The sequence below is a fragment of the Medicago sativa genome, chromosome 5 (assembly GCF_051527215.1).
Source record: "Medicago sativa cultivar Bolivia chromosome 5, Bolivia_mono, whole genome shotgun sequence".
Taxonomy (NCBI): domain Eukaryota; kingdom Viridiplantae; phylum Streptophyta; class Magnoliopsida; order Fabales; family Fabaceae; genus Medicago; species Medicago sativa.
Window position 1 is genome coordinate 22,922,851 of NC_140753.1, and position 72,089 is coordinate 22,994,939.

At 34.0% G+C, this 72,089-nt stretch overlaps 5 protein-coding genes and 1 long non-coding RNA gene across 10 annotated transcripts in view; 3 read left to right on the forward strand and 3 right to left on the reverse strand.

The window, feature by feature from the left end:
- LOC146921093 (uncharacterized) overlaps positions 1-4,278 on the reverse strand; it is an 8,113-nt gene extending 3,835 nt beyond the window's left edge. For both annotated transcript variants that reach the window (XR_015011997.1, XR_015011996.1), the window contains exons 1-5: positions 3,744-4,278; positions 3,221-3,356; positions 2,988-3,082; positions 1,271-1,350; positions 708-803 (exon numbers count right to left, since the gene is read on the reverse strand). This is a non-coding gene — a long non-coding RNA (uncharacterized LOC146921093). The remainder of the gene's footprint in view (positions 1-707; positions 804-1,270; positions 1,351-2,987; positions 3,083-3,220; positions 3,357-3,743) is intronic.
- Positions 4,279-21,160: 16,882 nt separating this feature from the next.
- On the forward strand, positions 21,161-24,200 carry LOC146921094 (uncharacterized). The gene is made up of 3 exons (XM_085710760.1): positions 21,161-21,796; positions 23,204-23,598; positions 23,880-24,200. Exons 1-3 carry the CDS (start codon positions 21,162-21,164, stop codon positions 23,915-23,917), a joined length of 1,068 nt encoding a protein of 355 aa, XP_085566886.1. The 5' UTR covers position 21,161; the 3' UTR covers positions 23,918-24,200.
- A 5,898-nt stretch (positions 24,201-30,098) lies between these two features.
- Positions 30,099-44,051, forward strand: LOC146921095 (threonine--tRNA ligase, mitochondrial 1-like). 4 transcript variants are annotated; one of them, XM_085714514.1, is made up of 16 exons: positions 30,099-30,290; positions 30,461-30,507; positions 30,892-31,232; positions 31,311-32,494; positions 37,062-37,432; positions 38,481-38,540; positions 38,645-38,734; positions 39,809-39,883; positions 40,028-40,156; positions 40,242-40,331; positions 40,928-40,967; positions 41,092-41,162; positions 41,847-41,973; positions 42,072-42,193; positions 43,471-43,534; positions 43,691-44,051. In XM_085714514.1, exons 5-16 carry the CDS (start codon positions 37,067-37,069, stop codon positions 43,867-43,869), a joined length of 1,413 nt encoding a protein of 470 aa, XP_085570640.1. In that variant the 5' UTR covers positions 30,099-30,290; positions 30,461-30,507; positions 30,892-31,232; positions 31,311-32,494; positions 37,062-37,066; the 3' UTR covers positions 43,870-44,051. The 4 variants fall into 4 exon arrangements, with proteins under 4 accessions (XP_085570640.1, XP_085570641.1, XP_085570639.1 ...); XM_085714515.1 differs by having other exon boundaries at positions 30,099-30,274; positions 30,461-30,529; XM_085714513.1 differs by having other exon boundaries at positions 30,099-30,274.
- A 2,109-nt stretch (positions 44,052-46,160) lies between these two features.
- Positions 46,161-46,505, forward strand: LOC146921096 (uncharacterized). The gene has a single exon (XM_085711242.1). It carries the CDS (start codon positions 46,161-46,163, stop codon positions 46,503-46,505), a length of 345 nt encoding a protein of 114 aa, XP_085567368.1.
- A 6,052-nt stretch (positions 46,506-52,557) lies between these two features.
- LOC146921097 (mitochondrial Rho GTPase 1-like) lies at positions 52,558-53,534 on the reverse strand. Its single transcript, XM_085711244.1, has 4 exons — positions 53,329-53,534; positions 53,019-53,151; positions 52,779-52,928; positions 52,558-52,692 (listed from the first exon to the last, which is right to left on the reverse strand). The coding sequence occupies exons 1-4, from the start codon at positions 53,472-53,474 to the stop codon at positions 52,558-52,560; spliced, it is 564 nt and encodes a 187-aa protein (XP_085567370.1). The 5' UTR covers positions 53,475-53,534.
- A 9,028-nt stretch (positions 53,535-62,562) lies between these two features.
- LOC146921098 (uncharacterized) overlaps positions 62,563-72,089 on the reverse strand; it is a 13,744-nt gene continuing 4,217 nt past the window's right edge. The window contains exons 2-7 of the mRNA XM_085711245.1: positions 64,006-64,065; positions 63,860-63,899; positions 63,648-63,741; positions 63,346-63,405; positions 63,158-63,249; positions 62,563-63,043 (exon numbers count right to left, since the gene is read on the reverse strand). Of these exons, the coding sequence (XP_085567371.1) occupies positions 62,957-63,043; positions 63,158-63,249; positions 63,346-63,405; positions 63,648-63,741; positions 63,860-63,899; positions 64,006-64,065 (433 nt within the window). The 3' untranslated portion in view covers positions 62,563-62,956. The remainder of the gene's footprint in view (positions 63,044-63,157; positions 63,250-63,345; positions 63,406-63,647; positions 63,742-63,859; positions 63,900-64,005; positions 64,066-72,089) is intronic.

A 72,089-nucleotide genomic window follows, 5' to 3' on the forward strand; every position in this document is an offset into this window, starting at 1 on the left:
AAGACCAACAATTGTAAAGTTGATAAAAACAAAAAATTAAATGGTCAATATTTCATTTAGTTAAAACAAAAAATACTATTCATGCTTTAATTCATTGACGGACAAAATATGTTCAAAAAAACTTCTTGAGAAGCTTTTAAGCTACCACTGCCCAGTTTACAGTGAGTGAGTTGCGACTGAGATGTCAACTCCCGGTATTTAGGTGTCAACAGAATGAGCTCGTTCCATCAATATGATGGTTCCATGGACTCAAACCTTCACCAAATGATTTAAAAATTATAAATCCATAGACACAATAAATTGTTGGTTATCATATTATCATTTTTTTTTTATTTGTAAATGAATATGCGAAGAGAAAGAATTATAAAACTCAAAAAAATCAAGAGTGATAAGGTGGTTTTGTGATTGGCGAGGGGATTATAGGGCTTAAAGAGATAAGGCAACATGATTCAAATCCGCCACTAACAACTGAACTAATTGCCAACATTTTCATTAAAAAACACCAACAAGTGTGAAAATTAAGAATCTTTAGATATTGCATTAATTGTTAAAACACTAATAAGCATTCAACATATTTATTGTAAAAACAATATAAATTAAAGGTGTGCAATCTGATAATATGGTACTTTACATACTTTACAAAATTAACAATTTACATACTTTTCAGGTACACTTTTCCGAAAATATTTCTCGACTTAAGTAATTACCTCTTCATTTTCACAAAATCGGAGAAAACTTTGAATGCATCGCAAGCATCAATCATTTCAACCATGCCCATATAATACTAGCGCTTGTATTGCATCCTGTCATGAAACCAGTATTATAAAATATCAGAATATCTCCAGCTGTTATTTAGTGATAAGAACTCAAGAATAGGGAGATAAATAGACATAACTAGATAGTTATTTAAGGAAAAATCTTTTCCCACTAGGGGTGTTCAAATAATTCAGTTAACTGCACCAAACTATGAACCAAACTGCATCCAACCCAGTTTTGAACTGAACCACTTTTACAAACCAGTTCCAGTGCAGTTTAAATCCGGTTCAGAACCGGTTTGAATTTAAGAACTTTTTTAAAAAAATAAAATAAAATTATCTGCAAAATGTTTAACATCCCGAGAACAAAATTAACTAAAAAAACAATGACACCATGAAAAAAAATGAAAATAACAAATTAGCAATCAAATGAAATTAAATCAAACCAACAATAATGATACTTATGGCGTCAATGAATGATTGAAGTTGAAATGGATTTTGTGAAAAAACTGAACCTTGTATTCATAGTCTTTTATTTCCTGATATATGCCTTGATTTTCAACAGATAGATGTCAATACAGCTCTCGTCAGAAACCTGTATTCATAAATGATGTAAATGATGAACGTAGACTCGAAAACAATTAACTCCATTGCACTACTGTTTTGGTTATAAAATCACAAAAAATAGGTTTTAAAACAATTAACTCGAAAATCAGTTTATTCCTAATCTCCATTGCACTACTGTTTATTCCTAATCAGTTGAAATGGACAATTGTTTATTCCTAATCTCCATTGCACTACTGTTTTGGTTATAAAATCACAAAATAGGTTTTAAAACAAGAGAAATGCTAAGGACACACTCTCAAACACACTCTTCTAACACTCTCAAATAGCATGATGCCACTTCACCTCCAATTTTTATTCTTTTACCGGTTAACCTGTTCTATAGGTTGAGAAATAACAACACTTTATATTTTTTTAATATTTTCTTTTAGTTAGACTCCGACTGCGGCTTCGTCTTCTTCGTGATTACCTTGATCTCTGCAGATCTGCCATGGGTACCAATACAGAAAAATCTAAATTATTCTCATGAAAAAGTCAGAGTCTAAATAATTAATTATTCCTGCAGATCTGCCATGGGTCTAAGGGGTAGATGAAAAGCGTGAAACTAACAGGAAGCTTGTGGCATGAGAGAGAGAGAAAGATTCAAGCTTTAATGGAGTTTAATTAGAAAGATTCAAGCTTTGATGTTTAAATTGAAGAAAAAATAGGAAGATTGATTGTGGGGATTGAAGTTTGATGAAAAAACATTGTGGGAATTGAAGTTTGAACCGTACAAATGGGTTAAGATATTTATCCAAAGTAAAAAAAATGTTTGTATGAATTATGTTTTCTGTGGAAATGATTTTGGGTTCCATTGTTGAATCTGAAAGTTGAAGTGTTCGTAGTGGGTGGGGAGGTTGAAGTACAGGAATATGAAAAGCTTTTTTATGGTTACTTTGTAAAAAAATAAAAAATAGTAAATCTAATGAAGGAAGGTAGAAACCGGTAGCAAGTCATGGTGTGAAAAAAAGTGAATGGCATGGCAAATTGTGATTGGAGTGTGTTAAAGGGTGTGACCCTAGCATTTCTCTTAAAACAATTAACTAGAAAATCAGTTTAAAAATCAATTAAAAGTAATTCGGTTATACTAAAAAACCGGTTCAAATAAGCTAAACCGGTTTACAATTACAAACCGGTTATGGACCGGTTTAAACCGAATTTACCAGTTTTTATCAAAATGGTTCTATGAACTGAACCAAACTGTTAATGCAGTTCAGTTACAATTCAGTTTATGAACCACAAACACCCCTATTTCCCACTAGGGGGGATCAGCACAGTGGATCAAATTAAACATTGTGTTCTGCCAAAAGCCAAATCTTCTAAGAGGCCATTTAAACCAAAATATTTTTCAATGGTTTCACTCTTTAAATCTTTGATGGTTTATGATGTTGCAATATACCTAGTTTAAGATAACTAGCACTCAAATACATTAGAAGTAGAGGAAACTGATACAAGAATAAAATAAAAAATACAAAATAAAATATAGAAGGAATAGAAACCCCCTCCGTGTTTTTAACAATGTTGATGTATCCTATGTTTTGTACACCAACAAGGTCGATGTGTATCAGGTGTATTTGATGGAGGATGTGCATCATAGTTTACTAATTTCAAACATAACAATAATCTAACCTGAACATCATCTCCAGTGGAACTTCCACACAAGCTGCCTATCATCTCCAGTCAAAGTCCTGGATAATGGATACTTTAGTATTCTTTGAATGGACCTTGACATAGAAGAGAAAACAAAACAGTTAGTGATCACTTTTAACATTATTAAAAAAAGTGCAGTATTCAAATCCAATGACTTAAAAAAGACATGGATAACCCTATGTTATCTTATATTAGAAGAATAAGAGAAAAACCTTTTCATTTGTAGATCTAGAAGGAGAGAACAACACAGATCTAGAAGACTTTTTCTCTCCTGGAGATCTACTTTCTGTTCTCTCCTGGATAACACTCGCCCATCTCCAAGCAGAATAAAATGTTTTTTCCGTAGATCTACAAAAATAAAACAAAAATAAAATGTTACAAACAGGAACATGAAAACTGGTATGAATAATTAGGGTTCCTCTCTCTCCCCCCCCCCCCCCCCCCCCTCTCTAAACACTCAAACCCTAAACTTCAACTCAAACCAAAAGTACAACTTGTGCAAGTACAATATTTTAGGGTTCTCTGTATTCGCAGCATCTCAAAAGTCAAAAGGACAGCACAATAACGTCTTTGGTTATTTTTATTTTATTATTTAAACTAGCACATGAAATCTCGAATTAATAATCAAAAACAATAATTGCTTTAATCTATTAATGGACAAAAAAAAGTTTGATACAAACTTCAAGATAATGGTGATATATCAAATATTAAAGGATGCACAAGTAAGCTTGTAACCTGTCAATATAATGGGTGGTCTCCAAAATTTCCCAGATGAATCCAACCTTCTATAGATGAATCCAAAGATACAAAAACTTCTCGGAAGAACGGAAAAAAATCTTTTGTTTTGTGGATCAAGAAAAACATTTTTAGTTTTTCAGCAGATCTAATTTATGTTCTCTCATGGATAGCACTCAGAGAAAAAGAAAAAGAAAAGGAAAAAACTTGTTCTGTTGTAACACAGATCTAGGAGAGTTTATTTCTGTAGATTTAATTTCTGTTCTCTCTCATGGATAGACAAAAAAAAATGGCTTGTTTTGTATATCTGGGTGGATGGAGATGAAAAGAACCTAAGTAAGAAGGAAAAAAAAGTTTTGTTTTGTGTAGATGGAGAGGAAAATAATCTTAGATATGTTAGAGAGGAGAAAACGAGATCTAAGAACTAAACTCAATCTAAAAAGTCAAACACATAGAAGTTTCTCTCTCTGAACACTCAAACACACAAACTCGATGTAGGGTACAGAGTTTCTCTTTCTGCACGACAGCTATATCCAACTACCCCAAAGGACGGCACAATAATTTAGGGTATTCTTTGGGCATCATTTTAGGGTTTCTAGATTTTTTTTTCTTTTTTTCATTGAAGTATTGTCACGCCCTTTGATTTTTTCAAACTGCATCGTGTCACTCTATTATTGGCCCTGCCTTCTTTAGGGTGCGTTTGGTTTAGAAGAGAAGTTGTGAAGAGAAAAATAGGTGAGAGAGAAGTTAGAAAGAGAGAAAAATGTGAGAAATAGAGTAGATTTGATGTATGTTTTGGTATAAGAGAAGTTGTGAAGAGAAAAATAGGTGAGAGAGAAGTTAGAAAGAGAGAAAAATGTGAGAAATAGAGTAGATTTGATGTATGTTTTGGTATAAGAGAAAGAGAAAAGAAATAGAGAAGAGAGAAGTGTTGGTTATTTTTAAAAATACTAAAATACCCCTGATTTTTTAAATCCCAAATCACTTTAATTAAAAAAATAATACAAGAAATTCATCAATAGTAACCGCATCCACACTTCATTTCCCAATTATCCATTCCCTTCTCCACCTCCAGATATATTGTATATTTTAATAAAAAATCAAATGAATATCAGCTCACTATTCTACACAGACCTTCCCTTCCTGCAATTCAACTCACTCTTTTGTAAGGTTTTAGCTATTTTCTGTTGTTCTGTTGTAGGAGAGTAGAGGCTGCAATTTTTATGTATTTTGTGATTGCTAGTGTGGGGATTAGGCGTTAATTTTTCAGCCTTGCCTGTGTTACTTCTGTTCCTGTGTACTTGTGGCTTTTGCCAAGCCCAACATCTCAGCTTGTGATGTTGTTGCTATTGGAATAAATTTTTGCTATTTTAAAAAAAGTTCAATTCACTCTTTGATACATAGATATGATTATGATATCTGTCATGTATCAAAGAAAAGGAAATGGATTATAGATCTAATTATGTAGCAAATGGATAATAGAAGCTTTAATTTTGATTTTACCATCCATAGCTGATTAGGCATGGCAATGGGGCAGGGTGGGGACGGGTTTTACCTTCCTCGTCCCCATATCCGATTTGAATATACTTACCCGTTACCCTACCCATACCCAACGGGGATGGGAAATTGAATCTCATCCCCGTCCCCGACGGGTTCGGGTATCACCGCCCCATACCCGTCCCCGCATTGAATAATTTTTATTTTATAAAAGATAGAAGTTTTTTCATCCTCAAGAGCAACGTTGTAATACATTATCCAACAATATGCTCACTTTAACATTTGTTAGACGAATTGATTTAGTTGATCCTTTAAATATCAATGATAGTTTTTATTAAAATGACAATTATCAAACAAAATAACATGACATATCATCATAAAGTATTTTTTTACATTTGGGACGGGTTTGGGTATGGGTTTGGGGTGGGTACCTATATACCCATTACCGGTCCCATACCCGTGTTTTGAAATCGGGGAAAATCCATACCCATACCCAAACCCAGTCAAAACGGGGAAAACCCGTCAAATTGGGTTTGGTTCGGGCGGGTAACCGCGGGTATGGGTTTTGTTGCCATGCCTATAGCTGATGTAGAAGGTAAGGGTAAAAAAGGAAAAAAATGAAAAGTAGAACTTCTCTCGTCTTTCTTCGCAGGTTTGAAGAGAAAAGCAAAAGCGTGGGACCCACACCAATTTAGCATCTCTCGCCTATTTCTCTGGTCTTCCAAACAAGAGAAGTTGGCATTCTCTCTTCAATTTCTCTCTCACCAACTTCTCTCTTCTCTTTTTCACCTCAACCAAACACAGGCTTAGTGAATACATGACTATTTTCAAGGGAACTGAGAAGCAAACCAACCAATGCCAAGACGCCACGTGTCCGTAAAAATCTGAAAATTGGAAAAATAACATCCACTGTTATTATTTTTTTAAATGGATTAAAAATAAAGGGAAATGTTAACTTGTGCCCTTGGGGCATAAGTTAAGAAATCAAATGTATAAAGTTTTTCTTGGAACTTGTGCATTCAATACTTTAAAAGTTGCAAAAGTTATACTTTCAATACAAAATTTATTTTTAATTTCCATTTTAAGCTCTTTAACTTGTGCCCTAAGGGCACAAGTTAACATGACCTTTTATAGTGCATTTATGGAATTTTTATTTGAGGGGTTTATAGCAATTAAAACATGGAATTTTAATTTTTTGTAGTGGTCAATTTTGAACCCCGAACATTGCATATATTATGTATTGTCTCTATCTATTGAGTTAAACTCACGGGGACACATGAAATTTTTATTTGAGAGGTTTATAGAAATTAAAACCATCTTTCGTAAAGACAAAAATATAAATATTTTTTTAAGAATAGGAATTTAAACCATCTTTCGTAAACACAAAAATACAAATATCTTTTTAAGAATATAATTATAATTAACTCTTGAAAAAAAGGTATAATTAACTCATTCAAAATTATCAACAATGTTGTGAGGTTATTTTACATAATCGTTGATTATTTGTATATTATATTATTTAATTGATGTTTGTCTCAACTGCAGTTAACTGTTAATTTGGTAATTTTTGGATGTTAAATAATAATAATGTACTCCCTCCGTTTCTAAATAATAGTCGTTTAAGATTTATGCACGCACGATTATTAAGAAAATGATTAATTGTGTTGATTTTGATGGAAAAACTAGTTTTATTTACTAAAACACCCTTATTAATTGTAGTTAGTGGAGTAGTTAAGTTTGATGAAATTCAATAAATAAGGGTATAATGATGGAAAAAAATAACAAATGCTGCATTGGTATTCTAAAGTGACAATTATTTTGAGAAAAAGAAAAAGTTGTAATGAGACAATTATTGTGAAACGAGGGAGTACTTTTAAATAAAAAAAATCTAGAAGCTAGAGCAATTTAGGGAGGTAAATATTCATGTAGGTCACAGAAATAAGTGTTTTTTTTCTGTTAGGGTCACAAAAAAAAAAAACTCCATTTTATCAACGACAACAAAGAAAAAATTGGAGTATTAATATTAACAGAAATATTAATATTATGATTAAAAAAAATAGCATTGCTATACTGTACGAAACTTTGCGGCACGAAAGCGAAGAATTACACTTGTATTAATGAAGAAAAAAACAAAACAGAAAATACGTGGCACAATACATGAGGTGGTGTGGGAATAAGATGAGAGGCACAGATCAATTCTTCGCTTTCTTGTGGCAAATTAGTCGTAATAATTAGTACTCCTAAAAAAAAAAATACTGAGGGCGTGACTCGTTAGGTGTGTAACAGCCAGTCCCACGCTTTTTAATTGTTTTAATTTATTTAAAATAAATTTAAATGGTATACGCTTGACTACAAAAAAAAATGTATACGTACTTTTCTTTTCTTCTTAAGGATAAACCAAATTGTATAGGTACTTGTAACCAAAAAAAATGTATAGGTACTTATAAACAGCAAAAGTTAATCCTTAAAAAATACAAAAATTCAAATTTGTCAAAAAAATAACAAAAAGTAAAATTAAAATTGTCCAATCAAAAGTAATATCAAAACACCTATCTTTACTCTTAAAAATTTCACACTGTAGAGCATTAACCAAGATCTTAGGATTAAACTTGATTATAATACTTCTTGAAAATTTGAGTAGGGAGTGGCCCAGTTAACTTCTTCAGCAGCCATCTAAAGTAGGGTTATTAATGTCCTGCTGTTCATAGGTTAATTTTAGGCGGCTACTAGGTTGGAGGTAGGGGTGGGAACAGGCCAGGCCGTCCGACAGGGGCCTATGGCCTAGCCTATTTAAAGTCTAGCTCGGCCCAGCTCGTTTATTAACAAGGCCAGACTCAAGCTTTTTATAAAGCCTATTTAATTAAATAGGTCAGGCTAAGGCTTACAAAAAAGCCTATTAAGCCCGTCGGGCCGGCCTATTAAGCTTTTTATGTATAATATATCTTCCATTATTGATATCGTTGAAGTTTTTTTCTCATAAACTCAAGCCTTCATATGATTGGTTATTTAGTAGTAGATATATTGGTGTGATTAGACCTTTGTAAGATTTCATTATTTAGTAGCACATATATTCATGTGCTTTAGGCCTTCGTAAATTTTGACCTATTTAGTAGTAAGCTTACATGTGTTGCTAGACTTTAGTGTAAAATAGGCTTTCGGGCTTCATTAGGCCTTTAAATAGGCCAGGCCAGGCCTCAAAATTGAGCCTATGACGGGTAATAGGCCAGGCTCAGGCCTATAATTTTTGAAGTAGGTCAGACTTGGGCCTTATAAAGCCCGGCCCGGCCTAGCCTATTTCCACCCCTAGTTGGAGGGAGAGAATATTTCATAGTATTTTAGCCTGTGATGATGATTTGTTAGAGATTGCGTTTTCGGCCTTGGTGGTTCAATTTCTCCCTTTCTGATGTGAATCTAAAAGATCTCGTAGTATTTTAATTTTGTACATTAATAATATAGTTGTCCTTGCAAAAATAATAAAGTATGTTTGTTATTATCAATAGTGCACTACTACTTTTTTGAGGAAAAAAAAAGTAATATAGTAGCTCCGTCCCTAATTATAAGACCCTTTTGAGAATTTTTTTGTCCCTTTTTATAAGACCATTTTGTTATTTCCAACTACATTAATTATTTCTTTACATACATGCCCCTATTTATTATACATTTTTTTCTTCAATCAACAATAAATAACATGTTGAAAACATAAACCAACCTCTCTCTCAAAGGATAAAATTGTAAAAACAATAGTAATTACAAACATATTTAATACAAATATCCACTATCTTAATTCCCGTTATTTTTTCAAAAGAGCCCTATAATTAGGGACGGAGGTAGTAGATATTCATGGGAAATACTTGTGTGACATTAATGTCACGGTGACATTAAATCTGGGCCACATATTACGTGACATTAGATGTGTTGTGTGGTCCAGATGTAATGGCACGGTGACATTAATGTCACCAAAGTGCCACCCGATATTCATATGGCTTCCATTTAATATTTATACAACTTTTTTATTGAAACAAAATTTTATGACTGTGTCATGCAATTTAATTTTTTTCAATTGACATTTAGTCAGTGATTCAATCAATGAGATAATGACTCTACACCCTTACTGAGTCAGTGATCAAGCTGATTTACAAAACGTTAGACAAATATTTGTTACAGATAAATTAATATGAAACTCGAGTTAGATATTTATCATTGATAGACTCTTCAAAGAAAAAAATCATTGATAGATATAATAAAAATTGGGGACAAATACTTGTCCTTGATAAACATAAATAAATATGAAATAAATATTTTGTGAATTGGTAAATATAAAAAATATGGTACATACATTTGTTATTAATACTGTTGGTGAGTGTCTTGATTTTTTTTTTATATTTTTTTTAGGGATAGTGTCTTGAATTTCTATCAAATATTAAAATTATGTTCATGATATCATATATATCAGTAGATTAATCTAACAATGTTGAATGTATTGTAAATTTTTTCCATATTGTTTTTGGCATTACCAAGTCATTTTGTTGACTATCTGCGGCAACACTTTGTTCAACATCCAAAACTTTGCATTGATAATGGAAATATGAATTTTTTTTTGAAGTTTATATAAGAAGCGTATGACATTTGAAATAGGCCTTTTGTGGGAAGATTTTTTTGCTTCAAATGATTTAAAAGCACGGGACACTATTCATTTTAAATTTACAATCGAAAATCCTCATTCGAGATGTAATGTTTTTAAAATTTATCGATTGTTTTCACTTTCACATTCAATGATGTTATTTATCTGTAAGTTTAGTTGTACCTAAATTTCTTCTTTTGCTTTATCGGTATGAAATTCCTATTCCTATTTCAGACATCATCGATCATATTTTTAATTTTAAGTGCATGTGATGTTGATTTCAGGTGAAGTGTACATGATGATATTATTTTTTATGATATTTGCATCCCCATATTAGACATATTTTAATGTAGTCTCGTTTAATTATGAGTTAGAGTCACACACCATGTATAAGTCGTCTGACTTACACCAAACATGGACCGTTAAATTCAAGAGATCATGCGGTTCAAAATATTCAACCAAAAAATTATAAAAAATTGTGACGTGAGAAATATTTCGTGATTTGCTTTCTTCCCTTGACATCCCTTTTCCATCGATTAAATTGAGAGTGTATCATCAAGGAAGATAAAATTAAATAAATTTAAGGCTTAATAGCAGTTTGACCCTCTATCTTTCCAGAAGTTGTGATTTTGGCCCCCTAACTAAATACAATACAAAACTGCCCTCTATGTATTGGATCTTTGGCAGTTTTGGCCCCATAGGCCAATTTTGACTCGGTCTTCGCTGATGAGGCGCCCATATCACTTAATTGAGGTGCCACGTGTAATTTTTTTTTTAAATTCATGCTAGCTTTTTTTAATTGGAAAAAATTTTAAAAAAGGAAAATAGAAAGTCAGGTCACATGACCTATTTTGCAGATGAAAGTTATAAACTCGTGGTTGGTAATTTTGGCCCCCTTTCTTTCATTTTCTCACCATTCTTCTCCAACCCTCGAAAATCTCTCTTCTTCTCCATTGTTCTCTTTTCCATAAAACGATTGACATGAAAATCAGATAACTAGGGTTCGATTGTTTGAGTTCCTATTTTTGGTTAAGTTTGTTCGATTGTAGGAGTATTTAGAATCTAGGGTTTGTGTTACTATTCCAAAGATCCAATACATAGGGGGCGGTTTTGTATTTTATTTAGTTAGGGGACCAAAATCGCAACTTTGGGAAAGATAGGGGGTCAAAATTGCTATTAAGCCTAAATTTAGAGAATAGTCAAAGCATTAAGTTCCACTAATCAATCACAAACTAATTGTCATCCAAGCATTGTTTAATTTGTGGAACCTAAGGTACTCAAGTTTTTTTTTCTTTGCTAAAACTACCAGTTTCTGAATAATAGTTTGATCAGTACGTCAAGAGAGAACAACAGTGTAATTAAATTTCATCTTGAATCCTATGTTGGAATTTTTTTCACTGTCCACATGTGTTCGAAACAAATGAGCAATAAAGGGGACTAATTTGTCACACTAATCAAAGAATCCATATGAATTAAGCAATTGAACTGAAATTTAGATTTGATTTTAGTCATATTGGTTATTGCATTTTATATGTTCTTTGACATAGCGTTTTTTTGTTTTGCCAAATTGAATTTAGTCATTCCACAAGTGGTGTTTGATTTCTTTAACTTATTATAGATTTGAGGATCATTTTGTTCTCTAAGAATAACAAGAAAGATGAAAAAGAAACAGAAACATGACTCATGTGCCTTTCTTACGTAACATTTATGAACCGTTTGATCAATTTGATTTAATGGTTGAGCTTTAGTGTAATTGTCTTTTCTTACACTTGGTGTGTTTTCTGGCTCTTCAATTATAGCTATTTGTATTATCATATTTTTATTGTATGCTCTAACACGCCAAACGTTATGTTGAATTGAGATGTGGCGTGATACTTAACCTCCCAATTATTATTTGACATACGTTTTTTTTTTGTGTTAACCATTTGGTTTTTAGGAGAATGAATCCTGGTAATTAGGCATGACACCAAAAAACGTACCCACGGGTAACATCCTAAACCCACCTTAATTGAACAGGTTTTTCCCGCTTTGACTAGGTTTGAATATGAGTTTGGTGTTTCCCGTGATTTCAAAACATGGGTACGGGACGAACTACAAGGATATAGGTACCCACCCGAACCTATATCCAAACCCGTTCGTATTTTTGTTATATGCTCTAACACGTCAAAAGTTATGTTGAATTGAGATGTGGCGTGATACTTAACCTCCCAATTTAAGTGATATGGCCTTTTTTTTTTTTTTATGTTAACCATATGGTTTCTAGGAGAATGGATCTTGGTAATTAGGCATGACACCAAAACCCATACCCGCAAGTACCCGCCTAAACCCACCCCAATTGGACGAGTTTTTCCCCCTTTGACTAGGTTTGGATATGGGTTTGGGTTTTCCCATATTTCAAAACATGGATACGAGACTGATTACAGGGATATAGGTACCCACCCCAAACCCATATCCAAACTCATCTCTGGATGTTAAAATTTATTTTATGACCCTTTTATATAAATAAAAACTCAAATCATAAACCATTTCACTCATTCATTATGAATGCCAGTATGTTTATGCACTCGCTCGAGCTCTCTCTTCTTCTTCCACGTCTCATACCCTCAATCTCACTTCTAAAATACAACATTGTCATATGGGTTGGAGAAAACTTCTTTTTGTATTAAAAAAATTATTCGCTTTGGGTATGAGGATGAGGCGGGGATACACGAACCCGTCAAAGACGGGGATACAATTCAACTTCTTATCCCCGTTGGGTATGGGCAGGGCAACGAGTAAGTATATGGAAATCATAGACTGGATGAGGAAGGTAAAACACGTCCCCACCTCGTTCTATTGCCATGCCTACTGGTAATTTGGAGTTCGATTGTGAGGTCAGTATAGTCTGACCAATAATTGTTTCATTAAGAATCAAACTCGAGTTTTCCCGAACAATTTGTCATTTGGTTGATCTCATTAATCACTTGAACCCAATTAATTTAGTTGTTGTAGCTCATCTTTGAACCCAGATGACATTATTTTTTACGCTAAAATTGTTTTTTGTTTTTGTTTTTAGTCGTGTTAAAACATGTAATATTTTTAGTTAAATGTTTATTCTATGTTGAGCGTAGGTTTTGGATGTCATAATTATTTTTTTTGTACGATGTTTATAGTTTGTATCTCTATTCTAAAATTCATGTATTTTTTGTTTCGTTTTTATGTTTAACATATAATTTATCTTTCATTTTATATATGGACTATTTTCTCTTTTTATATTTGTTTGTGCGAGTTAATATTTTTTTTTACATTTGTTTGTGCAACCAATATATATCAGAGTATGTAAGTAAAGCAAACCGAATGAGATCTGGTTCAAAACAAATGAACAAAATTATTTAACCGTGCGACGCACGGGTTAGATCACTAGTAATCCTTTAACCTTACCCATCAATTGTTAGAACTTGCAGCTGGCTCAGCCTTTTTCCATTAGAATTCTGCTCTTTATACAACCAAAATTCTCGTTCTCAACTGAATTTTTCATAATGCCCTTGCGTGAGTTAACTCACGCACCTCATGTATACAACGGCCTTTGGACGGTGGCGTGAGTTAAGTCACGCACCTTTGACTGGTTGCGTGAGTTAACTCACGCAGGTTGGACAGTGGTTCATGCACAAAGAACATATTTTTATGGACGGTGGTCATGGTTTTTTAATTGATTTCACACATTTTTGAAATTTGTTGTTGACACATTATCAATGGCTGAAAACACATGTAAATGACTGAAATAACCCTCGGCAGTTAAGTGTCGATATTCAGTTAACCGGTGGCAGCTAACCATTGATGGAATCGGCGACATTTAAGTGTTGAGGATTCCATAGGCAGTTAAGTGTTGAGGGTATGTTATAAGAACAAAACAGCACCTAGGAGTTTCCAAAACTTCATTGTTGCGGATTGAAATTGAATAGGTGCAAATTTTTCCAATTGTTGCAGATTCAACATCAATTACGCTCACAAAATCAAGTAAGTTGTTACCATCCTATTACATTGTTATTTGGCTTAATTGATATGCCGGCCCCTTAATTTATTTCTTTTATTCAATTTGGTCTCATAAGTCTTAACTTTCTCAAACACGTCCGTTAACTTATTTCTTTTATTCAATTTGGTCCAATTTTGATAATTTTAATCCCCTAAAAAAAGATATCGTTGGATTACGGAGGTCTACCAGATTTTATAGTGTATCACCAACACCTAATTATTTACTTTCTTCTTCTTCCCTCATCTTCATCTTCGTTCAACATACACACACTCCACACTTGATCTCATCACAACATCACCTGCATCACCAACAAGTTCATCATCTACCTCAAACAAACAGCCCATTAAACTTAATCGTAGCAATAGATCTGGTTCTATGACATTCACCGTCTCTCTTAGATCTTAAATATAATTTCCACTACTAACTTGATGCAAATCACACCCTTCATCAACAAATTCTTAAAAAACAAAGACAAACCCATTTCAAACATGATGAACCTGTTAAAACAAACCATAGAATTCTTAATGAAAATTGTAACACCGTAAGGGCGGCGCGGAGGGAAGTCATGGCGGGTTTCTTAAACCTTTGTATAAATTTTCCAAACCATGTTGAAGAAATGGTTTCTTTCCCAGAATGTTGTTCAAGGCATCATCACCGCAAAATCCAACCACCCTCTTCTGCACCAATACTTCTCGTTCCCAATTTCACTCACAAGATTCTCCACCACAGCATCGGAGTCAGAATCCGTCACACCACCATTTGTTGTATCGTACCTCATCAACAATTTTGGTTTCACTCCTGAATCTGCTCTCAAAGCTTTCAACAACAAACATGTTCTTTTCAAATCCGCAGAAAATCCTAATTCAGTCATCAATTTCTTCAAAAATCGTGATTTTTCACACTCCGACATACGAATCAAAAATTTTGCAAATTAGGGAACAAGAATCAAATTAAGAGAACGGTGAATCAAAATGAATCACAACCAATAAACGCGATCAACAACGAAGGAAGAATAACGCACCCGGAAAATGCAAGATAGAAGATGAAAAGGTTGAAGGGGAAAACTTTTTTTTGCAGCGCTTGATACTTTGAAGAAGAAGAAGAAATCGGACAAGGACAAGAAGAACAAGGGTTCTTCCAAATCAACCAAATCGGAATCGGAATCGCAGGCGTTCTGGGCTCCGACACCGTTGAATGCAACCTCCTGGGTTGATGTTGATGATGATGATGACGATGATTATTAGTTTAATAGTGGTAGAGCTAGAGGCTTTGGATTTGTCATCTTTCAAATGAATATGATGCAAAAGATGCGATGGATGGAAAGGTTGGACATTAAAAATTGGGTTTTTTAATTTTATTTTATGAAGATAATGAAGGATGAATGAAGATGAAGATGAGGGAAGAAGATGAAAGTAAATAATTAGGTGTTGGTGATACACTATAAAATCTTATAGACCTCCGTAATCCAACGGTCTCTTTTTTTAGGGGATTAAAATTATCAAAAATTGGACCAAATTGAATAAAAGAAATAAGTTAATGGACGTGTTTGAGAAAGTTAAGATTTATGGGACCAAATTAAATAAAAGAAATAAGTTAAGGGACCGGCATATCAATTAAGCCTTGTTATTTTGTGATTGAATTGTTAATTTTTTTGGTTAAATTGTCACATAATTAGGTTTTGTTGATTTTATGATTAAATGTTAGATTGGAGTTGAATATAATATTGTTGTAGAATTGTTAGGAAATCGTGGTAGAATTTTTAGGATTAGTTTAGATTTTTTTATGAAATGTTGTTGCTATGAATTTGTGATAGAATTGTTAGGATTAGTTTAGGTTTTGATCACCAATTTCTCTATGTGGATATGTCTCAGAATCAGGTTCAGTTGAACAAAAATGATGAAAAGAAGAAAGCAAAATCGTCTGTGACATGGCACATAATCAAATGTGATGGTTCCGTAAAAAAAGGATTTGAAGGTGCTGGTATACAGCCATTCTAGGCTGAGGAGGGGCAGGAGGACATGCTATTTCGGTCCTCAACCAAAAGCAGGTGCCCCATGGACTATCGAGTACAACCCAATTGGGATAAGCGACGATGGAGATGATTAAATAATGTAATGACTTGTAATAATCTTAAATATGTCGCACATTTTGGAGCATTTAGTTATTGAGTAATCTTGAATAAACTTGCGTTTTGAATAAATTTGAAGCGAAATTGTGTATTGATTAAATTTTAAGCAAGATTGCGTATTTATTCAATTGAAGCGAAATTGTGTATTTATTAAATCCGAAGCGAAATTGTGTATTTATTCAATTCGAAGCGAAATTGCGTATTGAATAAATTTGAAGCGAAATTGCGTATTTATTCAAATTTAAAATCATCAACGTTACATAACATTCTCCCTAAATATATGTAGCGTCATCATGATGTTGGATTTAATATAAATTCCTAAAAGTTTACTGAAAATATTGGCGATAAAGTGTCTTATAAGAATGAAGAGAACACAACACATGTATTCTAAAAAATCAACTATATAGGTTATTACATCAAATTCTCTAATATAAGATGGGTCATCACATAAAGGAATGCATTCCAAGAGGCTGCGTTGAACTTAATCTTACTGCCCTGCTAACTGACAAGTTTCAATTGACAAAGGAGCATGATCAAGCGCAACGGAACCTCTTAGAGGTGCATTCCTGTTATCGCATAAAGGAATGCATTCCAAGAGGTTGTTTTGAATTGAATCTTACTGCCCTGTCAACTGACTAGTTTCAATTGACAGAGTAGCACAATCCAATTCAAAAGAACCCATTAGAGGTGCATTCCCTTCTGTGACACTCATCTTATACGAAGGAATTCGATGCGATAACCTATATAGATGATTATGCATAATACATGTTGTGTTCTCTTAATATTTTGACTTTTTAAAAGGGTTTGCAAATCACTACATTCAGTATAAGACACTTCAATATCAACATATTCAACAAACTAACAAGAATTAAATTTAAATTCCAACAAAATAAATAATGGTGGTATCTAAACATAATTTTCTGGCAGAATCAAATTGTTGAGAATATCTTCAGGCGATCTCAGAAACGTCGCTTCAAACTCAATTACCGGGAACATGCGTTCTCGATAATGTCTGGAGAACATGGTCCTCACGCATTCATCGTCCGTCAACATTATCTTTTGGCCCTGCAAATATCCGGGACGTGCATACTGATGGTCCTCCACCCTCCTTGTGTTTCCGAGGTTGAGTTATTGATTGATTTCGTTCAGTTGATCCTTGAGATCCTTTAGCGTGATATCGACCCGGGCCTTGAACGGTTGACGGGTTCCACCGTTGAAATGTACTTAAGCTTTGAACAAATGACGGTCCATTGTGTTCAGATCTACACCATGATAAATTAAACAATAAATGACAAACTCATTCAAACATTTCATTTAACACTTGGAGTGTAAATTATACATAAAGCCTAAAACGATCAAACATTTCATTTAACACTTGGAGTGTAAATTATACATAAAGCCTAAAACTCATAACTACAAACTAAATGTAACATCCCATACTGCTTTCAGGATTGCCGACTGACCCTACAAACCAACACGAGTCTTTTCAGCGTGTTTTGTCCTCACTCGCACGCTTACCGGGAAACTTCCCGGTAGGTCACCCATCCCAAAATTGCTCCAAGTCAAGCACGCTTAACACGCTTAACTGTGGAGTTCTTATGGAATGAACTACCGAAAAGAAGATGCATCTTGTTGATATAGGTAGTACCAAACAATTCTTATAAGTCTTCCTTCAACCATGCAGTCCCATACCTGCACGACCTCAGGATCTCTCTCATTCTGATGTGATTCTGTTTTGCCTAGAAGCTGCCAGGAGCCGAACCACTCCCCGCTCTCATCAGCCACGGGCGATACATGCCCACCAAGCGGAGGCGTTACAATAAACATGCAAATATCTAAACAATTAATCAATATAAATCATTAACATGTAACATTGTATCATTTCTTGCCACAAAAAATTATATATTATTGCATTTTTTTTGTCAAAATATTATTGCTTTATGTAGGACAAGAATTTCTCAGTTTATTTAAAATCAATAACATAAAACACTAAAGCATTTTTTGGTCCATCAATGGATTAAAAAAAACGGACTCCCCTGAAATCAATTGATGAATTTTTTTTGGGGAAGGAATCAATTGATGAATTAAAAGTAATAATATAATTTCTCTCCGAATTAAATTTTTTGGTTTTTTTTAATTAAATTAAATTTCTCCGTTTAAGATGTTATGCTTTTTTTTTTTTTTGAAGGATTAAGATGTTATGCATGTTTTCTACTTACAAATATCTTATAAAATCTTCAATGCAATTTAAAATAACTATGAGTTCGTTTGTTATAGTTTTTTTTAAGAAAAAATTATTACTTTTGATAGTATTGCATCTCGGATGTGGTGGAGAATAAATCTGACATATGTGGGTCGCAAAATAATGAGATAGACAGTGGCGGATCTCTTTGGGGGGCAGGCAGGTGCCATGGCATCCCCCAAAGTTTCCTTATATACTATATTAGTTGTATCTTAACAACCAGAATTCAGCTGATGTAGTGGTAAGGGGGTACCGTAAGTTGCTCTAGGTCGCCAGTTCAACACCTATGTGTCTCCTTTTTACATATTTTAACTTCTACTTTTGCATATTGTATTTAAAAAAACGTTTTTGAGGGGATTCAAACCCACATCCTCTTGCTCCTTTAAGGACATTCTATACCACTTGGCCAGTTATTAATTATTGATAATACTTGAAACCATTTAATATATATTCCATAAAAGTTTGACACCCCCAACAAATTAACTCAAGATCCGCCACTGGAGATAGAGAAAGTCCAACCAACCATAACAGAGGAAAATAATGAGAATATGTTGAAGCCTTTTACGATAGAAGAATCCAAACGAGCTTTATTTCAAATGCACTATGACAATGCACCCAAACTGGATGTTCTTAATCCAACATTCTGCAAACATTTATGTGGCACCTCTTGGTTCTGAGATTTTTCATACAAGTGTTATGTGGCTTGAATACGGTGAGTTTTCTTCTAGTCCTCTTGAGACCAATATTGTACTATTTTCGAAGAAGGACAACCCAGAATCTATGAAGGATTTGAGACCTATCTCTTTGTGTAATGTACTTTATAAAACCATCTATAAGGTTTTGGTGAATAGAATGAAAAGTGTGTTATCAAAATGTATCTATTCTTGATAATGTCTTGCTAGCTTCATAAATTCTTCATCATATAAGATGCAAGACCAAAAGAAAAGGAGTAGAGGCGGCTTTGAAGATTGATATTAGCAAAGCATATGATGGAGTGAATTGGAATTTTGTTCAAGCCACGATGATGCTAGAGTTGGGTTTTCATGAGAATTGGGTCAACTAGATGGAGATGTGTATGTCTAATGTGAAATATTAAGTGCTTGTAAATGGAGATGTGGTTAGGTTACAACATCCAGAAAGGAGTCTTAGATAAGGGGACCTTCTCTCCCCATATATTTTCATCATTTGAGGAGAAGAACTATATGTCCTTCTAAAAAGACTAGAAGCGCACGACGATATACATGGCGTCGATGTGTGTGAGGAACCCCCACTCCTGACACACTTATTATTTACTGATGATTGTTTTCTCTTTTTGTAGGGCAGAGGAATTTTTGTAGGGCGGAGGAACAAGAAACTAGAAAACTATTAGAAGCCGTAAAAACCAGCGAAGAGGCTTCATGACAAACAACAAGATGCAAGAATCTACTAAAGTTTGTGCATTACATAATTAAGGATATTGATTTTAGTTGTAGTTAAAAGTTAAAACCAACTCTAACATGTTATTCTAGAAGTGTTGCATTGGAGTATGACTTTCCTTTCTCTCCCTAACCACAAGCAATCGTAGGGTGTTTCTGTCGGTAGTAATTAGTAACATCAGCATCTAAAATTATATTCTATATTTTAATGTCAAACCTTGTCTTCTCTAGCAATATTCATGCTCGATGGATTATGGCTCTCCGTCTAGTATTTCTGCCAAGTAGTGATGACCATTTAGGTTCTAACTCTAAGTAGTTATAAGCATATAGGAAAAATTTGGACTTATATTGAAGACCCAAAAATCATACAAATCCGTCCTCGTGGCAACCTTCTGACATAAGCCAAGATGAATGGAAACAGCGAGAACATCATTGTTCTCAACACTTATCTTGTCACCAACAACTGCACCCTTCCACCTGCAAACGTCTTAAATTACTCCAATTTTTTTTAGGGCAAACGTCTAAATAGTATAAAAACTGACCACTTGTTATTTTAAGTCACAACTGCACTTGTGTATGCACATACAATAACTTGTGTACCCCTTTTTGTAGCAATAGCATTGCCAAGTTGTATTGAATACAGTTGATAACTAAAAATTACGTGACTGTCACTCATAACTATTGAATCCATCCAATCCAACCTAAACCCGGTCCTCATATTTTTCTATTAGCCTCCACCCTCTTAATCATCCCTAAGGAGGATCATGGTTTTCACTTTTTCGTTTATCAACCACAAAGATATCAAAGATCAAAAAGGATAAAAAGTAATTTAATGTAACATAAGAACCTTTCTATAAATTATTACCAATATTACAACAATAAATAATGAGTAAAATGTTAGTATAGTTTTTCTTACTATAGTGAAACATAGCGATCAACGCTGGATCGAAACTCAATTAGGCCATACTATAGGTGACCCAACAAAATAAACAAAATAATGTAACTGTACAAATTATTGGTGCCCCCTATTAAATGCAAACAGCTATTTGTTAGATATTATTGTTATTATTAGTTAGTAGTAAGGGTACTTTAGACAATTCCCATTCTATAGTATATATATGTTGTATAACTATGTACAGAGGTGTAGTTCACAATTGGTAATGAAACCCTAACCTTCTTACGAGTTCTTCTTCTCTGTCAGTGGTCTTTCTCTTCTTCCTCCTAATGTTATGCTACTAGATTGTCTATGTTAAGATGGTATCAGAGCTATGGTTGATCTTGCAATTTGGTTTTTATTTCTTTTCTGATTTGGTTTCCTCCATCCGTTTTCATCTCCGACGCACCACCTCTGTTTCTGGCGGAACTTTCCGGCGCAATTCTTCTCTCTGGTTCAGGTATTATTTCGTTGGTGGATTTGTTCTGTTCGTGACTGACAGGTTATCCCTAATTTTCTGCTATTGTTTTCTGTGATTGTGTGTGTTGGATTCTCTGTGATTGTTTGGTATGGCTAGTGATAAGGATGATTCGCTTCAAGCTGTTAGTGTTCATCTTATAGGACAGAACTATTCTTATTGGAGTTATGTGATGAAAAATTTTCTGATAGGAAAAGATATGTGGGGTTATATTGATGAAACTGTTGTTAAACCCATTGACAAAAAGGATGCTGATAAATATGCTGAAGCTTTGAAAACATGGATGAAAAATAATTCAAAAATTATTACTTGGATTAATAACTCTGTTGATCAGTCCATAGGTGTGCAACTAGCAAAATATGACACTGCTAAAGAGATTGGGGATCATCTCAAACGATTATACGTTCAATCAAACTTTGCAAAACGTTATCAACTCGAAAGTGATATTAGGGCCCTCAAGCAGAACAATATGACCATTCAAGAATTCTATTCGGCCATGACAAATTTGTGGGATCAGTTGGCTCTTATGGAATCTGATCAGTTGAAAGCAGTCAAAGCTTACATTGATCAGAGGGAAGAACAACGTCTAGTATGGTTTCTGATGGCTATTCGTGATGATTTTGAGGGGCTTCGTGGGGGTATTCTGCATCGTACCCCTCTTCCTAATGTTGAATCAGTAGTTAGTGAATTGTTGGCAGAAGAAATTCGACTCTGTTGGGACAAAATGTGTTTAACAATGAACCTTAAAGAGTTTTGATGATAACAAGGTATTAAAAATTGTAAATTGGACTAGCTAATATTTGTTCAAGTGTACAGGACCACAGTTAAAAAGTTACATCATTAATTGGTTCTGAATGAGCAAATAAAGAGCAAAAGAAAATGAAGCTTAGACGCTTCTGAAGGCAATACGCTCCTGAAGAGAGTAAAGCGCTCCTGAAGTCAAGATGCTCCTGAAGAGAGTAAAGCGCTCTTGAAGAAATGGTGCTCCTGAAGATTACTGCTTCTGAAGACAAGAGGTCCAAAAGCCACATCATCAGAAGTTGCCTCATCAGAAGTCATTTCACCAGAAGCTGAAGATCAACTGGATTTGCAAAGATTCAAAGATTGAAGAATCAATACTGCAAAAGCTGTATATTGGATTCGAAAACATAGCAGAAAATTAGTGGAACATTGCAACGTTCATTTCAAAGGTGTTTGAAGGCATGTGCTTGCAATTTGGACGAAAGCGTTGACATTGTACTATTGTACGAACTGTACAACCACATTCTCCACTACTCTGTTTTGTGTCCACGCTACAAGACAAGAAAACAGCTCCAGAATACGGCTTTGCCTGCATAGATGTTCCTTTGGATAAGGAAAGAATTTCAAATTGGTTCTTCATAGGACAACAACCAAATCAGGCAAAAGATTATTAGTGAAAGATCAAGCTTCAACAACGACTCTTTGATGTGCTGGCAATTTCACAACGTCTCTTTCACACCTCTATATAAAGGAGTGAAGACGTTTTGGTAATGCTGAACGAAAGACTCACAACATTTTTACAAGTGCCAAACCTCTGCTGAAATTGTTCTGCATTCACTTAGAATTTCTGTGTCTCAAAGTTTCATCTTAGAAATTCCTAAGTTATTGAGTCTGTATCTGATTTGTATTGTGAGCACCTCTGATTGTATATCAAGTGTTCAACCTTAAACAATTTTCTGTGTAATCTTGTTTAGTTAGAAGTCTCTTGTAGTTGTGCTTGAGCAGGGAAGTCTCTTGATTGTGTTCTTGAGCAAAGGAAGACTCTTGCAAAGTGTGCTTGAGCATATGAAGACTCTTGCAAAATGTGCTTGAGCAAAGGAAGTCTCTTGCAGGTGTGCTTGAGCAATTGTAATCAGATATTACTCTTAGTGAAATCTCCTTGGAAGTGCAAGGGGGACTGGACTACTTCCGGATTGTGGAAGGAACCAGTATAATTGTTTTGTGTCGTTCTTCTTCTCTTTCTTTGTTTTATTCCGCTGCGTGTAGATTCTGATTATCACTTTAGAAGCTGTTTTCACTTAGCTTCTGATCAGTGTGTTCAGTTTTAGGAGAAACGAAGAATTTTTTCAAAACACAATTCAACCCCCCTTCTTGTGTTTTTCTCACTTTCAGACTCAAGTCTCATTCCACTATGTCAGATAAGGGTATTCTCTCCACTCCTCCATCTGTTTTTGTTGCTGCTCCTGTTCAAAGAGGAAAACCTCAAGGGAGGATTGGGATCGGTAATGATGAATGTGTTTTTTGCAAAGAAAAAGGTCATTGGAAAGCACAATGTCCGAAATTAGGGAGAGCGAATAGGAAGAATTTCAGGGGTCTGTCATCAAATGTTGTTGCTGCTGCTCCTTCTGCTTCTTCTACTGTTGGATCTAGTTCTGGTTATGCATACTCATCTGATACGTCTTCTCAACTATCTGATATTGCAGAGCAACTTCAGAAGCTTCTTTCCACTCAATCACATGCCATGTCTGCCTCTTCTCCTAAAGGTTTGAACTCTTCAAGTGTGTCAGGTATTTCTCCTTCCATATGGATTCTTGATTCTGGAGCATCACACCATATGTCATATGATGATAAATCTTTTGTGTCTATGAATCATGTCTCATCTATGTCTGTTATGACTGCTGATGGCACCCCTATGCCATTAACAGGCATTGGTTCGGTCTCTACCTCTAACTTGTCGTTCTCTAATGTTTATCATATTCCTAAACTTACTTTGAGCCTTGCTTCTGTTAGTCAATTGTGTGATTTCGGTAATTCAATTATATTTTCTTCCAATTCTTGTTGTGCACAGGATCCATATTCCGGGAGGCTGATTGGGACAGGCCATAGACAAGGGGGACTTTATGTTTTGGATGACTTGAGAGCTTTTGACACTGCAGCCGCAACATCCACTACTGAGCTATTATCTAGTTTTCGTTTGAATTCTTCTTCTTCTAGTTTTTATTTGTGGCATTCTCGTCTTGGACATGTTTCTGCTTCTAGATTAAAGTATTTAGCTTCTACTGGAGCTTTAGGAAAGTTACAAACCAGTGATATTTCAGATTGTTGTGGTTGTAAACTTGCAAAATTTTCAGCTTTACCATTTAATAAAAGTGTCTCTGTTTCGTACTCACCTTTTGATTTAGTTCATTCGGATGTTTGGGGTCCATCACCAGTTTTTACTAAAGGTGGATCTAGATATTATGTGTCGTTCATTGATGATTATACTCGTTATTGTTGGGTTTATCTTATGAAAAACCGCTCTGAATTTTTTGACATTTATCATATGTTTCGTGCTATGGTAAAAACTCAACATAATGCTGTTATAAAGTGCTTTCGTTGTGACTTAGGTGGTGAATATACCTTAAATAAATTTTCTGAATTACTTGCTTATGATGGCACAATTCATCAAACATCTTGTATTGATACTCCTCAACAGAATGGGGTTGCTGAAAGGAAACATCGTCATATTGTTGAAACTGCTCGTTCCCTTTTGTTGTCTGCTTCAGTTCCTAGTGAGTTTTGGGGTGAAGCAGTGCTTACCGCTGTTCATGCTATTAATATAATCCCTTCGTCAGTTATATCAGGTTTGTCTCCTTTTGAAAAATTGTATGCCTCTGTACCTGATTATTCCTCTCTGAAAGTCTTTGGTTCAACTTGTTTTGTTCTTCGTCCGCAAGTTGAATGTAGTAAATTGTCTTCTCGCTCTGCTATGTGTGTTTTTTTGGGTTATGGAGATGGTCAAAAGGGTTATCATTGTTATGAACCTCATACAAGAAAACTCTATGTTTCTCGTCATGTTGTTTTTCTTGAGCACATCCCATTTTACTCATTTTCCTCTCACTCCCAGTCTACTAATAGTTCACCACTAATTCATATTGATCCGTTTGGTTTTAATGATAATGTTTCAAGTGATAGTAATGTTGAGAGTTGCAGGATAAACTCTATTCCCCAAGATGATGATGTCCCCCCGGTTGTCCAATCACCTCCTATGACTGTTGATCCTCCTTCTCCATCTCCTCGTTATCCAACTCGTCAACGTACGTCCACTCAGTTACCTGAATTTATTTATTCTATGTACTCTGCTTCATTTGCTTCTTTCTTAACTACTATTCACAGTTTGTCTGAGCCCTCTTCCTACAAAGAGGCTATTCTCGATCCTCTCTGGTAGCATGCCATGACTGAAGAGCTTTCTGCATTGCACAAAACAAATACTTGGGAATTAGTACCACTTCCTCTTGGAAAACGTGCTATTGGGTCCCGTTGGGTATACAAGATCAAAACTAAGTCTGATGGGTCAGTTGAACGCTACAAAGCTCGTCTTGTCGCTAAGGGATTCTCTCAACAGTATGGTATGGATTATGAAGAAACATTTGCTCCCGTTGCAAAAATGACCACTATCCGTACTCTTATTGCTGTTGCATCTATACATCAGTGGCATATTTCACAAATGGATGTCAAAAATGCTTTTCTGAACGGTGAGCTTCATGAAGAAGTTTATATGATTCCTCCTCCAGGTGTTTCTCATAATCAAGGGGAAGTGTGTAAGTTGAAAAAGGCTCTATATGCTCTTAAACAGGCTCCTCGAGCTTGGTTTGAGAAATTCTCCATCGTAATCATATCTCTTGGTTTTAAATCTAGTGAACATGATTCTGCCTTGTTTATCAGGTCCACTAATCATGGTCGCATTATACTTTCCTTGTATGTTGATGACATGATTATTACAGTTGACGATGTTAGTGGAATTGATGAGTTAAAATTATAGTTAGCTAAGCAGTTTGAGATGAAAGACTTGGGAACTCTTCGCTATTTCTTGGGGATTGAAGTTGCCTACTCTCCTAGAGGCTACCTTCTCTCTCAATCCAAGTACATTGCCAACATTCTTGAACAAGCTCACCTTTCTGATTTTAGATCAGCGGATACTCCTCTTGAGTTGAATGTAAAATATGCTCCCGGTGATGGTGTTCCTCTACCAGATCCCACTTTGTACCGCACTTTGGTTGGTAGTCTAGTGTATCTTACGATTACTAGGCCTGATATTGCTTATGCTGTTCATGTTATGAGTCAATTTGTTGTCTGTCCCACTACAGTTCATTGGGCAGCTGTTCTTCGTATTCTTCGTTATCTTCGGGGATCTCAATTTCAAAGTCTGCTCTTTCCCTCATCGTCTTCATTGGAGTTGCGTGCCTATTCAGATGCAGATTGGGCTGGTGATCCGACAGATCGTAAGTCCACTACATGGTTTTGTATATTTCTTGGAGACTCTCTTATTTCTTGGAAGAGTAAGAAACAAGACATTGTCTCTCGCTCCTCCACAGAAGCTGAGTATCGTGCTATGGCATCCACTACTACTGAAATTATTTGGTTACGTTGGCTCTTGTTAGATATGGGCATCTCCCTTTCGAAACCAACTCCGATGCATTGTGATAACAAGAGTGCTATTCAAATTGCTCATAATTCAGTATTTCATGAACGTACCAAGCACATTGAGATTGATTGTCATCTTACTCGTCATCACCTTCAGCATGGAACTGTCACTCTACCATTTATCTCTTCCTCTCTACAGATTGCTGATCTGTTCACAAAGATGCACTCTATTAAACGTTTTCGTTTTTTAGCTGACAAACTCTCGATGCTCCCTGTTGACGCGTCATGAGTTTGAAGGGAGATGTTAGATATTATTGTTATTATTAGTTAGTAGTAAGGGTACTTTAGACAATTCCCATTCTATAGTATATATATGTTGTATAACTATGTACAGAGGTGTAGTTCACAATTGGTAATGAAACCCTAACCTTCTTACGGGTTCTTCTTCTCTGTCAGTGGTCTTTCTCTTCTTCCTCCTAATGTTATGCTACTAGATTGTCTATGTTAACGCTATTAATGTGTACAATTCTAAACACAACTATAGCTCTAAGGCGGCATCAGAAATACAACAATTGCTGTTATATTGTACGTGAGATGAGTTGTCGTCTCATAACTCATTCATGATCAGCATTATGAAACCAAAAAAAATGCTTACAGAAGCCACAGAAACTGGTTCGTCCGAAGTATAAGTGCAATACCATACACATTGACACGTAAATATCAATAATATGACCTATAAAAAATAAAAGGGATTGAATATAACCACTTGTGTCGGTGTTTGTCGACACATGTCAAACACACTTTAAATTTGAATTTTGAAGCCTAGGTGCTACACAGAAAAGGCACTTTTGTTACAGATTTAAAGAAAAAATGGTTTTGACTTTCAATAATTTAAATATGTTTTTTTTAGAGATTTCTAAGAAAAGTAGCTATTTTGTATTTTTACAGATGATCTTGTTGCTGATGCTGAAAATCTCCGTCCCGTCCATTATAGAGTGCTCGACCTTGCCATAATTGTTGCATTTTTTCGGTGTGTTTGGACATGAAAGGATATGTTTTCTCGGGTCAATAGAAGGAGGCTCGTCTTCATTTGAAATTACAAAACTTTCTTGCACAGGCCAACTATTTACTTGCTTTTCAGGTTGATGGAATAACGATTGGATTTGAAATTCATAGCTTTGAGGTTTTCTCCAGAAACCCATTATTTCCACTATTGACGTCCCAACATTGGTAAAAAGCTTCCCAATGAATCCAAAAAGACTCTCTTCTTGCTTATATCATTCGTCTTTTGATGGATTCAAAGGAGGCCTGACAAATTTCAATGGCTTTTGGTCAGGACTCTGTGAAATGCCGAACATTAGTGAGCCTTCAGCTTACGAAAGCACGAGATGAATTGTCATTGGCTGAAGCTTTCTCATGTACTCTGATATCTATTTCATGAACCTTAAATTATTATAGCTTTAGAGAACAAATGATATGATTCAATTCTATGATTATCACCACTACTGCATGATTTGAGAAGTAACATTCCTTTTTCTCAAAATAACCCTTGGATAAACCATGTATCTAAGTTTAGAGCACTGATAATTTGACATCAGAAAACCGACATCATATAGGGACACTGTACAGAAATACATCCAAAACAGGTGTTACTTAGATCTGAAGAGAGAGAAAAAAATATCAAAATAAAAATTATATACTAATACGATGTCAAACATTTTTTTCTGATATCAAGAAAATCTTTTCTGCTAAATTTATTGAAGTTCCATCAATCATATTTATGCCCATATTCATTTGATTCAAACTAATGCATCAGATAGCAGAGGACTAGGCAAGCACTCACATGAGATACATCCTGAGATGCGACAATTGTACTTAGTCGACGCTGCAGCAATGCCAGCATATAACCAAAGAAGCCAGCTCCAACCAGCATTGCAATTCCTGCAAATTGAAGGCATACATTCTTAATGTGTAGCTAATAAAAACAATATAGATAGACTTTGAATTTATTCAGTTCACCGAGTGGAAATCCACTTTCGTATTGTTGCGACCCCCTCCACGGCCCCCTCCACGGCTTAATTTTCCCCAGCAATTGTTGCGACCCCTGAAAACATACATCTTGATTCAGTTAGAAGTTCCAATTCCAACTCTAGTGTTAGAAGTAGAATATTGTCATAATCATGGCCCTGTTTGGATGGCCAAAACGCTTATGTATAAGCTATTTCAATAACAAGAGACAAAATAGACAAACTATTTTCCAATAAGCTATACGCTGATTTCATAAGTTATCCTGAATAGCGTATGAAAACAGCTAATGGACATGTCATAAGATGTTTCCATAAGCGCTCCTAGACAGTCTCATAAGTTCTTATATTAGTAGATAAGGTTAAATAAGTCGATTTAAACAGGCCCATAATATAAATTTGGCCTAAGCAACACTCACACGAGTTATAAGTTGCATTGAATTTCTTTTCTTTTTTTTAGGACATTGCATTGGATTTCTAACAAGATAAAGTTTAAGTGTTCTGATTTAGGAATTCAATCCATATAAACAAATGAAAAAGGGTCCTTAAAAGAGAAGAGGACCAATGCTAATCAAAGTATAACATGATGTCAACCTGAATCACTAATTTTCCTAATTGCCATATTCATAATATCTGCAACATAGATATTTCCTCGGCCATCAATCCCCTTTGGGTGGTTCATCCTAGCCTCTCTTAATTTTTCATCAACATGTCCAGAATATCCTTCAGCAGATCCTACCAAATTTGTAATGTACATACATGTTATTTTTTAAGTGAAGAAAATACACACATGCTAATGGTTTCAAGTGAGGCAGAGAAATCACATTAACAATCTCTGACAAAAGAAAAAAAATTAAGTAAAAAACAATATAAACGAATGGACAAAAAACTGGGTAAATAGCGGAGGATAACGGTAAGAGTGACAATTTTGGGACAATCATAAATTAAAAAAAAAAAAGTATTTACATGAAAACTAAAATAATAGACAAAGAAATTAAAAACATAATACGACTATGTGAAAAAAAAGGGACTTAGGGCATTAGTTAAGAAGATTAATATAGAAATTATGTATTGGAAATCGGTGAAAAGTGGAATGTTTAACTTTATGAAAGTTAAAAAGTTGATGTTTTTAATGAAAATTTTCTATTTTTGACATCCCCTTAGAACACTGATTAGCAAAACCCGAAAGAAAATTGTCACAAAAATATAAATATTTTAAGCGAAATAACTGTATATTGATAGTTTTTTAGGTACAAAGTACTTGTATTGTTAATTTTGATATATATATAAATAATACTCCCTCCGTCCCACAATAGATGATCTATTTGTGCAATATTGACCTAACATATTTTAACCATATTATTCTACACATATACAAAGATAAATGTTGTTGGATTCGTCTCGATAAATATTTTTAAAATATTAAATTTTTGTAATAGAAAATTAAATAATTACATGTCAAAAAATAAATAAGATAATTAATTTTTTTTTAGGCAAAGATTGATAATTAATTAAATATTTTATTGTGAGCATTCTTTCTGGATTCATTACTTGTGATAATAATTTGTTTAACATAAAAGTAGATTGTACTTGTGATTTGTGTCAGAATAACATGTACCTCGTGACTACTTTTGTTGTTTATAGATACAAGTCAAGTCACAACGTGTCTGTGGAGAGAGAGAGATAAGAGAACCTCGTTTTCAGTTATAGATCTGTGTGTTCAGAAAATATCTAACCTCTTGTTTTTCTTTCCTCCTCTTAGAAACCTATTCATTCTAGATCTGCACAAAAGCTTTTATTTGTATAATTGATTGAGGTACTTTTTTGAAGGGGTATAATTGATGTACATATTTTTTGACAAATTGTATAATTGATTTACTTGTAATTTTAGTAATTGAACATTCTTTCTCTATTCTTGTTCTTTGTCTTCTGTAACTTATTTAATTATTCAAATTTATGAATTGTTTCAGGGTTAATTATTCAAATTTATGAATTGTTTCAGGGTTTGCAAGTTCTATTCCAGAGGCATATGTTTGCAATGGGAGCAATGTAATTTTTCTCATCATTTGATGTATAATTTAATAGCACTAGATTGGAATACTAAAGCTTAAACTCATTTTATTTAATTTAACAACTATGTCAAAGTTTTCTTGAAAGAAAGACTGCACTTCCCTTAGTTTTTATCAGATTTATTTAATTTAATTTTGTAATATCACTCTACCCTTAGATTTATGCTTCATATACTTTTTGAAACTAACTGTGTTAATAATACATAATACACGCTACCCCTATATTTATGCTTCATATAATTTAATTTTGGGATTTTTGAAACTAACTGATTCAAATAAGTAAAGCGTCTGGATTATATTGTGATTGATGATTTTTTATTGGTATTCAAATACCCTTTTATCCTTGCCTCGAGAGGTTTTCCAGAAGGTAGAAAGGATGGACGTTTATGGTTGGCTTATGAGCTAGAGATCCTGAAATTAGAATGAATCTCTTGGAAAAACTCTTTTCACCAGGCCTCAATTCGTTATCCAAGCTTGAGACTGGGGAGCTTTGAGCGATGTCCTCTGGCTCAAAGAAGGCCTTGATCATCTTCTCTTGGCAATATTAGTTGATCATAAAACTATGTGTCAAGCTCTCTTCTTGAAACATCTGGAATGCAGCACAAGGTTAATGATGCATCTGGAGGAGTTGAGGATGCTCCCCTAACATTTGATACCCTTGTGGTTAAGCATACTCAGTTTCTTAACAGTATTAGCAAACTCAAGGTACACCTACTTATGTTTAGTGTTTTCTTAACATGTTAGCATGACCCTTTCTATTATATTTTAAATTTTTTTGCCTAGGTTATCATGTTACATTGATAATGTGTCAGCTTATGGGAAGAGATATGGCTATACTGTGCCAGTCAACTTAGTCAATGGGATGCACTAACAGACTTTGGCAAGAGTTTTGAGAAGAATGAAATTCTGCTTGATAGTTAATGGAAATTGCCTGATAATGCGCATGTTATTCCTAAAGATCAAGCTGAAGAAACTCCTAAACTACATTTGATTTAAGCATACTTTGCTCTTCATGAAAACAATATAAATGGCGTAGGGGATGCTGAGTTCAGGGTGGGTAAAGGGATCTTGCTCTGGAACAATGATGGCAGCTGCCAGAAATGGCCTGTTCATTCCAAGGTTCCCCATCTGCAGCAATTGCAACAATTAGTCGAAGTTCAAGAGTCAGCTAGGGTCCTAATAGACAGTTCCAAGGGAAATAAACTCTGGGAATTCAGCAGTTGGCGTGCATGGAAACTTTTATGCTGATCTGAAGGATATCCTTGAGACATGGAGGCCAAGAACTCTAAATGAATGGGATAGTGTATCTATATGGTATGATTTTCTGCAGTGGAGGGTATGAGAGATCTTCTATTAGACCTATGCATGACCTTTCCTTGCCTGTTTGAGCTCTTTGTTACCATAACTGTCTCGTCTTATGAAGCCTCTGGTATTATGCCTTAAGGGAAGTGATGGACTGGTACGTCTTGGTTTATGAACACGAGAGGCTTTGGTCGATAGTTTAAATCCCGACTTCCCAGAGCCTAGTATGGCCAATGTCATGTCTGAGGCGATTATTGCCTTGTGGTCTCACTTAAGACCAGCTCCCTATCATTGGGGTGCTAAAGCATTTCAGCTTCTTGGAAAGTTGGGTGGCCAAAACAAGTGATTCCTCAAAGATTCTCTGGCACTTGTGTGCAAAGACTAAAGAGAACCCTGAGCACGGGCTTTGCCTAATTTTGACATTTTAGCCTGACCCCCCATTCTTGGCGGTGCATAAATCTGGCGGTAGAGGCTGTAATGCACAGAAATTGCGGCATGGATGCTTTCTATCGGAAGCACGCACTAAAGTTCCTTCTCGTTTGCTTATCATCTCAGCTCAATTTGCATGGAACTGTTGCTGACGAGGGACACACATCCTAGTAGCTGTCTACATTGCTTCTACGGTTGATCAATCATGACGCAGGTCTGAGTCAATTGATGTAAAGGTTAGTTTGTTGCTATTATAGTGTTTCTCAAATTCTCCAAAACTCCGTACCTACACTTATGATTAATATGGAGACATATCATTTTTTGCACCCCACATTTCATATATCAGTCATACTCCTACATGAAAAATATAATAATCTGATCAATAATTCTGCCAGAGCTCATAACCATTATGTGTCCTTTGTTGAATCACATTCACTGTCTTAACTTGGGGTAACACTTACCTACATGTGCCTCATCAGTTTCTCCCTAGTCCCTCCAATTCCTCTCTAATATTTTACGTTCAATTATTGCATATTTAAATTGGGTTTGTGTTATGGTTTATTTATTGTTGCCGTCATAAATATATGGGTTAATTATGTTTTTGGTCCCTACAAAATTGCGACCTTGTAAGTTTAGTCCTTACTTAATTTTAATAGCATTTTTAATCCCTACAAAAAAAATTTACTTATAATTTTAGTCCCTGCTAAAATAAATTTTGTTTAATTATCCTTAAACTCTTAAATTTTTTAACGATTCTTTTTATACAAGTTTAGAACACTATGAAAGGTTCATTTACTAAAATCTATAATTTTTTAACATGAAATAAATTAAATATGAATTTTTTAAAACGACAAAAGTTTAAGATATAAGTAACAAAAATATGGACGTAGAAATCAAATTTTTGCGATATTTTTTTCGGAGGACCTTTTAATAACGTTCTTAACACGCCTGTAAAAAATTGTTGAAAAACTTAAGAGTTTAAGCATAAATTAAACAAATTTGGATTGAGTAAGGACTAATATTGAGTGCAGAAATTTTTTGTAGGGATTAAAAATGCTATTAAAATTAAGTAAGGACTAAACTTATAAGGTCGCAATTTTGTAGGGACCAAAAACATAATTAACCCTAAATATATTGCATGTCACACACACACACACACATATGGCTTTTAAAAAAATTCAAATGAGTTCTGGTGATTGATTATATAGAAGAAAATTAATCAAAGGATAATTTGACATGCACCCAGGATTATACCTCCTTAAAAACGGAATCCAACTGTTAGTTTTCCTTCATCTTTAAACTAATTTTCTTTCCAAAATCTTTACAATCTCTTGTGCTACAGTAGTTTCGTTTTTCAGTAGACAATTGAAAGAACGTTGAATTTCATAGTTTTCTGTTTAAATATTAGGATTATTACTCGTGAGGTTTGTGGGCGTAAACTTGTACAAAGAGTATCTTGATCTAATTTTGATACTATATGAGAACATTTTAACGTGGTATCGTATAACGTCCAATTAATCATATATTTGGAAATACAATTTCTAAATTGTCTTTCTTTTCCTTCTAGTCAACCTAACCCTTCAGTTTCATGGTGATTACAAAAGAAATAGAAAATGGACTTTGCACAGTGCATTAACATAATTTCCTCATCATGCACTGTCACAAACCCATTACTATTAAACAACGAATTCAGCTCTATCTAATCAAATTCAAGCTTAATTTAGGAAACCCACCTTATTTCTTTGGTGAAAACAAAAGAATTGATGAAGATGATTGAGACTTCATTGCTTCTTGGGTTTCAACCCTCTTTCTTCTACTAGCTCAACTTGAGTCTATGTTCTCTTAATTCTCTTCCAATAAGCCTTCTAATCTTCAAGAACATCTTACATGCAACTCCATCTTTGAAGGGATTGGAGAAAATTGGAACTCTAGAGGTGGGGGAGTAATTTGGGTTCGGTGGAGTGTGGGAAAAAGAGAGAAGAAAACTGATTTTTAAGAACATCTTACCTGCAACTCCATCTTTGACCGAATTGCCCCTTCTTCACTTATGCAATGGAAAAGCTGATTTAACAAAAAGACCAGGGGTGTGTCTGGTAAAAACAAGTTATAAGCTAACTGATAGCTGATAAACTAGCTAATAGCTGAAAAGCTAGCTTATAGCAAATAGCTGATAGCTTATAACTGAAAAGTTAGCTTATTAAAATTAAGAATGTTTGGTAAAGTTAGATGTTGAAATGACTATAAATATAAAATGACATAAAAGAACATGCTTGTTTATTTTTTTTACTATCATATATATAATTACTTCATAAAAAAATATCATATATATAATTTTTATTACTTAACCCATTTATTTTTAAATATTTGAATATATATTAAATTATTTTCATCTCCAAAATGATAAATGTATTTATGAATTCAATCGACTTTTTTTATTTAACAAATTTTTTTATTTTTATGAATTTTATTTAACCAAACTTGCTTCACTATTTATTGTAAATTTTATATATAAAAAATAAAAAGTGAACAAGAAAATTTAAAAATAAAGAAAACAAAGTAAAAGAAAATTTTAAAAAGTGAACAACATGGTAAACATGGGTTAGTTTAATAAGATTGTGGGTAGTTTTTTTTATTATAATAAAATAAAGAAAAGGTTAAAATTGGAATAAAGTATCAAAAGCTATAAGCTATAAGTTCGAAAGCTACTTCGATTAGCTTCTTAAAAAACGCTATAAGCTAGTGAGAAAAGCTTTTTACCCAACACATCTCATTCTATCAAAACGAGCTTATAAGATAGTCCAACAAGCTATAAGCTAGCTTATTTGTGTTTCCAAACACAACCCAAGACTTTTTATGCATATAAATGAACTTTGAGAAAAACGCGGGACTATGTCACACGTTCGCCTGATTTAGGGAAAATTGTCTAAGGGGTTAAAGTAACGGTTTTTAATTCGTCTATGAATTAAACATCGTTTTGGTTATGACTCAACGACGTAGAACAAAAGCAAGAGTTAGCAAATGTTAAACCTAAGATAAACAAACAGGCGCAAGCACAAAATCTATTGAGAGAAAAGACGTCTCTTAGGCTGCATAAGTTCTGTTTAAATACTAAAAGAAATAACAAACCCGTATGAACCATTCCGAGTGAACCTTTCTTGCACGACACTTCGTCTTCGATCCTTGCTGCCAGTTTGTCTACATCACTTAACCATTATCATTGTTGATAATGATTCAGAGATAGTGTTTATACGCTATATACAGTTAAAACTCTATAAATTAATAATGTCAGGACCGGAGAAATTTATTAATTTAGAGAGTTATTAATTTATCGATAAATTAATAATTATTAATTTAAAGAGTTTTTAAGTAATGATACTGTACATACCAAACAAAAAGGCAAATTAGTCTATGCCTCTTAGAATTACGTTGCAACGAACCTTGTGACTCAAAGTAAATTAGTAACTACTGTGTTCATATGCATTGGAAATCAATAATGACTTTTGAAGTACAGTAAATGTAAACAAGAGGAACAAATGTGTTCAATGTATTCTTAATATATTTTTTTCAGTTTCTATGAATTATTAATTTATGATTTTCTTGGGACCGAAAGTTATAAAGGGATCTCCCGAAAAATTATTATCTTATTATTTTATCGAGTTTTTCAATTTTTTACATTAGCCCAAGTCGGGACCGGACAAATTTATTATTTTAGAGAGTTTATTAATTTACCGAATATTAAATTAAAGAGTTTCTACTGTAGTGACTTTAAGATGATAGTAATGATAGCTTGAGATGGAAAAGAGAGAAGAACATTGTGGTTTATAACTACGACCTTTATAAGTTTGATTAAAATTGCTCCATCTTGTGGTAGGCCAAACTTAGACGTAGAAAGTAAGTTTATGACAGGCCACAGGGACAGTTACAAATGAGCTCTCATGTATAAAGGTGGCTACATGTTGCTCATTTTTCACCACTTGCACTGAATATTCCACCAAGACCTCTATAATATCTTTATAACCTCATTGTAATTTCATTAGTGAACTATAGTAGCTTTGTCACATTAGAAAACCCCTTATACACTTTACGTTGATTGAATATACCTCGACCCACTATACACCATAGGAGGGGAACACTAGCGCAAGAAGGAGGGGAATCACTTCATCGCTTTCTTCGAACATCGTCAACCAACTCCAGGAACAGAACGCGCATCTTGCTAAGTAGAGGAAAATCAAGATAAAATTCCAATGGTAATCACAACCCAAATCGAGGATGCTCAGCAGAATCAACAAACTATCACTCCAATGATTTTTTTTTTTTTAAGAAGATAGGAAAGAGAGGAAGGGGAGGAGGGAGAGAGATGGAGAGAGAAGGGGTGAAATCTTAAAAGAAATAACAATCTATAGAAAGTCTTTTTTATGCTAAAAATTCACGAAAAAATCCCACAAAATAGAATGTTTTTAAATACTATAATTTTTTTTTTTAAGTTATAAAAAATATTGATTAAATACCACATGATTTTTTTTTAAATCACAAAAAATATTGATCGAATACCACAAAACTTATTTATTTAAGTGAAGTCTCCCTAAAAAAAGGAAAGAAAAGTGAAAGTCTTAATTTTTTTTTTTTTTTTGAGTAATGTGAAAGTTATTGAATACCTAAGCACTTTTCAGCGTTTGAAATCCTAATTAAATACATCCCTTTAGATCACCGTAGTTTACACTAAAAACCCAAAGGGACCAAACCCGAACCCAATCTAACTCATTGGTAACTGTTACCGTTTCTTTTCCTCCTCCTTCTCCTCAGCCGCTATGGCGGTCGCTCACCCCAAAGACGAAGCATACTTAGCCGAGACAATCCCAAAGCGCATCCAAATTTTCAAGGATCTTCAAGCAGAGCAACAGACTCGCCGTCTTTCTCTCTCTCCCGATCCGATTAAGGTTACACTTCCCTACGGAAACGTGACGGAAGGGAGGAAATGGCAGACGACTCCGTTTGATATTGCGCGTGATATTTCAGAGAATTTGGCGAATAATGCTCTTATTGCTAAGGTTAATGGTGTTCTTTGGGATATGAATCGTCCTCTTGAAGATGATTCAGCGCTAAAGTTCTTTACATTTGACGATGATGAAGGGAGAGATACTTTTTGGCATTCTAGTGCTCATATTCTTGGACAGGTTCATTCAATATTCGCGTTCTAACTGATTTAATTTCAATTTAATTTGGATTATTGATTGATATTGATTGATACTGATGATGTTGACGTAGATTATGATTGTTTTAATTTCAATTCAATTATGAATTAGGATTAATGATATATTTGAGTGTACGTTTAGTGTCATGGTGGGAGTAAGCCATCAAATCAGTCCTTTGATGGTCGCTCTCAAATAGGTTCTGTCTTTATGAATATTTCAAAAAGTCCTTAAAGTCTATTAAACTCTCAAATTGGTCCCTATTATTAAACCACTTACTATCAATTTAGTCTCTTAACTTATCCTTTGAGGACTAAAATTTAAAAGAGTCGGGGTCCTTATTGAAATATTCATAAAGTCAGGACCTATTTGAGAGTGACCTACAAAGTTAGGGACTAATTTGGTGGTTTTTTCCGTGATGGTGGGTTTGTTTGTCAGGAATATGATTTTTCAAAGCTTAAAAGTCTCTGTTCGGGGAAAAACAAAATAGCGGATAGATGATAAGATAGTTGCTAAAGGATAAAATAGTTGATTGGATTTGTAGTGTTTGGTAAAATTAGAGGTTGAACTACCTTATAAATTTGAAATGACATAAAACGATGATGTTTAATAATATTAATTTTTTCAACTGAGATGTCAGTGTAAAATTGAGACAGAAAGCTATAAGCTACGTGAATTAACTTATAAAAAAATGCTATAATCATGTGTGAAAATAACGGTTACCAAACGGGTCTTTTATAGTCATACGATTTTCAATTGAGATGACAATGTAAAATTGAGACACAAAATGATAAGCTATAAGCTAATGAATTTGCTTATAAAAAAACACTAAGCTCGTGCAAAAATAACGGCTACCAAACGGGTCGTTTTTAGTCATACGAGCTTATTAGCTATAAGATCAAAATTGTGTCTTGCCACACCGTGCCAAAGTGTAGGTTCTGCAAAATCATGGTGATTCTGATGAATTGATTGTGATACCAAACAAGCACCAATATTGATGTTAATAATGATGATGATGTTTTTTTGTGTGTAGTCTCTTGAGACGGAGTATGGATGCAAACTTTGCATTGGATCTTGCACTACTAGAGGAGAGGCATGTTCCTTGTATTATTGTACATGCAGTTTTTTACTGGTTTTGTTGATGTTTACTATGAGAAGATTTTTGAATGAGAAACTGATGTTGCTGTTGTTGTTAAGGGATTCTATTATGATGCGTTTTATGGTGACTTGGGTTTGAATAAGGATCACTTTAAACAAATTGAAGCTGGAGCGTTGAAAGCTGTTGTGGTATTATTTCTAGTCCTTATCCTGTATTGTATGTTTTATATTTTTCATTTTTAGTTAGTGTTTAGTCTAATGTTCTAAAATCAGTACCGGAGATTGAATCATTTAGACCTCCGCATCATGGTTCAAACAGTTAAATTGTTCTATTTTTAAAACATTTGTTTAGTCCTTGTAGCTGTTATATCTGGTGCTTTGCTATTGGGCTGTTTCTGGTTACGGTGATTAACGACACATATTTAATTTTTCTTCCTTTATATGTTATTTTGTCCTTTATATGTTATTATGGCAGAAATTTCATAGCTGATCAATTGTGGAATGAAGTATCAAATTGTCTTTCAAATTTCAGTGTCTTTGGATATATTTCTTAATCTTGATCTGTGTTCACCAACAATGTGTTGTGAATTTTGCAAAATGGGTTTTTGATTTGATTTGTTAGTCAAATCATGGGTTAGTAAGGTTAAAAAACAGGAAATGATTTGATTTCTTAATCTTGATCTGTATTCACCAACAATCTTGTATTATTATTTTAAGGACCGATTCTTTTCATTGCTTTTATTTGACAACTCGTGCAAAGTTTGGTAGGATTTGGTGGTCACTTATTTTATTTTATTTTAAATTTAATTATTTAGATATATAGACTATTCCAACCTTACCAAATATTTTAATTGATCGAAACAAAATCAAATCAAATCAATTCCATATGTAAGCTTTATTTCTCTAATCTAAATCAATCCAGATCTCATTTTTATAATGACTCCAATTGTTTAAGTTGATTTCGAAAGCAAATTAAATGATTTCCTTTGTTTGAAGTTTCGCCAAACACAATGCAAGATGTTTCAATATCCCCCTTTAATTTAGAAATTTTGATCCAGTCGTTATTTCCATTTTTTTCATCTCCTAACTTGTGTGTTCAAAATTATGAATCAGATTTCATTGATGTTAATTTTCACTCTTACTACCGTGTTCAAAATTATGAACTCAGATTTCATGGATGTAATGTTCATTCTTACTATAAATAAAACATTTTTATGTTAGTAAATAAATGTGATGGATGGATGATAAAGGTTCTATTTGCAGGAAAAACAACCCTTTGAGCGCATTGAAGTGACACACGGTCAGGCACTTGAGATATTTTCTGATAATAAGTTTAAGGCAAGTACACTGACACTCTTGTTTCTAACATTAGTTTTCTTATCTTTTGTACGACGTAGTCATATTGATTTGAAATATGTTTCCTATTTTCGTTCACCTATAATTAATGATATGACGATTTGCTACTATTGCCCTTGTTATCAGGTTGAAATTATCAAAGACTTGCCCGCTGACAAGACTATAACAGTGTACAGATGTGGATCCCTCGTTGATTTGTGTGGAGGACCACATATTCCTAATACATCTTTTGTCAAAGCAATTGCATGTTTAAAGGTATGTGTTTGATCTGTCTTACGAAACCATTTTTTATTTATACAAAACTCTTAAAAATTGAAACACACTGGTTTTGCAATTCCAGGCTTCTACAGCATACTGGAGGGGGGACAAAGATAGAGAAAGTTTACAAAAAGTTTATGGTATATCTTATCCTGACAATAAGAGTTTAAAGGTGATTTCAATTCATACGTTATACTTATTTTTCTACTATTACTGTATGCTTTTCTGCACAAATATATTATCTCTATCCTATATGTATAAGATGTTATAACAAATGGTGGAACCCCTTCCCGGACCCTGCGTATGCGGGAGATTCAGTGCACCGGGTTGCCCTTTTTTTGAATAATATTCATTATAGTCTGAACTGTGTTTTAATTCCGACAGTACCAAGAGTATTACACACCACTTCATTGTGTATTTTTATGTTTATAAATATGAGATGTAAAAATAAATTCAGTTGCTGGTAATGTACATCAATTATTTATGTATGTTTATATAACAATAAATAAAAATGTCTGATGCTGGTACGACCTGGCTTGATTTTAATATTTCAAACCTCATCCTTATTAATCAAAGACCAGTTTGCTTTTTCAGACACTGGGATTAGGATTGACAACTGTTAAGTAATGTGCTGCCCCATTATACTGGACAATTTCTTTATTGTATTTTATTGATTTCTTGTGGTCAAGCAGTAGGATTGTGGCCATGCCATATGGTGTATTATGATTTTATCATTTGATTATGTTTCTTTTTCTCTCCTTATTTCAGGAACATTTGCGTCGTAAATCTCCTGCACCACCCTTTCTCGGTAACCGTTTCTGATTCTCATCCTCCTCTTTCTCCGCTGCTGCCATGGTGGTCTAACCATTAGACCGATGCAATAGTTTTTTAATCATTTTTTTACTGTTGTTTGCTTTGTTATCTGTATATAGCATTTTTCCAATCTACTGGACATTTCTTCACCCGCCGAGGTCTTTTTTCGTCCGAGGATGACGACATCACTGTAAGTCCCACTCTAACTTCTTTCACGCATAGGAATCAGCAACCTGTCCTTTTTCGTTGTGTAGTCTGGCATGTTAAGCTTGCACTCTGACTTCTTTCGCGCATAGGAATTAGCACACTAATCGTCTGTCCTTTTTTGTTGTGTAGTCCGGCATGTTAAGCTTGCTAAAAATAAGTATGTTTATCTCTATTATTTTTCCCCTATTTTTGTTGATTATGATGATGAGACTCTATACGTTTGTCTATTTATCTTTCTTTTGCAATTAGAACAATCTCTTATTTCTTCTTGCTAATGCTTTGAGTTACTGAATTTGATTTTTATACATTGAGTTCCTACTCTTTATCTTGATTGTGTTTGGGACTGTATTTTTATGTGAAATTTCCGAGTGTAGTATAGATTGTGCAATACTACCTTGTGAATACTGAATAGAATAATGGGTGCAAGTTTTAGAAGAATTTAAGAGCCTGCTTAATCACAAAGTAAATGTTTTAATTTTTTTTAATGTTTAACTTATTGGATTAAGATACAAAGAATGTATTGCTAGTGCTAAAGGGTTCATGATGATTCTACTTCAGATTAGAATTCACTTGGCCGCTTGAGCGTACAGATTGTTTTCAATTAATTCATTTACTTTTTGCTTTCACTTCTTTTAAACTTATTTATGTTTGCATTGTTGTTTTGTAGCTACTAGAAAGCCAAATTAAAGATGCTAATGATCAGAAGAGGGCCATGATCATAGAAAAATTGTCTCGGTTACATATTGACTCCAAGAAACCAGAGAAAGTTCGATGTGAAATCAATATGCTTAAAAGTATAATTACTATATAACTCTAAATTATTATCGATGTTTAAGTATTCTGAATTTTGTATACATGACTAACCTCGTACATCCTTAATTATGATTGGAAGGTTGTATAGGAAACAATAGAATCATCCTAAGAGAACATCAAAGGCTTTATCATATTTCCGCTGGTCATTATAACCTTGGGGAGTATGCTCAGAGTCAGCAGCTTGTGAACCAGTGTTTAGAGGTATGTCTTTCTAACTTATAGATAGTAGTTAGAAATATTAATTTAGAGAGAATTAAGCTTCTTCTGTGGAAAATTCGGAGGGGCATTGACTAATTCGACTAGAAAGGAATGACTGCATATGAAACCTGCACAATATGCAATTTAACTGTTGAAAATGTTATTAATGTCCATATAGATTGTAGGAATGTAGGAAATGTTTGGAGATAACTCATAGGGGATTCTTCTGGAATTTTTTTCACTGACAAGTAGTAGTTGTGTGGTAACCTGTCAAACAAGAGTAACAATCCAAAGTATGGTGAGTTTAAAACAAAATTAGGAGTGTTTTTAAAACAAAATTCTGTCAGTGGAAGCATCATTCATAGAAGACAATCTTGTGCACCACCACCGCCATGGTAGAGCTTCCTTGTGAGAAATCTTCCGCACCTATTTTTGGTCCTGTGGGAACTCCCGCAGAGATATACATTGATTCGTTGTTGTGTTCTGCCAAGTTTTGCTTGAATTTCATTTTCTTGTGTTTTTGTCTTTTTCTTGGATCCCGGTGGAATTTTCCATCAGTTTCTGTTGGTGATGTTCTCCACCATCAAGTTTGAAAGTTACTCCACTGATCTAGATGGGATGATGAATTAGTCCCGTTCTCTTGTGTCTCAGCATCTTACGGTTTCAGCTACAAGTTCTTAGAGTTGAAACAGTGAAATGGTAGATTTTCTCACGTAGATTTCCTGATTTTGAATCCCTAACAAGTTTAATTGATTCAAAAATTGGATTCTCTCATAAACAAGTCCCATCTCATATGATTGTTTTCTCTTGTTTCACTGTTGGTTTCCTAATCATTGCAGACTTTTTTATCTTTGGAACCTAATCAAAACTCAAAAGTAGATTCAGGAAGAAAAAAAAAAAAATCAAACACTGCCTGCAGAATCTACACATAGGTTTGTTTAAAACGTTATAAAACAACCATGTAAAATTCTTAAAAAAAAAAAAACTTGTCTTTGTTTACTTACCTGAGTTGCTTGAAATTCCAATTTGAGTACAGCTTTGATCTTGTTTTTCTAGCTCCATGACTTGAACATGTTTTCTTGCTGATTAATCTAGCAGTTGCAGTGTGGTATTGATAAATCTAGCTACTCAATTGGTTGATGCTTGATATAATTAGACACTATAAGTAGGACTGGCATGGACTCAATTTAGCATGTTTGTCAATTAATATTCTTTCGAAGGAGCTTTTATCTCTGATTTTTTATATCTCTGATTTTTTGTGGTGACCTTTGTCCTTGCAGATTGAACCTGGTTATAGTGCTGCTTTGTCCCTCCATAAAGCAGTTAAAAAAAAGATTTCGACATGTAAGTTACTTATTATATATATATATATATATATATATATATATATATATATATATATATATATATATATATATATATATATATATATATATTTATTTTTTTTAATCTTGAATTGTATCATCTTTACATTAAATGATGGTTTGTGTATTAATGCAGATGGTGTGATAAACGATGGTATCACTATACTAGCTGGTGCACTTTTAGTTGGTTGCATTGCTGGATCATGGGCTAGTTTGAAAAAGACTGTTTTTCAAATTCCTGTTTTCCTCTACACCACTGTTTTTCCCTTCTGCGCTCCATACATATTGACCTGGCATAAGATAACCCCAAACTAAGTTTTCCCCAAACTCAGGTTCATGTAGCACATGTAGATTCAAAGTAGATCTTACGCAAACTTAGTTCAAGTTCGTTTACATGTACTAAGCTCATGTGCTCTAAATATTACTCCATCTCGGTTGAAGTACCTTTATGCAAATTCAATTCAACAATGTTAATACAAACTTGATTATTGCGTAAATTCAATACATGTCTACTCAAACTAAGTTTATGCTAAGGATATTTTGGGTATTATTCTTAAATATTTTGAGATTGATGGGTGTAACAAGCCGAAAAATAAAATTCTTTTACCGTTTCTTAAACAATATCTGAACATATACTTTTACGTAAATATTTATTTTATCTGCAGACTAACATGTATTTTTAATTAGTTTTAGAATTTAATTCTTATACAATGTAAAGATTTTTTGCACTACCAATCAATCAAAATGTCTTAATTTGATAATAACGACTATTATAGCTGCATATATAATTGGTTGCAATTTGTGGATATTGTGAATCTTTTACATTTTTTTACTTAACCAAAATGTATAAAAGTTGATCTCTTAATTTTAATCTAATATACTCCTTTGTCTCAAATTTGGTGTCCACTTTATCACTTTTTGTCTCAAATTATTTTTCCTTTATATAATATCAATGCAACATTTATTACTCTTTTCCACTAATATATCCTTATTTATTTCAATTAAATCATCTAACTATTTCATTAACTACATAATTACTAAGGTTATTATAGTAAACGAAACACACTATACCATTAAAATATACACTCCCCTCCCTCTTATTCAAAAGATATTAGAAAGCTTTTCACTCCCCTCCCTCTCCCAAGAGAAGTTTGAATTGCATTCCCCTACCCTCTTATGTTTAAATATACACTTTACTCCCCTAATATATTTTTTTATTTCTAATAATCTAGTAAAAAAAATAATAATCTAACACAATTCAAAAAAATAGTATTGCGGATCTACTTTAATATAATAAAAAAATTGAATACATATGTTTTTCCTATTTTTTATTCATAATTTCATTAACAAGTGGTTTTAACTGATTATCTAAGCGGTTTTTGCGATTACGATTGCGATTTTCTTCTTCACTAAATAACAGCGATTGCGATTTTCTTCTTCACTGCATCTATGAGATCATAAAAGCGATTGCGATTTTCTCTCCTAAACGAGATCACTATTACGATTACGATTGGTGAGAGTCCCATATACGATTACAATTTTCTCTCCTAGGGTTTTCCGCCGCCTCCTTTGTGGGGTAAAGCACTATTAACCCTATTTTATAATATGCCATAATTATTAAGTATCTATGATTTTGGATTATCTCTGTTGAATTTTTCTTCAGTCTGGATCGTTTGTGTTTGTTTGTGTTTGTCTGATATTCTCTTCTTCTGTTTTGATTGATAGATAGGTGAAGGCGAGAGTTCTCTGGTGTCCTCTGCTTTTTTGTTTCATTGATTCCTTTAGTATATGTCCAAGGTTAAGCCTGTGTGGTCCGTCCTCTGTTTTCTTGGTCGGGTTCTGGTCTAATCGCAACATAATCGCCGCAACTTGTGATTTTCCGATTCACCTATCGCCGTTACTCTTTTCGTCGTGCTAAGTTGATTCGGTACTGTCAATCTTTTCGTTGGTGTGTTTCCATAGTTGTCTCACCGCCGTATTGTAACCGTCCTTTGCGATTATTCATTGATTCCATCCTTGGGGTACGGTGGTATGGTTTTGTTTTACTGTATGTTTGAAAAGTGTTTTGCCGTTTTTCTATGTCCTTCCAGCCTTGTTTACATTAGTTCAAGTGCAACACCAGAAACAACTTAGTGTCTAACAATGAGTGTTATCAGTTGGAACTGCCGGGGTTTAGGTAGCCCGAGTACAATTCCTAATTTAAAGTACCTAGTCCGGACTTATAAACCAAATGCAATACTCCTGTCTGAAACAATGACAACGTCTAATAACATTGAAGAATTGAAATATTTGTTGACTTTTGATTACTGTTTTTCCATGGACTGTATTGGTAGGGGAGGTGGTTTGGCTTGTCTATGGAATAAGAATTTTAATTGTACTATCATGAATTTCTCCCAAAATCATATTGATATGGAGGTTAATGACTCTTTGAGAGGAAGATGGAGGCTAACTGGTTTCTATGGCATGCCAGAATGAGGAAGGAGAGGAGAGTCTTGAAATTTACTTCGGCAATTATCCAATCTTTCTCAACTTCCTTGGTGTATTATTGGTGATTTTAATGATATTCTATCAACAGAAGAAAATAACGGAAGGACAGATCATCAACCATGGCTTATTCAAGGTTTTTGGCAAGCTGTCTTCAAACATGGCTTATTCAAGGTTACCGGCAAGCTGTCTTGGATGCTGGAATTGCTGATATTCATATGGATGGTTATGCTTTCACTTGGTTCAAAAGCCTCGGAACCGATCGGGTTGTGGAGGAGAAATTGGATAGAGTTATGGTCAATGATAGATGGTTCGACAAATTTCAGAATGCAAAGCTTGAATGTCTTACTACCACTTCCTCTGATCACTACCCACTTTGGCTAGATTGTGCTCCGCAGCCTGCTCCTAGTTGTGGCCTACATCGTTTTCGCTATGAGAATGCGTGGACTATTGAACCCGAATTTTGACCTTTTGTTTCGCAAAGATGGCAAGGTTATGGTACTCGTCCTCTTGTAAATAAACTTAAACAATGTGTTGTGGACCTATCTAAATGGAGCATGAATGCTAATCAAAACATTCGACAAGAGATCCGCAAGACTCAACGTAAGCTTGAAGTTGACCGTTCGCATGTAGATGCCTCAAATGTGAGTTATTTCAACATGTTACAGCATAGGTTGGATAAATTATTAATCAAAGATGACATTTTTTTGGAAACCACGTGCTAATACATTCTGGTACTGTGAGGGGGACCTTAATACGAAGTTTTTCCATGCGGCAACCAGCACTAGAAGAAAGTAAAATAAAATTGTGCATCTTGAAGATGAGAATGGTTTTGAATGTCGGTCTGAAGATAGTATGAAGCATATTGCACGTGATTTTCTTATGCATCTCTTTCAAAAAACACCGAGTTCGCGTGCTAGTGTCAATAATTTGGTTCCAACTTCAATCACTGGGGATGATAATGATATGTTACTTGTGGCCTTCACCCTAGAGGAGTTCAAACAGGAAGCTTTTTCCATGCAAGCGGATAAATGTCCAGGGCCGAATGGTTTTAACCCAGGTTTCTATCAACATTTTGGGATACTTGTGGTCATGAAGTTTATCAGGCAGGTTGTCATTGGCTAAAAAGTGGTGCTTTCCCACCACATGTCAATTATACTAATATTACACTTATTCCAAAAGGTGATTCACAAACTTCCATGAAAGATTGGCGACATATTGCTCTTTTGTAATGATGTGTATAAAATTGTAGCCAAGGTGCTTGCTAATAGACTCAAATAGGTGCTCGATAAGTGCATTTCTATTAATCAGCCAACTTTTGTCCAGGTCGATCCATTTTAGACAATGCCATGGTAACTATTAAAATTGTACACTATATGAAGGCCAAGGCTAAAGGAAAGAGTGGGGATGTTGCACTTAAGTTGGACATTAGTAAAGCTTATGATAGACTAGATTGGGATTATCTATGAGATATCATGATTCAAATGGGTTTCTCATCTCGATGGGTTAGCTGGATTATGCTTTGTGTTGAGACGGTTGATTACTCAATCTTGGTTAATGAAGCATCAGTGGGTCCTATTGTACCAGGGCGCGACCTTCGTCAGGGTGATCCCCTTTCACCTTATTTGTTCATCATTTGTGCTGAAGGTCTTTCCTCTCTTATTCGTGAAGCTGAACGTCGTAATGATATTAGAGGTACTATGATATGCACAGATGCACCAGTTATTTCTCTCCTTCTCTTTGCAGACAATTGTTTTCTTTTCTTTAGAGCTTGTGAACGTGAGGTTGTTTGTATGAAAAATATTTTGGCTACTTATGAAGAAGCTTTGGGGCAGGCCATTAATCTCCAGAAGTTAGAATTATTTTGTAGTCGCAATACTCCAGATGATCCGAAGAATCACATTGCTACTACTCTCGGTGTTCGTCAAGTGTTGGGAACAGGTAAATATCTTGGGCTACTGATGAGTAAAATCGCAAGTGCATGGTTCCATCGAAGTAGTAAAAAGAGAGTATCGTTCCAACATAGAGTTGTTTAATTTGATTAGTTTTAATTGATGATTAGAATCAGATTTCAGTTGAAAAGGTTAATTTTTTTAACGGAAGAAAGTAATAATAAAAAGTGCCTTGGGATTATTGGTTCATCTTGATGACAAACCCTTCACAAACAAACCCTAAACCTAAACTTTATATTGGACCTACTTTCTAAAGACAAGTTTCTCTTAAGCGTATCAAAGATTCTCTCGAAGTCATTGAGTGTGTTCCTCTAGCAATCACGTCTATTCTCATGGTTGATTGCTATTAAAATCCTTGAAGAACTAAACTTTATGTGTTTTTGCTAGACTATTCTCATGTTTCGCAATCCTTGTCTAATTTCACTTGTTCTAATATCAAAGCTCAGCGTTTGCTTTATGAATTGATATTTGTGATGACGAATTAACAATTACTAACCCTCCGCGTTCGCTTTATGTGTTTGGTATTTGTTAATTCATTATAAACACGGTGAAATTAGATTAGAATGTAGATTTATATAAAATTAGGGTTCAAGGCTTGGTTTGATTAGGATTATGTCATTAGACTTATCCAACAATCCCAAGACAAGAAGAGTTTACTCACTTATGTTCATCGTAGACATATAAGAGAAGAAGAAGAACATAAATAAAATAAAGGAAATAACTTTTATTAAGAAAGACAATTGTCACTATTGAATTCCAAGAACAAAAGATCATTTTACAAACTAGACGACTGCTCTATTTATAGTCTAACATTGACTTGAGCCCCAAGAATTAAATCCCTAAAGTGCTGCACAAGAAACCATGGGCTCTAGGTCAAGAATACTAAAATAGGTCAGCTTGTTGAAGAAGCAAAAGCAGCAAAAGGACAATATGGGTCGCGCCACATCTTATATTTTTGTACAAGATCTTCATATTCTTTGCACAATATATTTTTGTATGATATCTTCATATTTTTGGCATGAATCCTTGCACAATATATTTCTGCATGAGATCTTCATATTTTTTGCATGAATAAGCTCCAATTCTCCTTTCTTTTGCTCCAAGACTAAATCTTTTGGATATTCGTTCCTGAAATACAATAACTTGCAATTGAAGTAAAATAGTTCTAGAAGGAAATAAAAACATATTAAATTTAATTAAAATAAACTTAAATATTAAATAAAAGACACTAATTAATGACTCATTATTGACTCATTAGCTACCATCTATGATTGGACATAGCAAGCATGCAACTTTTAAATTTATTAAGGATTATATATGGAAAAAAATCAGCTCTTGGAGTAGTCGTTGTCTCTCGTAGGCTGGAAGGGAGGTTCTTATTAAGTCTGTTTTGCAATCTATCCCTTCTTATGTGATGAGTGTTTTCCTTCTTCCGGGATCTCTTATTATAGAGAAAATGTTAAACTCCTTCTGGTGAGGACATAATTCAGTGAATTCCCGAGGAATGCACTGGCTATCTTGGGATCGCCTTTCAGTTCCTAAGGTGTTTGGAGGTATGAGTTTTAAGGGTCTTAAGGCTTTCAATATGGCCATGGTTGGCAAGCAGGCTTGGAAGTTTGTTTCTTCTCCAGAGTCTCTAATCACTCGTTTACTCAAAGCTAATTATTTTCCTTGAAGTGATCTGGAGCTAGCATAGGTCATAATCCTAGTTATGTTTGGCGTAACATATGGAGTGCCAAAGACGTGATTCATCGTGGTTTTCATTGGAGTATAGGCACATGAGAGAACATTCCAGTTTGGGATCACTCATGGCTCAATAATGCTGCACGAATTTTACCGTCTACTCATCAACATTTGGAGTGGCCATCTACCACTGTTTCTGACTTGCTGGTTACACCCCATAAACAATGGAATATTGATCTAATTGATTTTTTTGACAATGCTACTGCCAGAAATATTTTTAATACTCAGTTATTTCCTTCGGTAACTTATGATGTGTCTATTTGGAAGTTCGAGAGGGATGACGCTTATTCAGTTAAAAGTGCTTACAAGGATATTCTGAATCATGACGTGACAGTTGTACAACACCGTGTGCCGGGTAACTGGACTTGTATTTGGAGTTTAAAATTGCCCCCCGAAGGTCAAGAATTTCCTATGGAGAGCTTGTCGTAATTGTTTGCCCACAAGAGTCCGATTGCAATCAAAAGGAGTTCAGTGTACTGATAGGTGTGCATTATGTGATGATTTTGGTGAGGAAAGCACCCATTTATTCTTTATGTGTAAGAAAAGCATGATTTGATGGCTGTTTTTGATATTGATGCAAGTTTTCCAACCAATGTGTTTGCCATCTTACAACACCTGGACCAGCAGCAAAAGCAAGTTTTCAGTGTGACCATCTGGAGTATATGGAAGCATCGAAACAATTAGGTTTTGAACAATTTTACTGAAACAACTCAAACTATTTGTGCTCGTGCAGGATCTTTTCTTACTAGTTGGAGGAATGCTCAGACTATTCGTCATCCTATCCCTCAGCATCCCGCTACCCCGAATGACTTGAAGTGGATTAAACCAAGTTTCGGCAGATTTAAATGTAATGTTGATGCTGCCTTTTTTCAAGCTCAGAATCGGGTTGGCATTGGTGTGTGTATTCGAGATGATGAAGGTCGTTATGTGTTAGCCAAGGTTGAATGGATGACTCCGCTCCTTGATGTGGATTTGGGTGAGGCTTTAGGTTTATTATTAGCTATGTACTGGGTTCATGATCTGCAGCTGGGTATTGTGGACTTTGAGCTTGATTCGAAAACTGTGGTAGATAGTCTTTATGGTAGTAAAAGTGGCGTCTCTGGATTTTGCGCAGTAATCAATGGCTGTAGACGCCTATTAGCTTCTGATTTAGTAACCTCTGATGTTAGGTTTATTCGGAGACAAGCCAACGAAGTCGCTCATAGCTTTGCTAGAGTGATTTTGCGTCATGCTAGTTTCCATATTTATATTAGGATTCCATCTTGTATCTCTCCTATTATTCAGAATGAAATGCAATAAGTTTTTTCTTGTAAAAAAAATAAATTAAAATGTGGTTTTAAACCCTATTATAAAATATGAAACTACACAAAATAAAATTAAAATATGTGAAAAATTACTAAAGACAATAAAGCATGGTTATTTAAAAGTTAATTTTATACTCTAAATTTAAAAATTAATAGCAAAAATATTAAAATTTGATTATCATTGACATTTAAATTATAAAGAAATTAATTAATTTTTCTTAAATGGTGGTTCAAAATTAATATTTATCATAAAAATATTTATTTTTTATTTATGTCAAAATAGATTAAAGTGTAGTGCATATTTAATAATTAAGGGAGGGAGTTGTAATTCAAGCATTTTATAAGGGAGGGGAGTATAAGTTTTACTTTTCAAGAGAGTGGAGTGTATATTTTAACATAAGAGTGGAGAGAAGTGTAATTCAAACATCTTTGAGGGGAGGGGAGTATAATTTGCTCTTAAAATTAACACTACTAATAATTTTCTTAATAATCAAGTAAAATACAGAAGGGACATCTAATCATGGGAGGGGAGTGTATATTTTAACATAAGAGGGGAGATGAGTAAAATACAAAAGGGACATCTAATCATGGGAGGGGAGTGTATATTTTAACATAAGAGGGGAGATGAGTGTAATTCAAGCATCTTTGAGGGGAAGAGAGTGTAATTTACTCTTAAAATTAACATTACTAATAATTTTCATAATAATCAAGTAAAATACAAAAGGGACATTTAATAATCCGCTTCAAAGCCCATCTTTGTCATGATCACAAAGGGTAAAAATCCGCTTCAAAGCCCGCACACAACGAGGCGTTAGAGTTTGGGAAGTTTTACCCCACACCCCTACATTTATTCTTTGACCCCAACATTTGATCCAAACTACCTAAATTATCCTTTTATATAAGAAAAAGCTAGTCACTTTCACAAGTTCTCAGACAAAACAAATACATTGCCGGAAATCGTTTCTGCCATTAAACCTTTCGATTTTGTTTTTCTTTTATCATAATCGATTGATTTTGTTCCGTGAATCATTGATTGAGGATTTCCTCTGCATCGTTCTAGATTTCTAGATTTTGGAAAATTAGAACTGCTCAATTATAGAAAATTATAACTTACGCAATCCTTTACCACTGCTTGATTCTCCGCTCTATTGAATCCGGAAAATGAATGCAAAGCATTCCAGGTGTTTTTGCTGAAAGAACTTGTGCGATTGAATTTTCTGTATTTTCTTTTTGACATGATTTTTATTTTTTATTTTTTAGGGAAGCAATTTGTTACTGGGAAACAATTTGTTGAATTCAGAAAGGTTTAAAGTGTTCAAAAAATAGTTTTTATGGAAGCAATTTGTTACCGGAAACTAAACATGAGTGTTACATCAATTTGTTGAATTCAAAAACGTTTATACGGAAGAAAACAAATACAAAGCGGAATTGTTTAAACTGGAAAATGTGGGGGTGAACAAGCAAGGGTGAAAAATTAATGCGTAAAAGGTTAAGTGACTTATTGGATAAAATTGGAATTTTCAAAAATTTGTAAGGGTGAAAGTATATATGTAAGGGTATAAGGTAAAATTTCCTAGAGTTTGTGACTCCTGATCAAATAAAGGAGCCATGGGATAGAGAGCAGCCTTTTGTGCAAAGAAGAAAACTTCCTGGACCTTCAACAAGGAAACTTAATTAGAATTGTGTCACCCTTAAAAAGAAAAAAGAGGAATTTGATTGAAATAGTATGAGTAAAAGATACCTCGAATGTCTTATACGATGAACACTCAACACATGCTTGAATTTCGCAAAACTGCTGCATTAGTGGTGACATCACCTGCTCTAGGCTCACTTGCTGATTTTCATCTAGCAGATCAAGCTTACAACCTGCCACTATAACCGGAGCTTTGACCTGTTCATGATGTACAAATATCTATCTATGTCAAACATACATTCCCTAGAAATGAAATAAAAAAAACGAAGAACAAAGAGAGATGAGAACCTCTAATTTTCGAAGACGAGGGAGCCAAAACGTGGTTAGATTTTCAAGTGTCTCGGAGCGATCACATGCATAAGTAAGGACAACTGAGTCAGCCCGCTGTAATTCTTCAGTAACTTTATCAGTGTCCTCAGTACTACAAGCACAAGCACATGCATAAGTGAAGATATTCGTTCAGAATTCCAACAAAAGAAAAAATATGCATGAATTCGCAGCATTTGATTTCTATAATTGGGAAAGTAAGAAACATTTGATTAAATGTGTGTCCATTATTGGAATTTGAGGAAGATAAGAACGAAGGAATGAACGTTACCGTGAAGAAGTGTCAATGATTTTGATCGGGACACCATCACAATGTAGAAATCGTGGCGCGCCGTGAACAAGGCTGGTTTTACCGGTTCCACTGTCTCCGGCGACAACGACACGAACTACGTCACCACCGCGTCTCACTCCCACCATTGAAGAAGAAGAAGAAACCCTCCCCTCTGTGTGTGTGAAATTGTTTTGTTTGGCGAAGCCAAGGAATTTGGGGGAAAAAACCCCGCTAACTCTAAACGGTGTGTCAAGTACTAATTTAATTGTAGTCTTTTTTGTGATATTTTTTCACGCAAATTCAAGACCGAATTTTGGCATATTACTTTTCATAAGTGTGATAGAATAGAATACTACATTATTTGCTCAAAAAAAGAAAAGAATAGAATACATTATTTTATACACTCTTCTGTCACTATTATATGATTTACTATTTTAACTCAGCATCACCAATTATGAAGTACTATTCTGGACCCTCAAGAGCTATTTTGTTGTAATCCTTTCATTCTAAAGAGTCTAATTTTCACAATGTAAAGTGATAATTCGTTGTGATGTGATTTGGTAGGTTTTGGGCTTCCACTTCAAAGTGCAATGGCAATTTAGGTTCTGCACAGTTTCTTTTACTACAACACTTTTCAGACTTGTATTTGTCTTTCTTTAATCACAGTGTATGAAATCTCTAATTTGTTGCTTTTGATTTAATATTTGAGTATTTTTTATTTGTGGTGTATCATGTATGTAACATGTTATGAGAACTTTTCCTTTCAAGAATTGCTAAACCTTAGTTTTACTTGATTTGGAATCTTATTTTCTAGCTTATTGTTCAAACAATGACAATTGCATTTCAATATGCTTTTATCTGGATACTGTTGGGGAAAAGCAGTTTCTAATTTAGGGTTTATGAGAAATTGTGTTGATTACTTGGTGAGGAAGACACTGTTTCTGTTATGAAAAGAATGAAAGTTTTCTAAAGCTAAGAGAAAAGAATGAATTGTGTGAATTGCATTGTTTATTCATAGAGGGATACAATATATATATATATATATATATATATATATATATATATATATATATATATATATATATATATATATATATATATAACACACACACACACACATACAAGAGTGTACCCTGTTACTTGTGTATCAAGTAACCAACAAAAACAGATAACTATCTAGCTAAAATAAAGGAAAACAGTTAGTTACTTATGAAGCAAGTAACAAACCCTAACAGAAAAACAAAACATGGATAAGGTTTGAATCACACCCTAATACTCCTCCTTAATTCAAACTATCAAAGCAAACTACACCCAACTCTCTTCTAAGCTTCAGAAACTGGGCCCTTTTCACAGGTTTAGTGAAGATGTCAGCAACTTGATTAAGTGTTGAGCAGTATTCAACCTTGATCTTGCATCTGTTCACTTGATCCCTCAAGTAGTGGAATCTGGTCTCTATGTGTTTGCTCTTGCCATGTGCAATAGGGTTTTTAGCTAGATTGATTGCAGATTTATTGTCTATCAGAAGCTTGATAGGTTGCTGAATGTTGATCATCAGATCCTCAAGAACATTCTGCAACCAGTTTGCTTGACAAGCTGCAGCTGAACCTGCAACATATTCGGCCTCACATCTAGAGAGAGCCACAATTGACTGCTTCTCTGAAGTCCATGACACAGGTGCTCCCTGAAGCATGAATACAAAGCCTGTAGTGCTCCTCCTGTCTATCTTATCTCCACACCAGTCTGCATCAGAGTAGCCTGTCATGCTGAGCTGCTCAGATTCTTGTGCCTTAGGAAATAAGATTCCATACTGTAAAGTACCATTTATGTATCTCAAAATCTTCTTAGCTGCTAAGAAATGAGTTTTACTAGGGTTACTCATGAACCTGCTAACAATTCCAACTGAATAGCTTATGTCTGGCCTGCTTTGACATAAGTATCTCAATGAACCAATAAGCCTTCTGAACATAGTTGGATCAACATCTTCATTATCTTCTGTGACTTCATTTCTTATGTTAGGATCTGCAGGAGTGATTGATGAGTTGCAGTCTAACATATTGAATTTCTTCAATATCTCTGTGGCATACTTTGCTTGATGAAGTATCAATCCCTTTGAGGTTCTCAGAAATTCCATTCCCAGAAAGTAAGCAAGTTTTCCCAAATCTGTCATTTCAAACTCAGACTTCATGACTGATTTGAAATCCTCAATGTCTTTCATGTTGCTTCCAGTTACCATAAGGTCAACAAAAAACTTGTCAATTCTTTTGTTCCAGGCTCTAGGTGCCTGCTTCAAACCATATAAAGCCTTGTTTAGTTTGAACACCCTATCTTCTTTCCCTTTGATTATGAATCCTGGAGGTTGTGTAACATACACTGTCTCATCTAATGTACCATTCAGAAAAGCTGATTTCACATCCAGATGATATAGAGGCCAAGCTTTACTGGTTGCCACCGCTATCACTAGTCTGATAGTTTCATGCCTGGAAACTGGTGAAAACACTTCAGTGTAATCAAAACCCTCCTTCTGCAGGAAACCTCTAGCTACAAGTCTGGCCTTGTGCTTTACTACTTTCCCTTCAGGGTTCAACTTCAACTTGAAAACCCATTTAACATCTATTGCCTTATTTCCATCAGGCAGCTTGACTAAATCCCATGTCTGATTCTTCTCAATGGACTTTAGTTCATCCAACACAGCTTCTTTCCAGTTTTCATCACTCAAAGCAGCTTTATAGTCTACTGGTTCTGTGTCTGCAAACATTGTAAAATGCACTATTTCACCATCAGAACCTACTTCATCATCACCAGTTACTTGACAATCCTGCAGTCTTCTTGGGATCTGTCTGTTTCTCTGTGGTCTAGCTGTAGTGGTTGGCTCCTCATCAGATTACTCTTCAATTACAGCTTCTTCATCTGTAATAAGCTCATCAGGCTCTTTGTTATCTTCAATGATGACCTGTTTCTCAGATACACTGCATTTGTTTGAATTCCAATCCCAGAATTCTTCTTCAAACACTTTCACATCTCTACTTATTGCAATTTTCTTAGAGTGTGGATCAAGCAATCTGTATGCTCCAGTGTTGTGATATCCAACCAGTATCATTGCTTCACTTTTGTCCTCCAGCTTCTTTCTTCTGGAGTCAGGAACATGCTTATAGCAGATTGAGCCAAAAACCTTCAAGTGATTGACAAATTGTTTCCTACCTGACCAGATCTCTTCAGATACCTTATCCTTCATCTTCTTAGTAGGACACTTGTTAAGAATATAAGCTGCAGTATTGACTGCTTCATCCCAGAATTCATGATGTAGCTTCTTCTCCTTCAACATACTTCTGGTCATATCGAGCAGACTCCTATTTCTTCTTTCAGCAAGTCCATTATGTTGAGGAGTGTAAGGAGCTGTGACTTCATGGATAATGCCCTGATTTGAGCACTAAGATTCAAAATCTCTAGAGGTATATTCACCACCCCCATCTGTTCTTAGAATCTTCAGCTTCATGCCACTCTAATTTTCAACTAACACCTTGAACTTCTTAAAAACTTCCAGAGCTTCACTCTTGAGTTTTATCAAGTATAACCACAACATCCTTGAATATTCATCCACAAATGTGATGAAGTATCTATTTACACTGTATGTAGGAGTTTCTATAGGTCCACATATATTTGAATGCACCACATTCAACACATGCTTTGCTCTCATCTTCAAATCAGACTTGAAAGATGACCTAGAATGCTTTCCTACTAGACATATGCTACATGATTTTTCAGGGATCTTCACATTTAACTCCCCAATCACCATATTCTTAGTTTTCAGTAAACATAAGCTCCTATAATTCAAATGTCCATACCTTTTATGCCAGAGTTCAGATTCATCATCCTTCACTGAAGCTTTATAGCAGATTTGCTCCTTAGTCACTATGCTGGTTTTGAAGGTTCTGTTTCTTATAAGCTTTGACTGCAGTATGAGCTTCTTCATTGGATTGTACAACTTAAAGGTTTCATCCTCCATTGTTACTGAATAACCTTTCTCTATGAGTTGACCTACGCTCATGAGATTGCACTTCATTCCAGGAACATAGATGATGAAACCTTTAAGCTGTACTTCAGTAAGAAAACCTACAAGCCATTCCTTCTGCTTTCATACTCATAGAGAAAACCTGCAGAAGTATGAAAGCAGAAGGTATGGGATGACCTTTCTCTATGAGTTGACCTACGTTCATGAGATTGCACTTCACTTCCTTGTATGGTCACATTTCCCATACCTTCTGCTTTCATACTTCTGCAGTCTGCCAATCTCACACTGGTTTTCTTGTTATCATCAAATTCACCCAGCCATTCCTTCTTACCAGTCATATGATTTGAGCATCCAGTATCAAGATACCAAGTATCTGATATTGCCTCTGACTCTTTATCACTTGTAGTAGCCATTAACATGACTGAATCATTATCAGAATGTGAATCTTCTTGAGCCACACTAGCTTCTTGCTCTTTGTTCTTTCCCTTTCTATCTTTATTGAACCAACATTCAGAAGCATAATGTCCATATTTTTCACAACAATAACATTGTACCTTCCTTTTATCTTTCTTCCCTTGATTCTTGGAAGATTCAGCTTCATTCTTTGAAGATTCAGGTTTATTACCTTGTTTCTGATTATTCTTTCCTTTTCTTTTCTTCCACAATTCTTTCTTGGACTCTTCTTGCTTGAATCTTGCAAGCAGTGCCTGTTCCTCATCTTTCTCCACCTTTCTGCCAGTTATCTTCATCTCATGAGCTTCTAATGCTCCTTGAAGTTCTTCAATCTTCACTTCATTTAGATCCTTAGTTTCCTCATACGTTATCACCAAGTGATCAAATTAAGATGGGAGAGTCTTCAGAATCTTCTCCATAACTAACTTATCAGAAAGAGTTTGACCACAAAGCTTCATCTGATTTGTGATTGTTAGAACATATGAGGAATAATCCTCAATCTTTTATTCATCCTTCATTTGAAGCAACTCATACTGTCTTCTCAAAGACTGTAACTTTATCTTCTTCACCTTATCATCTCCACTGAAATACTTCACAAGCGTATCCCATGCTTCCTTGGAACTTTCTGCATCAGCAATTTTCTCAAACACCTTGTTGTCAATGCATTGATGAATGTAGAACAAAGCCTTGCAATCTTTCTTCTTGGCATCTCTGTGTGTGTTTCTCTGAACATCAGTGGGATTTTCTGGAAGTGGCTCGAATCCATTGCTAACAATTTCAAGAACATCTTGAAACCCAAAAATCACTCTCATCTGCTTCACCCATCTGTCCCAATTCTTCTTTTCATCAAGAACTGACAAGTGCGTAACAATATTCCCATTGAGATTCATGGTTGATCTTCTTCTTGGATCGAACTATGCTCTGGATACCAATTGTTGGGGAAAAGCAGTTTCTAATTTAGGGTTTATGAGAAATTGTGCTGATTACTTGGTGAGGAAGACACTATTTCTGTTATGAAAAGAATGAAAGTTTTCTAAAGCTAAGAGAAAAGAATGAATTGTGTGAATTGCATTGTTTATTCATAGAGGGATACAATATATATATATATATATATATATATATATATATATATATATATATGGGTTTTGTTACAAGCCACCCTTTGGTAGTGTCTTTTAACAAGTCACACCTTAAGTTGTGATTTTCACTTTTTAGTTATAACTTTGCTAAAAGACACCTTCATAAAAGTAAGTTGGTGTCTTTTCGCAAATGCTCATAGAGTAACTTGATAAAAGACACCTTCATAAAAGGTGTCTTCTATCATAACCCTATATATATATATACACACACACATACACACACACACACACAAGAGTGTACCCTGTTACTTGTGTATCAAGTAACCAACAAAAACAGATAACTATCTAGCTAAAATAAAGGAAAACAGTTAGTTACTTATGAAGCAAGTAACAAACCCTAATAGAAAAACAAAACATGGATAAGGTTTGAATTACACCCTAATAGATACTAAAAGAGCATAATGAATTTTTTTGGACATCTATATAATGTGGTGGATGCATAATAGGGTAACAATAAATTACCAAGAAACAGAACAAAACAAATTGGAGTTAGAGTAGAAGGTAAAACACTATTAATGTTGAATAAACTCAAACTTGCAAAAACCATCATGTTGAACATAGAAGGGATGGGAAAGTTTCAGAGCCTTCACGTTGAATAAACTTAAATTTGTAGGAATCTGAAATTTTAGGCAGTGTTGTCGAATAGCTTTGATAGCAGCACTGTAGCGCTTTAACATAGCAGATATTGATGAATCCTATGAAAATAGCAACCCTGTCCTAGTTTCGCTGTTATGGAAATAGAGGCTGCTATTCCAATTTCATCTATATGACTATATGCACTCGCGTGCTCGGGTGTGGTTATGGTGCATAAGGAGATCTTATGCACCGTGCATGATTGCTTTCTACACCCAACATAATTGCTTTCTACAGCCCAAGTGAAAAGAATTATTTGGGGCCAAGCCCACGATAAAATCTATTTATTTGTGGGCCTAATAAAGCCACATATTATAATTTTTTAAAACCGCTTTCTACACCCAACTTATTAGGATCACTTTTTTAAAACCGCTTATTCAAAACAGCTTATTTATGCAAAACAGCTAATTTGTTCAAAACAGCTTATTCAAAACAACTTATTTATACAAAACAGCTTATTACGATTTCATTTTAAAAAACAACTTATTCAAAACAACTTATTTATGCAAAACAACATATTTATGCAAAACAACTTATTCAAAACAACTTATTTATGCAAAACAGCTTATTCGAAACAACTTTTTTATACAAAATAGCTTATTTGTGCAAAACAACTTATTCAAAACAACTTATTTATACAAAACAGCTTATTTGTGCAAAACAGCTTATTCAAAACAGCTTATTTATACAAAACAGCTTATTTCAATTTCATTTTAAAAAACAACTTATTCAAAACAACTTATTTATGCAAAACAACATATTTATGTAAAACAACTTATTCAAAACAGCTTATTTATGCAAAACAGCTTATTCGAAACAACTTATTTATACAAAATAGCTTATTTGTGCAAAACAGCTTATTCAAAACAACTTATTTATACAAAATAGCTTATTTGTGCAAAATAGCTTATTCAAAACAACTTATTTATACAAAACAGCTTATTCCGATTTCTTTTTAAAAAACAACTTATTCAAAACAACTTATTTATGCAAAACAACATATTTATGCAAAACAACTTATTCAAAACAGCTAATTTATGCAAAACAGCTTATTCGAAACAACTTATTTATACAAAATAGCTTATTTGTGCAAAACAGCTTATTCAAAACAACTTATTTATACAAAACAGCTTATTTGTGCAAAACAGCTTATTCAAAACAGCTTATTTATACAAAACAGCTTATTCAAAACAACTTATTTATACAAAATAGCTTATTTGTGCAAAACAGCTTATTCAAAACAACTTATTTATGCAAAACAGCTTATTTGTGCAAAACATCTATTTTGCACAAAATAAGCTGTTTTGAATAAGCTTTTTATGAGTTAGAGAGAGAAATGAGTATGGATTATGAGTTTCTTTACTGGAACGTTGTTTAACACTGAAATTATTATTGAAACCATAATTATGGTTTAATGGTTTTGATAATCATGTATGTGAAACCAAGATAATTGTGTAATGGTTTTTAATGAAATTATTATTGTTAGATGGTTTTGAATAATGATTAAGATGTTATACACTGAACTTATTACTGAAACCATAATTATGGTTTAATGGTTTTGATAGTCTTCTATGAGAAACCAGAATAATTGTCTAATGGTTTTGCTATGGCTATGGTTTCTGTGAGTTGGTTTCAAAACCATTTTGCTGTGGAAATGGTTTCTGTGAGTTGTACTCCAAAACCATTTTGCAGTGAAAATGGTTTCCGTGAGTTGTACTCCAAAACCATTTTGCAGTGAAAATGGTTTCCGTGAGTTAGACTCCAAAACCATTTTGCAGTGAAAATGGTTTCCGTGAGTAATGCTAACACCTGATCCGAACCGGATTGATCATAAACAACACAATTCATCACAACATTCTCAATAATTCATCAAATTCGAATTCCGGCTTATACCAACACATCGAAGCATTTCCTACTTCGCAGATAACCGACTGAACAGCTTCGTGAATGTTAATTAAATATAAAATACTCAAGCACAATTAAATTAACAATAAAAAATTACATTATCATGATCCATGTGACAGAGAAGTTTAATTTCCCTAAGTGTTCTCTTAGCATCAATCCTATTATCAAACGCATCCCCAATCTTCTTTATCGCAACACCTTCATTCGTATCCGAGTTCGTTGCACAGCTACAATAATATACAATAAAATTATTGGGTCCCCCTAATATGGACCTCATATAAAAAGGTCCAAACATACACCTCCCAAATGTAACAGGCTATAGCCGGTGTCTATTCTTCTTTTTATTTTTTTTTACTGTGCTCTCTTTCCTCAGTCTTCTTGTTGTCTTCTTCTCCAGGCGTAGATGTTCTCATCGATGTCCTTTGACCTTAGTTAACTTTACCATTTACAATTAATTAATATACAATATCTGCATATTATCTTGTCTTTTAACTATTAATACTGGTTCGTTGATTTCGGATAGAAACTTTGCAAATCAGATTTGGTAGAAATTCACAAAAGTTGTTAAAAAAAACCTCACAAAAAGAGATTTAGGACCTTTGATTCTAAAATCAAACGTGCTATCAACCATGTGCAAAGAATGTACAAACTCAATTAAATGCCCATCAAGCTTTTAAACTCGGAAAAGCAAAGTAAATGAATTCAATGGAGTAAGTAATAAATCAAAGTAGTCTATATGTATTTATAAAAGAAGACATCAAGCATTCATGTGAAGACTGAAGCTTGAAATTCTCTTACCCAAATTTGTTTTTAATAAAAGCTGTTTGAGCGTCAGAGAATGACGACGGGAAAATTGAGGAGATAAAGGCATGAGTGAAATGGGTGTGTGTTACCCTGCTCATAAAGGAGCCACAGTTTTTTTTTTTAATTGATTATATCAACCGGTTACATAACCTATTGTAGCAGGTTGAACGAAAAGGTCCATGGTTGGACCCTCTTTTAAAGGGTGCATATTAGGGGCTCCCAAAATTATTATTGCATATTATTTAATTTCCCCTCACTATGTTTGTGGAGAGTAAGAACCCAACAATAAAATAAAAAAATAGTGAAAATTATTATTGACAAATGGTTTTAAATAAAAACTATTAATGAAACCATAAGTATGGTTTAATGGTTTTGATATTGTTCTACACGAAACCTAACTAACTGTCTAATGGTTTTGTAACAACCTATAATCATCAATACATAACAATAAAATCTAATATAAACTTATAACATAAAAACAATCAATCAGTGACCACTTTTTTTTTTTAAAGCTTCATCATCTCTCTTTTGTTTCTTCCGATTTATAAGGAATTTCTGTCTTTCTCTAGCTTTTTTATATTCACTTTTAAGTCGCTTCTTTGACTTAATTGGATTTGATCTTTCTTTTTGCCTTTCTTTGATATTAGAAAATGCAGAGGATTCAAAAGATCTCCTCTATGCATCTTCAATCATCAGGTGGGAAATCCTCATCTGAAGTACTCTCCAAGAATGAGCCAAGAGTTTTTCTTAAAATGCTGAAAGTTTTATCATCCTGTGACAAAACAATAATTGATGAGAAAAGCAGAATACTGCTGAAAATTAAGAGACTGACTGACAGAATGCTGCTAAAAATCTAGACCATGCTGCTTAATAGTTACTAATATACCTTCTTCTTCTTTTTCAATGACCCTTCAAGTTGTGTAATTTTGTCATTGCAAGCTTTCTCTTGTTCAGATATCATAGTTTTTTCCTTCTTCCCTGAAATACTCATAAAGTTGTAAGGAAATTAAAATCACAGAACTGGATTTGTTGTTTTCTAAACATTATAAAGACAAATAAAAATGTATAGCTTACTCAATTGTTCATATTTCAGGAATAGCTTTTCCTTTTCCTCTTCAAATTTGGAGATAACATCTAACAATGGACAAAATCAATTAACATTTAATCAGCAAAAGATTAGATTATATCAAACAACACAGATGAATTAACATTAGATATTTCCAATTTAGCACCTAATTTCATAGTAATTACTACAACTACTCATTTCAGTAGCTATCAAAATATCATACTACTAGTAATTTCGGTCTTTTAGAAGCTCAACTCTCACAATAGATTATGCAAATTAGTCCTCCAATGATAATGTTACAGAGATTTACCTTGCAAGGCCTGAAGGGAAGTGGCTTTCTCTTTGTAAAAATTCTCATGAAGTGCTTGAAACTTAGTAGTTTCATTCTTCAAAGAGCTTTCAAACTGTATAATCAAAAAACAATAATTAAGGAAATTTTCAGCAACACATATTTCCATTCCTACTAATTACCCAGTAACTAACATTCAACACCATTCATAAACCAATTTTTACTTTACAAACCTCTTTGGAACTCTTTGAAAGCGCCTTAGCAAAAGTTTGCCTAACATTGAAACAACAATACACTCTTTCAGTATAGTGAAACGGAAACTAATTATTTAACTAATTCATTAATTAGTGCATAAAATCTAAACTGATTTCAAATCTACCTTTCCTTCTCAAATTTAGTCCTCAATCCCTCGATAGTAGATTTGATTTCAGAGCCAACACTGTCAGAAACAAAAATCACCAATTACAAATCAATTTTGCAAATATTTCATCAGAATTCAGTTTTATAGTTTCAATCTGGAAACGTAGTTCCATAACAAGCTCAAATAATAATAAAAAATGAGAAAAAATGTTCAGATCTGAAAAAATTTCGAAAATCAAAAACAGAAACAAGCAAGGTGAAACGGTTAAAAATCTAGATCAGTGAAAGCTTCTCTCACACATACGATTCATTTCAAGTATAATCTTCAAAATTCAAACTACGGTGAAATCGAAATGCAAACGCAATCGTGAGCCGAACCGGGATAGCGGTGCCGCCGGTGTCGGTGTTTTTCGCCGTCGTTGATGGAGATGGTTGTGGTGGTGGTGATTTTGGTGAGCGCGTGTGAGGTACTCGCTCTGTTATTGTGTTGGCTTCTGTTTGAGCTGAAGCACCAGATTATAACACCTGTCCTTGATCTAATGGTTCTGATTTGCTTATGCACCATGCATAAGGAAATCCTTATGCATAATAACTTTTGCCCGCGTGCTCCAACTTAAGCTCCAAGCTTATCCGATCCGTTAGTTACTTGAAATAAAATACCACATATGACACTCGAGCTTTGTACCAGACTATATTATTTACAAAATTTCCCAATAATAAAACAACTCAAATCCAATTAATTACAAAATTTCCCAATAAAAAAACACAACTCAAATGCAATTAACAATTATGACAATGACACTTGATGAATCTTTTCTATCCAACTAACAGTTATGACAATAACCATTGATGAATCTTTTCTTTATCAACTTCCAAACAAAAACTTCTCTTCACTAAATATGTTGCTCCTACATCATGGCAGGAAAACAATTATATAATATTACTCAAACACCTCATGCAAGAAAAAAAAATTAAATAGCTAATGAATGTGAAAATTTATAATAAGGATCCATTTTCCATACTAATTTAACACAATTATAAGGAGCAAGATCAAAGTAGCATACACAAAACATAGGACGAACATTCATCAAAAGATTAAATGATTCAGTACCAAAAATTCATTATTGATATTTATGTGAGAACTAAAAATTTCCAGCTTAAAGGAGTTTGCAAAATTCAAAAAGGAAAGAGAACAATCCTAGCTAGAAATTTGAAACCAGAAAAGTGTTGGTAGCGCCAGTTACAATTACAGTTATAGGTGCCCAACAAATATAACAACAACAACCAAGCCTTGTCCCACAAAGTGGGGTCGGCTACATGGATCAAATGACGCCATTTGAATCCAACTCATTGACCTCTAAATCTTTTCTAATGGTTTCTCTAAGGCCGGCCCAAAAACCCATATTTTTGGGTCGGGCCTAAAAAAATAGCCCAAAAACACACTCGGGATTTTTTGGCCCAAGCCCATTTGGCCCATACAAAAATTGGGCCGGGCCGGACTGGCCCATCGGGCTTTGGGCCGGCCCATTATTACTATTTAATTTGATTTTTTGTTAAAAGAATAGTATATTTTTGAAATTTTTTATCAACTATTTTAAAATTTATCAATAAAAAAATATTTAAATAAATAAACTTAATAAAAATGAATGAATTTAGTTTAAAGTTTATAAACTATTAATTTGATTTAATTGAATGAATAATATAGAGTTTCATTAATATTCAATGTTAATGTAAAAATTACTTACACTTTTATGTTCATCCAATCATATTTTAGGAAAAAGGAAAAAAATTGTGGTGAGTGACTAATATATAAAAAAATATATTAAAAAAGTGAATAAATTTTAAAAGTAAAAAATAAACTGGAAGGGTTGGCCCATGCCCCACACGGGCCGGGCTCTAGAATATGCGGCCCAATTATAATTGAGCCGGGTTGGGCTGGCCCATTTATGTAGTCGGGCCTCTTGGGCCTGGGCCGGGCTGGGCCAGCCCATTTGACACCACATGATGGGTGGTGCCAAGGGTTGCACAGTTATAAATAGAGAGGCTACATCCCCTTTGCCATCACTCGCAACTTCTTGAAACATAGAGGCCAAAACTGCAATTAAGCCTTATAACAATGAAGAATTTTGGAATTCTTAACTTTTAGGTGTCATTTGAAATTCTCTAAATTTAACTTGAACAAAATACTTCATAAATTTTCATTATTTTGAAAATTCTTCAAATTATTATCCAAACAATGAATTTCACATCAAAGTATTTGAATTCCCTTGAAACATTACATTCCCTCAAAACATTCATCCATCCTTAGAGTGTGTTTGAAACACACTCTCAGAGTGTGTGTGGATAGGGTGATGTTAAATTTAGAGAATTTCAAATGACACCTAAAAGTTAAGAATTTCAAAATGAAGAAATTCTTCATTGTTATAAATTTTCAAATTTTGCATTTTGGTCCTCAATTTTCAATTTGACCCCAATAAATTTATAAAAAATTGCAAATTGACCCCTCAAGTTTTTCCAAAAATTATAATTTGATCCCTCAATTTTTCGAAAATTTCAAATTGACCCCTAATTTCATTTTTGAAATTTGGCCCAAAAAAATAAAATTTATAAAAGTTGCCCAAAAATGATGACAATAATTTTTTTTTATTACTTCATCCATACAATAACATTTAAGAATGAAAGCAATTGAATTGAATCATTTGAATTCCCTAGAATTCTAAATTCTTCAAAATTTCTCAATTACCTCATCCAAACACACTCTTAAGGTTTGTTCAAAAAGCTTTAACTCAAAAGAGTTTTTAATTTTTAATATAAAACTTGAAATCCTTTAGATTTTGGTTCAACGTATGTCTTGGTATGAGTGGTTTCTATAAATGTATATGTCATCATGATTATTTTGATGACCACGTAAATTAATTTATGCCTTAGTTGCTTGATTTTCGGTTTTGATACCATTCAGTTGCTATACCAATCAGTTGGATCAGTTAAAGTTTTGGATAATATTAGACTTTTCATGTATGAAGATTTAGCCATTGTTTTAGCAAATACTGTTTGTTGTTTATAATTATGGATTTGCTTGATGGTAGCAACTTATATTTTGATCATTGAGAAATTAATTGTCTTTCCGTTCTTGATTTTGATTATAACTTGCCATGAGTTTGATATGTGATTTGATTATACGTGCTTTGCATCTCATGTGAGTTTTTTTTTTTTTTTTTGGTTACATCATCTCATGTGAGTTTTGATTGCACATAGCCTTTTCCGTTGCTGCTATATTTGTTGCACGTTATTTGTTATCTGAGATTTGCAAAACCAAAGTTGGTGTAGTTTTGTTCTCATCGTGCAAATAACTATAATTTTGTTCAACTTCACATTTTATTGATAGCTATCTTTATATAGGATTATCGTTTCTACTCTAGTATTTGAATGGATTTGAAATTTGGTTTATTCATAATTGAATTTTCTTTAAGAATATATTTATCATGATTGAATTACAGTTGCATATGTGAATCCGGAGATAATTTTGAGTAGTCATGTTCAAATTAAAATCATGTATTTTTGTGCTACTCCTTTTGATGTTGTGTTTACATTTGTTTCTGTTGCCAAAAGTTTGCAAGTTTTGAAACAAATTTCATATGTTGTGATTCATTGTGTATAAACATTGGCATAATTAATATATGAATATTCCATCAAGCATAATTTTATTTGAAGAAAACACCATGATTAATATTTTATGGATCAAACTTTAGATATTCAAAAGGATTTGATTTGATTTTGGTGGATTGATTTACTTTGAAAATTAAGTAATTTGATTGGGAATAATTTCCAAATATTGATTTCATATTTTCATTTATGGGAATAAATTTTATTTTGTGAAATATGTAAAATATCTCTTTTTAATATATGAAAAACATATATTCTCAAAGATGTGAGTATAAAATATTATATGTGAAAATTTCTTTTATAGAAGTGAATTATTCTATTAAAAGTGTTGTAATTGCGAAATTACTTTAAACTCAATTTTGTCAGTAGCATCAAATACAAATGTATATGAATTTATAATTTTTGTATAAATTCTATGTTGCCTCGTTCTTATTGGTATGCTCGCTTGTGGAATATCATAAAAGATAATTTTTGAGCAATTTTGAAGGCAATTGAAAACTATTATCCTTGTATTGTATTGATCTATTATTAGAGTCTTTCATTTGCTATATTGGTTTGTTGCTGAATTATGAACCAATTGAGATGATAATATGTCAAATTGTGTGGAACTTTCGCTGAGTCGTGCTTAATGACTCTACATACAAGGAAATTGATTACACTTTTTGAGGTTAGCCATGTTTTATTTAATTTAAATTCTTTTATTGAATTTGATTACACTTGTTCTCTTATTATAAAGGGGATGGGCATATCATATTGGTGTAATATTAATTGACATGATCATTGTGTGATAGAGAATATAGCTGAATATTTGTTTAAATATTTTAAAAGTTTTGGATTGATAATCCAACTATCATTATCTATCAAGTGGGAGAATTTTACATGTCAATTATCTTAAAATGAAAACAAATATCATATGTTGATTAATATTCTTTTGTTTATTATGGAGACTTACATTGAGGATATTGTAGTCTTTTCTTAAATAATTTTGTGACTCTTTTGTCTTTTATCTTCAATGGTGGTGAAATTCTAGTCTCATATATTTCCGCTGTGTAAGTAATTGATTTAAATCATTACTTGTTAATGAGATTATGAGTTTAGTGGTAATAGTACTCTTCCAAAAGATAGCACATAATTATATATTGATTTTCTTTTATGTGCTTTTAACGTTGTATTCTACCGCATTGTATCAAACAAAATTATGATGAATGTAAATTGAAACGATATTGACCAGTTTAGATGCATTTAAATGATGCATATTTTTTCTGTCTCATATTTTGACAAGAGTAATTGATTCCTATGCAAAAAGAATTTCATGCGTTGATATAGGCCGTTACCATCAAAGTGGGACTGCCTTTATTGATTGATTGATGAAATTTCTTTTTGTAGCTTGAGGAATGTTTTTAATCGTAAGATGTAGTTTCCTGTCCAAAGGTGGTTATTGCATTTTACAATTAAAAATTGATTTGGGATAAAGTTATTGGAGAATGTTTTGAACTAAGTAATTTGTGTGCCCAATGGTGACAATTTTCCGAATTCAATACATGTTCATTGATTAACTTATCTGAGGTTTTGACTGGGGTTTGAACCTTAGTTTGTACATTCTGCCCAAAGGTGATTGTGCTATTGTATTGGCCTCATTGTGACAGCCTGTTTAATTTAAGTTGTATCTTGTCTAATGATATATTTTAATGTATTCATGTTTTATCACACAAAGTGAATTTCTCCATGAATAATTGTTTTGTTATGCTTTGATTTTTCATGCTCATTAACTAACGTAAGATGGAGTTATTGGAGAATATGTTGAATAGAAGAAATTATCTGCCTAAAGGTGACAATTTCCCAAGTTCAATTTATCCTCATTGATTAACTCATTTGAGGTTTTGGCTTGGATTTTGACCTTAGTTTGTGCATTCTGCCTAAAGATGATTGTACAATTATATCAGCCTCGTTATAATAGCTTGTTTATTTTGAGCTAAATCTTGTCTTATGACATATTTTAATGAAGTCATGTTTTACTTCCATCGAGATGTTAAACAAGTCAAACTCTAAGAAATGGAATTAAGATTTGGTGTTGCCTCTAGGAGAACATGCATGGACTGTAATAACCTTTTGGTAAGTGGGAGATGACTCACAGGTTAAAGTACCTAACCATAATGGTCTCCATGTGTCTAATGAAAAAGTTATTGGACGTGAAAATATGATCTAGGAGTAATCGTGAAGTCAGTGGGAGATGCCAACTTAATTTCAGATTAATATGTTCTAGGAGTAATTGTGAAGTCAGTGGGAGATGTCACCATAATTTAACATTCTAGTTTTGAACTTATTTTGAAAATATCTTTCACGTAACCTTCATTTAGAATGAATCTTGTTTGTGTTACCTTGTTGGAGCAACTTTGTTTTAGTTTTACTCTTGGAGGTAGAAAACTAAGTTTGAGATTAAACTCACATAACATTGCTTCATCCTTTGTTCATCTATATAAATTGTCTCCGATAGATGGTTCATGACTTCCTGGATCTTTTGTTGATGGTTTATATAAGTTGTCTTTGACTTCACATAACCTTGCTACTTTTGTTGTCAAAACTTTTGTTGTTGTAAGGTCTAATGTTGAGGAAGACATCCTTTACTTTATGACATAAGCACTTGGATCATATTTATTGGGGAAAGGGTTGAGAAATTAATCAAAGTAAATATTCTACATTTCTTAAAGTTTGATGATCCAGGTACTTGTGTGGATCGCATTAGAAGCAAATTTACTAAAACCAAATGTTACAACTAGCATTTTTGAACCCTTAGAAATTGTCGAAATTGAAATTAGTGGCTCTCAGTGTAATATCCCGCTTATCAGTATCGGAATATTACCCATCAGACGTGTCAGAGGACAAATGTTCATAGAAAGTAAGGGTAATGGAAATGTCTATTAATGGCATGAGTCAGATATGAGCTAGATATCAGAGATTAAGTGTTACAGAACGTCAAGTATGACGAAAGATGTTTCTATGAAATATCAGTCAAGCAGGGGTTTATGTATCAGTATCAGGTTAAGCGCGACCAAGACGAAGGGCATTTAAGTAATCTCGCACAAGGGAGTATATAAGTGATTTTGGGGGGTGGAAACCTCATAATTTCTTCTTCTTTCTCTCTCTAGGTTTTGAGATAAAGAGTTCTCTCCTCCTTCTCTCTACCATGCGCCCTCCCTCTTTCCTCTAATCATCCAAACTTTCTCCCAATCATGATCAAGCAAAGATCATAGAAGCTTCATGGAAAAGAAACAATAAAGAAGATTGGTGTTAGTTTGGAATCTTGGCTTAGGGTTTGATCTTGGGAAAGCTTAAAGCTTGAGGAATCACAAGGAATATGTTATGTGAATTCTTAGATAGAACCCTCCCTTGGGATTATGTGCTTATTTTGCAAGAAAACATGAATTATGTTAAGATTAGAAAGAAAAGAGAATTTTATACCCTTGCCTTGATCTAGTCTTGTACATGTTAATATTGCCATGAAAGATGTTTTATAATGTTATATAAGTTGTTGGATGATCATAGTGCATTGCAGGACCAAACTGGATGAGTTTTGGGTCAAAATTGAAAATTTTGTACCACAGACCCGAAGAACCACGCTATTAGCGAAAATTTCGCTAATAGCGAAATTCTTCAGGATGAGCCAAGCCCTAGGTGCACTATTAGCGCAGCTCTCTGGATGGGCCATCACGCTTTTGGCTTGTTGGTCCATTCTAGGGTCCGTGGTGCATTCCGAGGCTTTCCTTTCATCGTTTTGTAACTTTGTAACCCCAAAACAACATCTAGGCAATGCACATAACATCAAACGATTCTTGAAATGAAAATCATGGCAATCTTAACATGAATGGCAAGAGTGAACCAAGAGAGTTTAAGCCGAATTACTCGGGTAGCAAAGAACTAGGCATGGAACGAAAGTAGAGCCTTGACAAAGCTTGTCAAGAACTAGAATAGCTTATCTAGAACTAGAATCGCTAGTAAAGAAATAGAATGATAGACATGAGTTTATGCTTGATTAAATGCGAAGTGACATAGATTGTTCCCTTTGTATAGAAGTTAGAGTGCCATACGAGTATAGCAAGACGTGAATTGATCAGATAACTCTTCACATAGAAAATCAAGCAAGCATATAGTTTACCTCTAGTGGGATCGTTTAAGGGTCTGAGGTAAAAGAGATAGCATATATAGTTTTAATACTCATGCATTATAGACCAAGAACTTTATTAAAGTTGTGAAGAGATTAGATATCTATTCACACAGAAAGCTTTAACAAGATGTAGGTGTCGTGTCTCTTGTGATCCACATTAGGATGGACATAAGGGGTTTCCACTAGGTGAAACGGGGTTAGCCGTAAGGAACCCGCACGCCACTGAGGGAGTGCCGTTGGTTATACCTTAGATAAGTTTCCATCGGTTAGATAGGGAT

Coding starts and splice junctions, on each gene's coding strand:
- LOC146921094 (XM_085710760.1), top strand. CDS start 21,162: ATGGCTAGTGATAAGGATGATTCGCTTCAAGCTGTTAGTGTTCATCTT. Junction 21,797..23,203: donor CGACTCTGTTGGGACAAAAT/GTGTTTAACAAT, acceptor TCTCACTTTCAG/ACTCAAGTCTCATTCCACTA. Junction 23,599..23,879: donor GAACTCTTCAAGTGTGTCAG/GTATTTCTCCTT, acceptor TGTTGTGCACAG/GATCCATATTCCGGGAGGCT.
- LOC146921095 (XM_085714514.1), top strand. CDS start 37,067: ATGGCGGTCGCTCACCCCAAAGACGAAGCATACTTAGCCGAGACAATC. Junction 37,433..38,480: donor GTGCTCATATTCTTGGACAG/GTTCATTCAATA, acceptor TTTTGTGTGTAG/TCTCTTGAGACGGAGTATGG. Junction 43,535..43,690: donor TAAAAAAAAGATTTCGACAT/GTAAGTTACTTA, acceptor GTATTAATGCAG/ATGGTGTGATAAACGATGGT.
- LOC146921096 (XM_085711242.1), top strand. CDS start 46,161: ATGGCTTATTCAAGGTTTTTGGCAAGCTGTCTTCAAACATGGCTTATT.
- LOC146921097 (XM_085711244.1), bottom strand. CDS start 53,474: ATGGTGGGAGTGAGACGCGGTGGTGACGTAGTTCGTGTCGTTGTCGCC. Junction 52,929..53,018: donor CTCGTCTTCGAAAATTAGAG/GTTCTCATCTCT, acceptor CATCATGAACAG/GTCAAAGCTCCGGTTATAGT. Junction 52,693..52,778: donor CATCGTATAAGACATTCGAG/GTATCTTTTACT, acceptor TCCTTGTTGAAG/GTCCAGGAAGTTTTCTTCTT.